This window comes from Eutrigla gurnardus, assembly GCF_963514095.1.
Source record: "Eutrigla gurnardus genome assembly, chromosome: 2".
Taxonomy (NCBI): Eukaryota; Metazoa; Chordata; class Actinopteri; order Perciformes; family Triglidae; genus Eutrigla; species Eutrigla gurnardus.
Window position 1 is genome coordinate 16,186,367 of NC_139916.1, and position 71,761 is coordinate 16,258,127.

General features: G+C 41.3%; 4 protein-coding genes and 1 pseudogene across 7 annotated transcripts in view; 2 read left to right on the forward strand and 3 right to left on the reverse strand.

Annotated features, from left to right (window-relative positions):
- The first annotated feature begins 4,944 nt into the window (after positions 1-4,944).
- LOC311027788 (histone deacetylase 7-like) lies at positions 4,945-44,612 on the forward strand. 2 transcript variants are annotated; one of them, XM_084031947.1, is made up of 25 exons: positions 4,945-5,141; positions 20,834-21,018; positions 21,685-21,772; positions 22,183-22,297; positions 22,495-22,574; positions 23,495-23,608; positions 23,873-23,970; positions 24,328-24,408; positions 24,864-25,014; positions 26,669-26,916; positions 27,533-27,739; positions 28,185-28,383; positions 28,520-28,653; positions 28,742-28,862; positions 28,990-29,039; positions 30,060-30,167; positions 30,332-30,387; positions 31,484-31,571; positions 32,187-32,306; positions 34,890-34,987; positions 37,920-38,038; positions 38,621-38,754; positions 38,849-38,933; positions 42,050-42,197; positions 42,306-44,612. In XM_084031947.1, exons 2-25 carry the CDS (start codon positions 20,887-20,889, stop codon positions 42,328-42,330), a joined length of 2,799 nt encoding a protein of 932 aa, XP_083888073.1. In that variant the 5' UTR covers positions 4,945-5,141; positions 20,834-20,886; the 3' UTR covers positions 42,331-44,612. The 2 variants fall into 2 exon arrangements, with proteins under 2 accessions (XP_083888073.1, XP_083888072.1); XM_084031946.1 differs by lacking the exon at positions 4,945-5,141 and adding an exon at positions 12,380-12,665.
- Positions 44,613-50,181: 5,569 nt separating this feature from the next.
- LOC311027972 (twist-related protein 2 pseudogene) lies at positions 50,182-51,369 on the reverse strand (annotated as a pseudogene). The gene has a single exon. The product of its transcript is annotated as a twist-related protein 2 pseudogene (transcript).
- A 9,520-nt stretch (positions 51,370-60,889) lies between these two features.
- On the reverse strand, positions 60,890-64,620 carry LOC311027987 (heme transporter hrg1-A-like). Its single transcript, XM_084032228.1, has 3 exons — positions 64,161-64,620; positions 62,915-63,082; positions 60,890-61,033 (listed from the first exon to the last, which is right to left on the reverse strand). Exons 1-3 carry the CDS (start codon positions 64,294-64,296, stop codon positions 60,897-60,899), a joined length of 441 nt encoding a protein of 146 aa, XP_083888354.1. The 5' UTR covers positions 64,297-64,620; the 3' UTR covers positions 60,890-60,896.
- Positions 64,621-64,754: 134 nt separating this feature from the next.
- LOC311027880 (uncharacterized protein) lies at positions 64,755-68,314 on the reverse strand. Of its 2 annotated transcripts, none has more exons than XM_084032075.1 (4): positions 68,063-68,314; positions 67,276-67,688; positions 66,518-66,564; positions 64,755-66,424 (listed from the first exon to the last, which is right to left on the reverse strand). In XM_084032075.1, exons 1-4 carry the CDS (start codon positions 68,238-68,240, stop codon positions 65,455-65,457), a joined length of 1,608 nt encoding a protein of 535 aa, XP_083888201.1. In that variant the 5' UTR covers positions 68,241-68,314; the 3' UTR covers positions 64,755-65,454. The 2 variants fall into 2 exon arrangements, with proteins under 2 accessions (XP_083888201.1, XP_083888200.1); XM_084032074.1 differs by having other exon boundaries at positions 66,518-66,570.
- A 1,166-nt stretch (positions 68,315-69,480) lies between these two features.
- phf13 (PHD finger protein 13) overlaps positions 69,481-71,761 on the forward strand; it is a 5,846-nt gene continuing 3,565 nt past the window's right edge. The window contains exons 1-2 of the mRNA XM_084032182.1: positions 69,481-69,852; positions 70,705-70,806. Coding sequence (XP_083888308.1) covers positions 69,808-69,852; positions 70,705-70,806 — 147 coding nt within the window. The 5' untranslated portion in view covers positions 69,481-69,807. The remainder of the gene's footprint in view (positions 69,853-70,704; positions 70,807-71,761) is intronic.

Consider the following 71,761-nt stretch of genomic DNA (forward strand, 5'->3'; position numbering starts at 1 on the left):
ATGTTTAAGTTGGCCAGGTCTCTCCACAGCTCATAAAAGTGCCGGGGTGTAAATTCACGTGGATGAGAAACGTGAAATAAACACAGAAATCAAGCCATTTTTTTTTATTTCATTTTTTCATGGCCCAACATTCACATATAAAGATGTAGCATTGAGCCAAATCTCACACGCACACACACACATGGGATCTGCAGTTTTTCGTCCTTGCATTGGTCTAATTCATTCAGCCTCAAGTTCCCAAGGCCTTTTCATTATAGAGAGCCCACTTAATCGGAGGCACATCTACCCAACGGTGGAGCGTTTCTGCAACAGCTGAGCGAAACATCTGCTGGCCTCTCTGTCCCAGGAAGGACGTTCTGGGCTTGATTTAGACCAATGTTTGACATGTACCGATAAATGTGTTGATTCAACTTCCAGAAAAGTCCACCCTCTCCGCATACTCTAACTATCAAGTCAGTTGGTTTCTCCCCCACACTTTTTTCATCATCCCTTCTGCGGCTGTACCTCACCCCTCTTCTATGAATTAACCCCCCACCGCCACCACCACCACCACCCCCTTCCCACTCTATACAGCTGTTCTCTTGCCTCATGTTGCACATTCTTTCATTCTTTGGGGCTCTGACTGTCAGGGACGCATTACTCTCCTTCCTGCTGTGTGTGTGTGTGTGTGCAATGTACCAATTTGAGACGGATCTAGAGGCTGAAAGACAGAGTACAGCTGCATGGACTAGACCCCCCTCACATACACAAATACACACTCACACACGCACACTCCCCCAGCTGTTTGCCTCTCGCCAATTACTGCGGTCCCTGCTTGTCCCGTCCCCTCCGTTCCCCCACTGTGGTCCCAAAAGCACCTTCCCACTCCAGCTATTTTTAGCTTGGGAAACGAGGGGAGGGGGGGGGCTCCTTCACGGCCTAATCAAGGCATCCACCATGCAACCACTGCCTTCATACTTCCAGCGCTCAACCTCCCCCTCCTTTGTTTCCACCTCTTCAGACTTCCCTCTCCATCCTCCACGTCTTTTGGCCACAGGCTCGGTTAATATACTTGGGAATGCTAAACAAAGGAAAAGTGCAACACAGAAACAAGCACTGACCCGACAAACAGCAAAGCAATTAGCCGGTGTTTGGTCTGCTGGAACAACCGTGACCCTTCAGGAAACTCCCCCTTCCTGTGAGAGACGGGTCGGCTCGCCACTCGGGCAATCAGCACAACAACAAGCCAGCATTCTTGGGAGTGTGTGTTTGACACAGTTTGTGTATTTCTTTAAGAGGTCATCGCGACCAACATAACAGCTGTCAACCTTTGTGGTCCAGGCAGCAACAGTAGCTTAATTGTTGTTTGTTGTTGTACTATTTTTAAACCAACCGAGTATTAAAAAGCAAAAAAGACGAAGGTTTTTAGGGTAATATGTGATTAAATTCTGTGTTATTTATATTGTCAACAAATCCCATGAAACTAAATACTAACAATGTTGTTTGTGTAGACAAGTCCTGTTATAGTATCCTTTTAGCCATTGACCAAAAAACACTGGGTTGCTTTATTACAATTAACATGGACAATGTAGTTTATTTTCTTTTTGTAGTTTCTGGATCTTACACACACTGTCCTGCTGCCATAAATACTCACAAGATGAGTAATAATCATATTTGTATCTGCTTTTACAAATGTTAAAGTAGCACTGAGAGCAGCGTAGTGATGCCTGAAAGACATCAGAGAAATCACATTGCTGATACTGGTCTTTTCAGGATTTGTTGACAGTAAAAATATACAATATCGTAGGCTTTATCCTTTTAAGTTCCAAATTTAAATAAAAAATGGCCAATCTTAGATATTTTTAGATATCGTTCTTGCAAACGTGCAAAAAAGACGGAAGTTTGTTCCGAAAACTATGTTTATGTTTCTTAAATAAGGCATCAAAAAATTATTCTTTTGGTGATCCCTGAAACTCAGGTATTGCATCTGCACTATTATTAAAACATTTTGCATTTCAAATGCAGAACTAACGTGGACATAAGGGCATTTTGGAGTCAAAAAAAATGGAATTTTGTCATTTCTGTTCACACACAGCGCAACATTTTCCTGCAAATGCCATAAGGGGCAATCAGAAAATAGATGAGTTGAAAGGCATAATGGGAAAAAAGATGGTCATTCGCATGCTGATAAGACATTTCCAGTATTTTCCACTTCTTGTGATCTGTGTCGAGTGCTCTGGCAGATAAAGCCCCGCTTCCTACTGCTCCTCCTCACGCTAATCTTTCGGGACTTTTAACAGCCTGCATGCACCTCACGTTTCCAGATGATGCAGATCCCATTGTATTCCTCAAGGACTCCTAACCTGCTTCTTATCAGCTTTGACGTCTTTTGCGTCCCCCTTTTCCTCTCCGTGCTCCAAGAGGAACAGGTTAGCTATTTGTATCAACTCAACCCCAGCCTTGTGAGTGTCCAACTCCCATTGATTACACCAGATTGTGAGGAATTTGTATCCACAAGGCTTGAAAAGTGTATTCGTCTGATGCACATTGTTCCTTTTATACATATTAAAAACCATGGTGGCTAAGTCTGGGAAGTGTGATATCTGGAAAATGTACTGAAAATGTAAAAGCACAGTCATATAAATTACATTTCTTTCAACGTATGTTGTAATAAGGGAGATATAAAATCAACCATCAATGTGATGCCGTACGCTTTTGATTGTGGATTTAAATACATTTGCACATCACAATCCTCCGCTCTTGAGAAAGTTAACTTTGTTTGAAACTTTGGTGAAACTTAGACCAAGGCCAGCTAACCTCAGAATCCCTCTTGCCACAAGGACAAAAGGTCATAACCTCAAACATGAGTTTCCTTTGGTCAGTATGTTTTCCCAAAGGATGAAGTTACGTTTGAAGCAGAAAGCTAATCCATAGCTGCTAGCGCAGTAGCGGAGGAGGCCAGACCACACAGCAGGTGGGGGCAATTATTTTGTCAGATCTCGATCCTATTTATGTATTTCTTTCTTTTTAACAAAAATGCATTTACTGGTTCCAGCTGAGGATTTGCTTTGTCATCAGTGGTGTAGTGGAGGGTATATCTTTATCTGGGGGTTTACAGTTTACCCACCTATCAGCCAGCCTATTGGATATAGGAGAGTTTACCCACTTCCTCCTCTGTAACCTACCCATCTACCTAGCTGTACACCCACCTCATCAACTACCACTACACCACTGTTTGTCATATATCATATATCATATATCATATATCATATATGACTAAATGTCTGACTCTTAGTTGGACAAATCAAAACATCTCAAATTGGACTCTAGGAAGGCAAAATTGACTTTTTCACTATTTTGTGACATTTTATTGGAAGAAAAATTAATAGATTGAAGCAATAAACAGTAGACAAATTAATTTATTGTAGAAGTGTATTGACTGATTCATTTGAAATCAGAGTAGGATATTAACAGAACAGTGTTTTTAGTTGCAGAATATTATAAACAATGTATTGTATTCATAGGGGTTTCGTTTTGAGATGGTTAAAGGTTGTAGTAGTTTAGAGAAAAGTTTCCCCGAAATAAAAGCTGTTGGACGACAAAACTAATTTAGGTATGAATTTGATTTGCTCCATCCCATCCTATTGTTTTGTTGCATCCAATCATACGAAACACAGATTTGGTCTTTTTGAGCGCTCTAATGTCGTACATTTATATGAATGAATCTCTGGCTCGTCTCAGACCTCAGAGGCAACAAACCTGTGAGAAAACCACACGCTCTCACTCTTCTACTCCACCCGTATTTCCGGGGAAATATATACATTTACCAGAATCACTTTACCTCCGAATGTGTGCCTTTGTATCATGAAGTTATGATCTGTGTTTGTTCCTCACATTAATCTCAATGTTGTTGATCAACCAAGAATGATCAAGCCAGGTTATCATATGTTATATGTCCGCAGAGAAAAGATCACAATGAAATAAACCACTGTAATCACTTCAAGGTTCATAACACTGTTACCAGGGTGAAATACTGTCAGTAATCACTGACTGCTAGATTTGTGTCGAGTTTGAGAATTTCTAATGTGTAGAATTTGGGGCTTGACTAGGTCTTAAAGTTGTGTTTGTTCAAAAATGATCAGTTGTTGTCACATATACAGTTTACCTAATGTTGAAACAACTTACAAATACAATGTTTTGCAACTAATTTTACAAAAAGAAGGTAATTCATTATATTTAAAGAACAAAAAAATATGATATAACATTTTTTTATGATTTGGCTTTTTAAAAACTACTTTCATCCTCATTACATACACATTTCACACATATGCTGGTGCCAAATCCAAGATGGGCAGCACGTTCTCATTCCCTGCTTGGCACCGATCGAACGTCGGTATTTGACGAGTTGGGAGCGAGAACGCTTTGTGTGTGTGTGTGTGTGTGTGTGTGTGTGTGTGTGTTGTGTCAAACTACTGTAGGCTGTCATGTGTAATGCTTGATGCAGCTTTCTTATTTCAGTCCTGTGTACTTTGTACCCTAAAGCTACACTTCCTGCTATTGTCTTTGTCGGATGAGTGACTACACAATCTGTTGCTCTCCCTTTCTCTTTCTTTCCAACTCACACACACACACACACACACACACACACACACACACACACACACACACACACACAAACACACACACTCACACACACACACACACACACACACACACACACACACACACACACACACACAGACACACAAAACCCCTCTACCCTCCATCCCTGGAGCTTCTGAGTCAGGGGCAACACTGACAAGTTACAAAAGTTGCAGGGGGCTGGTAGGGCAACGCAACAGTGTCTTATAAAATTAGGGGGAAGTGATTGAGAGAGAGAAGAGAGAGAGAGAGAGAGAGAGAGAGAGAGAGAGAGAGAGAGAGAGAGAGAGAGAGAGAGGAAGTGCTAGACACAGAAAAGTCAGAGGGTTGTGTCAAGCAGTTGACTGTGACTCCCTCTGTCAGTGCACAGCCGGGCTCCAGCGCTGCAGCACCGCTCCCCTGTCAAAGCAGGATCTATCTTCTCTCCGAGCCTCCCAGCCCGTCCGACCGCTGCCTCTGTGATTGACTCGGCTGCTGTGGGAGCACGGAGGGGCCTCACTGGATGTAAGCACCCAAGACCGGTACGTGATGTTGCCCATTTGCTCATAATCTGTAAAAGAGTGTAACAGCTGTGTAAAAGAAAATGTGTCCTTCAATGATTGTATATCGGCAGGAAAGTACGTCGATCTTTAATGTATTATTCCCTGGAGAAAGGATTTTAGCTGCCACGAAAAGTTTTATTCTTGTTGTTGCTTTGGTTCATCCTCACAGTTACTACCGGCAGACGGTCGTCTTTAGTTGGCTTCAGCTGTGAGAAGCTTGAGTTTGTTCTGGATTCAGTGTAGTGGCCACCATTTACACTGATATGACTGCAAATGCTTCAAACTCACAAAGACACATTAAAATGTGCAAGAAGAAGATTGTGGTGGGGAAAAAAAACAAGAAAAGAAACTCATTTTTCTGGTTTTATTTGTTTTTGGTTTGGGAAGTGTCGTTTTTTCAGGACGGGGAAGGGGAGAAAATTGGAAACAGACCCATCCACCCTGGAGAGGTAGTCTGTCCAGGAAAAGTCTGAAAGTGCATTAAGGAGACACACAACAACAGTCCAACAGTCCCTGAATGCAACACTGAGACGAGTACAGAAGGGCAGAGATGAGAGCGAGAGTTTGTTGAGGAAAAGCCTGGTTTTGTTGACACAGTGAGAGTTAATCAAATTGCTGTCACTGTCAGTGGCTTTCCTCTGTACTGAATTACTGTACTTTCAAGGACAGCAAAAAAGGGAGAAAAAAATGACATGCGTTGTCAAATATTGCTTGTGCATGCATACTTTTTTGCCAACAGACACATCTTTTTATAGAAATCTGGACCAGCACTGAACATCACCTCACCACTGCCACATGCTGAAAACATTCTTATGTTTTCAGCATGTGGCAGAAAGCGAGTAGAAAGCACATTGAGCTCCGTTCTTCCCTGTGTTCGTGAGTTATACATACGTCTTGCTGCATGATATGAAATGCTGGCCTCAGCTTTTCTCGCCCGAAACACTAAACTTTCGCTCTATTTTTACTCTACCGTGCTGCTCCATTTTTAGTGACTTATACGTGGTTTGTTGGGCAATAAATCAGACTGTACCTCCTCCATGTTCTCTGGAAATAATGGGGCCATAATGATGACATAATTGGTTTTCTTGACCTTTTCTCTACTGTTTTAGGGAGTTTAATACTGATTCACCTTAGACAGATTCCCCCTGTTCCCAACCGTATGTGTACACTTTTATCAATTCTAGGAATTCAATGAATTAGCATGATCATTCAGCTGTTACTGAGAATATTTGATAATCCAATTAATATTCTTAGTCTCTGAATCCACTGGCAGGTGAAAAAAAAAAAAAAAAACATACTCTGGTTAACTAAGGCTTTTAGAAAAAGGTTTTCACCAAAGAGCACCACTCTGGTTCACGGATTGAATGAGAGCTGAAATTAATGTCCATTGACTGATTAGCTGATTGACAGAAAATTTGATGGGAAAACATTTCGATCATTTATTCATTGTAATCCATCTTTAAGCGACAATGAGACCATTTAAGCAAACATACAGTATATACTTGTCCCTAGCTTCTCAACTATCATCTGTCATTTAGATCTTTGGATTCTTGGTCAGATGACACAATATATTTAAAGACCATTTTGAGGATTTTCAATATCACCAATAATCAAGAAAATTGTGTATTGAAAAACTGAAAACTAAACAAGTTTATTAGGGGAGAACAAAGTAATCAGTCTAAGCAGCCAAACTGTACTTATAACTTGATAAACGCTATATTTCTGATGAATTCAGAAACGCTAGGTTTCTGAAGGTGGAGGGGCAGCAGGCTAAGAGGCCACAATCAGCTGGTCTTGGATGTAACTATCCCTCTAAAGTGTCTGAATCCAGCTGAGAAACGTAACAACGTTGTATGTTTCGGTCACAAAGACGTGACATTCGTCTTGTGTGTACATTAAAAGTCTCAGTCAATATCTAATCTTTGGTTTCACTACCAAAAGGTCTTGGATTTGTAATTATTTCATCACATTTTCCAAATTGCTGAAGGACAGTACAGTGACTTGCTGTATAGTAAAATATGGCTTTCCGAATCCCCTCTAATTTAGTCAGCCGTGGTCTTAGGAGAGTTCTCCGTCACAGCAGAGACCGCCAACTGAGATTAGGCCAGAACTGTAAAGGGTTGACGAGGAGTTTGAGATTAGCGGTTGAGGCGAATTAACGAGATGATAGTCCTTTCACTTCCAGGTTTTGAACGTTGTTTGTGTTTAGATAACAAACAGTAGATGCAGTCATTTGTGTATCACCCCCTTGTGGAAAAGTATTTACACTGCAATCATCTGCTCTAATTGAGATGAAACTACCATGTGGATGTTTAATTGTACAGAAAGATTTTGTCATGGAGGAAGCGGTTTGAAAGTTGGTTGGAAAACCCTTTTCAGCAGGAAGTATTAAATACATGTTAATGATAAGTTGTTGCCTTTTCCACATTCCTTTATATTATTATCTGGGCCATGAGCTAAAGGGCACAAGGATTTATGAAAACAAACTTTCTGTCTAATTATATATGTTTCACTCGATTAAAATTCTTAATGAAAAACAGGCAACATAAGAGTTTTTTTCAAAACTAACGTTAACTCAAGTGAAATTGTCTCCTCACACGTTTGTTCAGTTTGATATATTACGTCACACACCTTTTCAAAGCGGTACACGTTGTTCTGAACTCTTTGTTTTTTTACCTTTTTCCACACGGGTGCACGCAGGAGTGTGAAGGCGTCGTAAAGCAACACTTTCCAGCCTTACAGTCAGTTTCCAGAGAAACCAGGCGAATGCTGAGTGCTATTCATCCCCTCTGTGGGTTGATATTTCTTTGCTGTTGAGGATGGAAAGGCTTTAGAGGCTATACGCCACAGCTAGCAGCCTCCGTCGTCTTCTCGGTTCAAAGTTACCGCACAGCTGCCGGCTGCAGCCTAGTGCGGGCTACCTGAACACGTATGATGGTATTATGCACAGTTCAGGTGCAACAACCGCTGTTTTACATGCACAATGAAGCTTTTTTGCATATACACAACACATGCAAACATCTGCAGATTGTTAGATTAGTTGAATTGCTTTTATCGTCTCTGCATTTGACATTAAATGGTGATTTAAATTCATTTGGGGCAGTGCAACAACCTAACAACAATATTGACATAGCACCTTAAAAAGTTGCTGTGACACACACAGGGATTTGGCTCTTTAGCAGCTTAATGCTCCACTTATGTTCACTAGCTAATTGCTTAATTTGTCTGTTTGATACTGAGCAGGTGGATTTTTGCTGAATAAAAACAGTGAGCTAGAACAGCTACCTCAGAGACAGAGAGAAACTGTATGTTCTGCTGTGTTTGCGTGCATCTGTGTGCATGTGTGAGTGTGTTGCCTGCATGTGGGCGCAGGCCTCTGCATGCATGGGAGTGTGTGTCCGTACGGTAGGATGACCCCCTGGATGGTGAATCTCAAATTCCTGTTTGTGGACCCCCAGCCTCCACCCGATACCAGGAAATCTGCTCAACTGATAACTCCACACATTCCACCGGTCACAGTAATGTACTGTGGCATTTCCGTCAGTGACTCTTCCAATATCAAGCACATTATCCGCATCAAACTGTCAATACCGGAGCAAACAGTCACTCGTACGCACAACAACAAAAAGCAGCCACTGGGCGTTTTGTTTTTGGTATGTGAGCGTGGCTATGCGGTTTTGGAGGCACATCAACATCGCTGATTGTGATTGCGCGTCTTAATTATTCCTCGCCCGAGCCGTTTCCACTCTCTAATCACTTTCTCGTTCTCCCTATCATTTCTCTTGTTGGCAATCTGCCCTGCAACTGCTGCTCCCTCCATCACCATTGCCTGACTGCATTCCTCTCATTCCTACTGGCTTCCTGTGACTGGAAGAGGAGTGAGCCCTACTGGCCACAAAACTCCACCTTGGAGTCCTAGCCATGTATGCCATATGTGTCTTTTCCCTTCTTCACTGTTTTCTGGCTTTCCGTTTTCTAAATTCGCTCTGAGGAATTCTGTGAGAAAGAATTGCGTGTCTGTGGACGTCTGGTGACAAGATTTTGAGGATGACTCTCCCGAGCATCTCGCTCATTGCACTGTAAGGTGGGGTTGTTTTCCTGGGGTGTCTAATGAATGTCCTTCTCTCTATGATACAGTCACATGATCCAAAAACACACTCGCTATTCAACAGTGGCACTGGCCTTATGATGGCAGAGGCGATGTAGAAATAGTGTGAGGGGGGAAGATAAGATAACCGATGATGACGTGTTAACAGAAACACAGATGTTGCCAAATTCATCAGTCCTGTTTAACTGCTAAAAACACAGTTTCTGAAACTAGGGCCCTCTTTGTTGAAATCCTACACACAAATGCTGATACACAACAGATACACAACAAAATATCCTGCATCTCTTGCAAAAGCAAACACTTCATTTAAAACTACTAAACTCCTCTAAGATGTTTGGCATCACAACTTTACACACAAAATACCTAATAAATAGCCCTTTGCACATGCCAACTGCACACACTATTATTTGGAGTATTTGGCTTTTCATTTGTAGCATGCTATAAATATAGACAATGGACACATACGCAATAGGGAAACAATGAAATGTGTTCATTCTTAATACTCTTATACCCCTTACAGTATCAGACAAAATTGCTTTAACTGAAGATGAAATCCTTAATGTATTGTACTGTAAATAAAACACAGTTTATTGTGATTGCAGTCCCCTATTCTCTCTCTCTCTCCAAAATTGGCCTCCACCAAAGAGCAAACCTGAATCCTATTTCTATTCATTTCTAAGTGATCTAATTAGTTACACGTAGTTTCACATGTGCATTCTAGTTGCAAGTGAGTGATAATTGAGTGTGATATTTCAATGTGCACTGGTTTTTAGTTTTGAATGATGTGTCTAATGAAGATGAGGATGTAGTTATTTGCACAAAAAAAAAACTATGTTTGAAGATTTCAAACTTAGTGTAAACCAGATGCGCCCATAGTTTATCATGTCTGGTCACTGAATGAGCTTGTGGTTTCAGTAAGTGTGCCACAAGCCAAATTAATGTTGTCAATGTTAATATTTCTGAATATTTTTTTATTTATCATAATGTCATCAAGGGTGCATTCCAATTCAAATGGTGGTTCACATGGTGACAAATCAGTAGTACAGCATATGCTGTAGAGACATGGTTATTTTACTCCCCAAAATACACACACGCACGCACACACACACACACACACACACACACACACACACACGCACACACACACACACACACACACACACACACACACACACACACACACACACACACACACACACGCGCACACACGCACACACAAACACGCACACACTGTATATAAAGGCCACAAGTGAATACATTAATATTTACATATTTTGATTTTCAGACAGATACTATTTAAAATAAAAAATGTATGGGAACAACGGTCACCAGACACACTCTCCATCTGCAAATAGAAGAAACTCTGTCTCAAGCATGTGCTGTTCAAAATGGGCGATGAAATTCAATTTGCTTGTACGTATCTCAAATGATTCAGGACACAGTCAACCCCATGACTGGGGGATGGACTGTTAAGTCCTGCCAAGAGCACATGGGAAAAGACATGCCGTTGTTGATATCATACTGAGGTTGGTTGATAGCAATTTTTTCAGAACTCAGGCCATAATTTCCCCCTTCGGTACACAATTAAACCGAACAACAGCAAAGCTTTTGACTCTTTCTTTGGACTGGCCTGGGTCACATTTAATAAACGACTGGCTCAGCTTCACTGAGTTGGTTTGTCCAAGATTGGTTTATCTTTATGGATCAAATGATTTTGCCTTTTTTTTTTTTGGCAGAGAGCAGAGGGGATTTGGCCACAAGCAGGATGAGGAAACTGTCAGAGACAGTGAGAGTTCAGTTCAGGAGAGGACATGTGAGAATAAGCAGCACTGTCTAAATTAGGAGTACATTTGTTGGGTGTTTTTGTGTGTGTGTGCATCCCAGATAGAATAGAACACTATTGTCCACAGACGTGAACATTTGCCTTCGGCTTCACAAGGTGGTCAGATCCCAAAATAAAAATACAGGAAAATCTGGAAAAAGTCACATATAGAGCATAGTAAAATAAACATGATGGCTCAGAACGAGCTAGTTGGATCGGCTTGCTCAAATAACAGCATCTCAAGAATTCAATACATCGACTTACAGTGTAAAATACCTTTTACATGCTCTTATAGGTCTTTGGGCTTCTGCAGCACAAAAGACGATGACATTGGTTGTGACTTTAATATAAAGCATAACGTTCTATTTGAGGCTGGATGTGCATATGTATTTCAAATATGTTTGGTTTTGTGGTTTTACAGTACTTATGATGGCCATATTTATATTTATGGTCAGCTTGTTTCTGTTCTGGGCTCACCGCTTCCGTTAAAAAGTGTCCTAAAGATACACATTGCAAGATATATTTGCTGTAAATATCAGCCTACAGTTAAAGTCGCTGAAATTTAAAGTGCCAGTTTTTAACCCTTTTTGATCACATACCCGGCTACATTGTTTATATCAAAAAATCCATTTTTTTCTCCTTGGAAAACTAAATATGACACATGCTTACATCAGCTGGGATCATCCAATTTCAACCAATAATATCATGACACCCAACCATCAATAAATTTGCAACTTCAGCACTGCACAGAGCGAAGTGTCCATTTGAGGGAACTTTATATTCTACTCCAATATATTTTATCTGATGACTGTAGGCCTTTTCACTGAATACATTTTGCAATTTCACAGTATGACTCACAGGTGTGAATTCCATTAGCGGCAGAATAATCAATTTCAGAATTATGTATATTATATCATTAATGTGTACATTAGTTTACTTTTGTTATTATTATTATAATAATTATTATTATTATTATTATTATTATTATTATGTAAATTTAAGTACTCTCTTTCTCCATAATAATACATCATATATTATTTGTTGAATCAAGAAAGTTAATACATAAATAACGAGCTGTAAAAAAGTATACTCAAGTAAAGTACAAGTAGGCCTACCACAGATGTGTACTTCGGTGCGCGCGCGCACAGACACGCAGCAGCATCCGTACCCGGCTGGGTTCAGCAGATGGAGCCCTCACACCGGCAGCACACAGGCGGGTGACAGCGAGACCCGCAGCCAGCAGCGTTTATCAGCGCTTCCACCACCACGGACGCTCAGTGGGAAGGAGACAGACAAGTGGGGCGAAGCTTTTCGGTTTTCATAGAAAACATTTTTTTTTTTTAAGTGGCGTGTTCCGTCAGCGGGCGCGTGCTGAACCAATGCTTTTCAGTTTAAAACATCCTGATAGCTGAAAACACAACGAGCCGTTTAAACAAACCGGACCCAAGATGACAGCGGCGGGCAGTCGGACGAAGTTTTTTACCCGTCTTTCCTCTTTCTGACTCGCTATTGCTGCTTTAAAATAGCCTTTGGTTTCGCATGAAGTTGGACGTTTGAACTTCACCTCCAAACGGTAGGCGACTTAAATGTTACTAACTTGCACCGTGAAGAAAAGTTAAGTTAGCTAACGTGTTTCTTAAAGGCTCTAGCTGTTTAAAAATGTATCTTGACTACTACTTCACTGCATGGTTGTGTACGAGAAAGAGTGTCTGCTTACATACTTGAACTAACTAAATGCTGTGTGCCTTGAAAACCCGTGGAGCAGCTAAATATCAGACCGACGCTGTTAAATCCATGGCGTCTTCTTCTGGCTTACGTCCAAACTCAACAGGTGTAAAAGCTCACCTGGCCGAGATTTTCATTTGCATGCAATGTAACAATTAAAAAAAAATGCATTATGGTTTCCAAATCAGAATACGTGTACATAACCTGAGGTCATGGCCCAGAATCATCAGGTGCTGCAGTCTAGTAAATACCCCCTCACCTTCCTGGACTAATTGATTGTAATGTAAAGTGCCCTTGTAATTATCCTAATCTGTCAAATTGGCAACATGACTTTTTTAAGGTGATGAATAGGACCATTTTTGGAAAATTAATTATGGCATGAAGCTTCATTGTGAGTGTTGGTGTAAAATGTCCCATTGAATGTATTTCTGCCCATAACATCATTGAAAGGTTTGCCTCATTTGCTAGGCAACAAGTGTTTGGTTGTTGGTCGAACCGTGGGATGAGCAGCTGTGTTGTCTGAATGTGTGTGCTGTATCACATAGAAGTCGTAAACATTTTCAGATCCCACCCAAGCCCCTTAATTTCCTAGAAAATTAAAATGCATACACACACACACACACACACGGTGGCCATGCGTGGAATAATGTTCTCATGTGACCAGGTTCCCTCTCTGGATGGGATGAGGTCATAGCCATGGTGCTTTTGCAGGGATACAGTTACATTAGTTTCATGTGGGCTATGCCTCAGGAATTGACACCACCTACACTCTGCCCCCTTTCTGTTGCCTTTTAGATCTCGCCCTCACTTTTTTTTCCTCTCATCATCTCAGATAACCAGAAGTGACCATAACTGCTTTGAATGGGTCATTATCTGCTTGTGTGGATGCATGTGCAAATACTGTGTGTGTGTGTGTTTACAACATCTCTTACACATGATCGGTGTCATATAACCCAAACTGCTGATCATCACAGAAGCCCTTTTGCTCCACAAGTTGTGACTTTGTCAGTTTTCAACACTAAATAGGCCTCATGTGGCTAAAGTTTCACACTTAACAGTAGAGATGTGGAAATTCTGCGTGTCCTTCTGTCTGCAGGTTTTTTCAACATTATTGTAGACAAAGACATTTTGATGTCAACAAAAGTCACCTCTGTGCTTCTACAGCTGGCATCGGCTACGAGTCACACGCTGGCCTTTTGTAATGTAATGCTTGTGATTCATGTTATTCAGTGGCACTGGTGTGCACTGTGGTTGCTAGTAGTCAGTGTTGTTCTGACTTGCTGTTGAGGTAGGAAGCTGGGTTTTACTTTGCACATTCGGCAGAAAAAAACAATTATTTAAAAAAAACACGAGATGATCAGGTTTATTTAGAGCCTTTTCTGGCTCTAGATTGTCAGGAAATAGTGAAAAATTACAGACACAGTTACAAATGTCCCAAATTTCTTATTTTGGAAGAGCAAACATTTGCACACCTGTAGGTCGACGGTGAGGTGTGTAGGACGGTATCTATGGCCGACAATATAGATCAGAATGACTCCCGCACACTCACTTGCTTCAGAGATATTTATTGATAACATTTGGGTACATAGACTTTCATTCAGAAGTAACCTGACAATGTTCATCAACTGTCAATAAATGTTTGGTTCTATAGCTTAGAAAAATAACTTAACTGATAAATTAACCAGATAACAAAATAGTTGCCAATTAATTGTCTGTCCATTGGCTGATTGATTAAATTACGTATAGTTTCAGCTCTAGTGTCTTTAATGTCTTCAGCTTAATACATAGAGGTAATCACATTGCTTTATTTTTACATTGTTAACACTGATAGACCAGCTTGCTGTAGAAGCTCCTCAATTGACCCTAGATAATCCTTTATATTTATAATAAGAAGGACAAAGTCATATTTAGCAATCAAGCCATCTTCCACTAATACCCATCCATATCCATCATATCCATTTGGGGTATAGCGTTGTGCTGCAGGCAAGTTGTGAAAGTGAATACCAACCTTTCCCCAGGACAGATAACCTTTAAAAGTCCCCAGTGTTTTCCCAGTGTGAGCCACAGCAGTGCACTGACAATAGGGACAGTGTTCTGGACCAGCCAGAGCCCCAGATCACATTTCCTGTTCCTGATTTAAGATCAACTCAGCTGACTACTGATGCAAGATGCCCCTCAAAAACACAACCATCCCTCTGCTGTGTGTGTGTGTGTGTGTGTGTGTGTGTGTGTGTGTGTGTGTGTGTGTGTGTGTGTGTGTGTGTGTGTGTGTGTGTGTGTGTGTGTGTGTGTGTGTGTGTGTGTGTGTGTGTGTGTGTGTGTGTGTGTGTGTGTGAGAGATGGGGAGGGGGGGGTCATGTCTTCATTTGCATAACATGGTGATAAGTTGTCTGAATGAGGGTGTGTATTGTACTGTGGACTGTCACCACTTTCTCTTATGAACGATGAGCAGGTCATGAATGTATTGTGGTGTTTTATGTGTGTTCTTGACCAAGGCAGAGTTTTAGTCTCATGCCAAATGTACGACAAGTCCCCGAGCAGAATTCAGCAGTGTTTCGCTCCCCCACCCCTCCGAAAAAAAATGACCCTTTGGAACCCACAGGAGATAAAATGAAACTATTTCAACAATTGTCACTCTGTTTTGGCTGAGATAAATCAAGCTGAAGAATCACACTAAAGAGCATGCTAGCTTGTGACAGTCTCATATACATACAACTGTGATTATTGTCCTGTTTCCCACGCCGCCTGAGGGACACGACATCAAGAGAGGTCTTACAGCGGTTTTGACTTCTGACCTTTTGGTCAAGAAAAAAAGAATCGATGATGATGAAGGAACATCATATTTTCTTGTGCGATTATTACCTTGTTGACAGTCAAGTGTAGGAATGTGTAGCTTGTGCCATGGCACAATGTTGTAATTTCATAAGTCTCTGGGGTTAAAAAGGAAATGAGATGCGGCATTCTTTTTGCAGTCGTAAAAACAAATGCCAAACATCCCCTCATGTTATATTGGCTAAGTTCACATTTTTGGCAAAACAAACAAGGATTCCGCCCTTGAATAAATTCATTATTGAATCAAATTGTTTCTTAAATGTCAGGACTTCCTGCTTTTGTTCGTTTTGGGTCATGGTAAATTGAATACCTTTTGTTTTTTTGGGCTGTCAAATCATCACCTTGTGCTCTGGGAAATAGTGGTTGATATGTTCTGACATTTTATAATACAGTTTTTTCAAATAATTTACATTGAAAAAAAACCTGAGTTGCAGCCATAAAAAGTGAAGGATTTGCAGGATACGATATTTTGCAGTTATCAATTAAATGTCATTATCATGAGAGTAACAAAAGTAGATGTTATAGTGAGTAAACAGCACTGAAATATATGCCAATACTGGGATAAGCTTATATCATCAGCTCGGACTACACACATAGTAGTCATCTGTAGTAAACTCATTCTCTTTCCACACCCATTTGCAGTACAGCTGATATATATGAGGCTGAAATAATTGACAGCCACTTGCACACACGCCGTACACATACAGAAGCATGTGTGGGCAATTGGGAATGCTATTAATACACTTATAAGCACACACACGCATGCCCCACACTCATAAAAACAAGTGGTGTGATGCTATTAATATGTGGAGAAACAGCAACGCAACTCAGTGTCCCAAAACACATGTGCAGTTATATGATTACACACAATAACACAAGTGTTTACTGACAGGTGACACTAAAAATACACCATCATGGTTACATGTACTGAAACGAGCACAAAGAGCCACAGTACTCCTTCAAAAGAAACAAATGGGCCTTATTAATACATTGGCACCAACACATGCCAGCACTAGTGCACCGATACACGTGTACACTCACCCTCAACTGTCACACAAGCAGATCCCACTTATGCAAACACAAAGGCCTGCTGTGTACACTCAAAAGAAACAACTGCAAGCTATTAATATCTTGGCGCGTATAGGATGGACTCACACACACACAAGCGCACACACACACACACACATTTGGATGCACACATACGGAGATTGATACTCCAGCTGCTCAGAAGCAGAGGGACAGAATGTCCCCAACAGCTGTGGATTCCTCTAAATGTAAGGACGGGGGAGGGATGGAGGAAAGGACGGAGAGATAGGTGGCTGGCTGGGGAAATGGGTGAAGGTGGTCAGCGTGGTGGTGTAGCTGTCATAAAATTGCTAATGTGTGTGTGTGTTAATATAGAGCTCGGTGTCAGTCTGGTGGACATAATGAATTAACACTCAAGTGGACATGCTTGATATCTTAGCAGAAACAATATCAACAGCGTTGTCTCTGAACTGCTCTTTTCTGCCTTGTTGCTCTTCTAACCAGGCATCAACCTCAAGCCTTCTGCCCGTGTTTATGTATACAAATAGAAGCTTGTGCTTAACCTGATGTGTGACTTCCGGACATAACTCCATCCAACACTACTGTGGCGTTCACTCCAACAATAAACAAGGCACATTTTAGGGCCACAGTGAGGATATAAACAATGCTGAAGGACATCTGTAACTCTCAAGCATCAGAAGTCAGCCAGTGAAGCCATTCAACCAAAATAGCAGCTTCTGCTTGCCTAAATGAACCAAGAGGATGTTATGGTGTAGACTAACTTTAGAAACAGGAAGTCAGTGTTTCTGTGTGAGTGTGTGCGTATGTGTGTGTGTGTGTGTGTGTGTGTGTGTGTGTGTGTGTGTGTGTGTGTGTGTGTGCAGGTGTGTGCATGCATGTGTGTGTGCGTGTGTCTATGTGTTGTTGCAGAAAGCACACAGAAAGAGGATGATGGTTGTGAAACGAATATGCTATTACGGAAACCAGAAGTTTGTCTCCTGCTTATTTTTAGCACTACAACGCCCAAATGAGAGAGACAGAAGCACACGCACAGATCTTATCTGGATGCAGTTCTCCTTGTATTTAAAATGAGCGCACAATTGATGAGTAGCAGGCCATGGCTAAGAATACTTGCACCCTTTTTGTAATGTGATGTTGAGACAAGTGCGAGCTGTGAATGGCCTCTTTCAGTGAAGTCGTGGTAAATGCGTGGTTGAATGCATCATGCGATGACTGATGATGATGGTTTTGTGTTCAATTAGTGGAAGTATTTAAGTTCTAAGTATAATGTCACAGCTTCAGAATCAGTACAAATACTCAAAATGAGTATTGGTATGGAAGAGTGGCCTTTCCAGCAAAACTGCAGAAAGGTACCAAACATTTACTGAACACATGAAAGTCAGTGTAGACTGCGTGTCTCTGGGCGGACATTTAGCATCACATTCTTTCTTGTTATACACATGGTTGTTGCAGCCTGGTCCTCGCTTGTAAAAAGAAAAAAAAATATCGCAGGTGTTTTTTTTTTTTGTTGTTTAGATGAGAAGTAAGACTTGTTTCCTTTCCCTCAGGGGAGCTGACTTGTTTGGTGTGTGTGTGTGTGTGTGTGTGTGTGTGTGTGTGTGTGTGTGTGTGTGTGTGTGTGTGTGTGTGTGTGTGTGTGTGTGTGTGTGTGTGTGTGTGTGTGTGTGTGTGTGTGTGTGTGTGTGTGTGTGTGTGTGGAGATAATTTGAGTCCCTACTACCACGAACACCACAGTCCCGCAGTTCCAGTGATTGATTTTCTTTGAAAACACACAGACATTCTTCTGGAAATACATACTGTTCTGCTGCAACAGGTATTTCCTGTTGCACATTTGACTTTTTTTTAATTACAGTACAACAAAAAAAAGCATCTGGTGCTTTAAAAAAAAAAACAAGCCCTCAACTTCAACACTGACACATTGTTACACAGACATGAATCAGCTTAATGTGGGACGGGTTCAAATATTTCAGAGATTAAGTTTTGTCTGACATGTCATGGGTTCCTTGAGTCACCTGGTAAGGTAGGATTCCAGTACCGCAAGTAGTGTGTAAATTGCATTTTCGTTTTTACAGGAGGCTTATCTTTCTGTGTGTCCTGCCTCTTTTAAGAGCTGTACAAATAATCATGAATCAAAGTTTTAGTTTTCTTGTAAATTATATGTTTTCTCTGTGACTCACATACAGAAAACATTGCTGACCCCATAAACAAATAGTTTTGTTATTATGAACTCTATATTGGGTTATCAAGCACAACAGCAGAACTGAAACCACTTGGTTTAAACTATACTATATATTATCTCGTACTGTAAATAGTCCTGGTCTTATTAACTCCCTGGCTATTTTTTCATGTTCTACTGTGTGCAAGTCTCACTTGACCTGCAGTAATAAGAGCGTGGGAGTGTTTTCTTCTTTAGAGAAATTCTTTCAACCCGTAACGCCTTCACAGACATGATTACTTCTCTCTATGAGTCAGTCTTGCTTTTGGGAATGAGGGCCAAATAACGCTGCCTGGGTCTGTATGACTTACTGTGTGGCTCCTGCAGGAGGGAAGTTCAGTGGCACTTGTGTGCAACCTGAATTATGGGGGTTTGTTTTGAGCTGTTTTGGAGTTGCATGGCTGAATGTTACATCTGAGTATACTGTTTCTGTAGATTACTATTAGAAGGGTCATGGACTTCATTTAAGCCATTGTATTTTTGTTAGCTACTGTTAATTCTAACATTGAGGACCAAGCCTTCAAAAACCTGCATGCTTAACTCTAGAAACACATACTTGACTTATCTTTCTTTGTTATTTTTGGCACTTGAATGTACATTTTCGTGTGTCACTGTAGTTGGTTTGGTTTCTGTTTTTGGAATCCTGGATAACAAAAATAATTGCAATGCAAGTTTGTTTTGTTTTTTTTAGATATTGTGATGTGAGAGGTGTGTCACAGTGCTATAATCCAGCAGGGTATGCCAGTAAAGAAACACTCACTTGCAGGAATTATGTGAGTAATGTTGAGTAACATTTTTGGGGTTGCAGTCATTTGGACATGCAAGTTCAGTAAATTTCCATGTCCTTGCCTCCCTCCCATCTCTCGACCCCAGAGGGAGCAAGGTGTCTCCTTCCATACTGCATCTGTCTAAGCTTTTGTATCGGTACCGAAACATTTGTCACCACATTTTGGTTTCAGGTGTCGTCGCATTTACACGTGAAAACCCGTCTCGAATCATCTGTGAGCCTGCATATGTTTTTGTCTTGTTGTTATGGTGCATCAGAAAACTTAATGTTTCCTCACTATCAGTTATCATTAGTCTTACTGTCTGTTTTATAGGTCATACCAGCAGGCCATGCAAGGCTACAGTGAGATCAGTTGAGTTGAAAAGTAAGGTTGCTCTAACATATTTACAGTGGCCTTTGGATTGCATAAATGGATTAAAACCTTTTTGCACTCCCTTGCACCTATAAAAAGACATCTGTCTTTCATTAGGACTCTGAAGCTTGGTTCAATTGTCTCACGCGTGCTAAACTTAGCTTTTTATTTCTTTCATTTTAGTAAAACATGGAAGGGAGATGACAGATTGATGTACCTGACCCAAATGCCTTGACCACACAATGTTCAAATCCAACTCCCCTCCCTGTTTCCCCTTGATTTCTTTCCTTTCTTTTGTGCCCCTCCAACCCCAACACACACAAACACCCCACTCTTTTGCTTTCCTGAATGCATTGTTGGACAATCGCCAGTTCACTTGAGGCAGGAAGACTTGAATGAAATGAAATATGACTGGTGAATGTGCAGAGTTCAAGTACAAGTACACATCTGGGCATACACTTATGCCAAATAAACTGAGTGCACTCTTGATCATGTTTATGTAAAGCAAAGCAGTAAATGGCACTCAGATTGTTGGAATTTTTCTGTGAATAGCTGTTAAAACCTTTTAGTTATCTCACATCTAAGATCTTTTTTCTACACTTGATAGAATGATGATGGACTATATATCAGACCAGTATGCAAGACATTGATAAATAGTTGCATATAAAAACATATATACTCCAGAGAAACAAATTATCGTCACCACGTTGACATCCATAGGCATAGACAGTGATAGTCTTCGACAAATTGATGTGTTATGTTGACCCCTCTCTCCTTCTGTAGTGGATGTGAGCATCAGCAAGCAGCTTCCATTATCCACACATGGGAAGCAGCCCATGGACCTCAGTGTGACCCAGAGGTTGTTGCATGCAGGCCTAGATTCGGCCATGCTGGCCCCCCAGCCTCCCTTCTTCCTTGGACCCCTCACCTCTCAGCATTGCTCCCAGTTTTCCCAGCAGCACTTGCAGGTAAGGACCAACTTCTGAGTCTGGAGGACAACACTCTTGAACCAGTTGGACGGTGACAAAGGAGAGCTTCAGTAGAACCAAACATAACGAGCAGCGGTGTTAATACATTGGCTCAATCTACTACTTTTTTCTCTATTTCTGGTCATTTGAAAGAATCAAAATAATCACCATAATAGTCAAGTATCGTCACCATTCAGTACACAAATAGTGACTCAATATGACTAATGAGACTATGAATATGAGTTTGCTCATGACATTTTGACCTACTCTACCTAGTCCTGCCACATCTGGCAACATTCATCACCACATCATCATTTTATGTAGATGAGGGTGAGTTGGACAGAGTGAAAGGCGGATAGAGCTGCTGCCACATCAACCACAAGAACAAGCCATCTGCTTTTCCTGACAGGCTGATGAATGCTCATCAGAAATGAGTAAGAAGCAGATCAGGTTACTGTAAGCTTTAGATTCTGATTGATGTTTATCATGGATCAGCTGGTTGGTGCTGCACCTCTAGTTCTTTATTTCTTTAGTGTAACACAATGTCTTGTTTAATATGTACATTTAGAGGCAAAACTAAATTATGTAGACATATTTGTGGCATAAATGTAAATACTTTTGTGAAAATCTCACAAGTCAATGGTAATGTTTATTTTTTCTTATCAGTACAACATTGAACAAAGGCAAAGAGAGATGGAGCAGGAGAAAAGAGAAGAGCTACAACAGCTGATACGAAAGAGCAAAAATGAGCAGAGTGAGTATCACATAATGTAGTTCTCTGTAATGTAATGTGCTTTTGTGGGTTGAAACGCTGTTGACGTGCTCTTCTGTGTTTCAATGAAAAAGAAGGGGATTTCCAACAGTGCTGTGATGTAGTCTCAGACTCCAAGGAAACATGTACTCATCAAACCAGAAGCGAACAAACACTAGTTTCAGGAAACGTGCTGTTTTTAGTTATTATCATCTAGATGAAATGAAAAGAGCTCAGAGGAAAGTAACACATATCCTGGAACTTACTTCAGGCGTCGCCTCACTCCTGACGTTGATACCATAGTAATATACAGTACATTGCTATTATTTTTCATCATTTTATGTTGTTGATGTAGTGCTGTCTTATATGGCCATGCATGATCCCATTCAGTGACTTTTTTTTTCGACTGATAGGTGCTGTAGCCAGTCCTCTGGTAAGACAGAAACTTCGGGAACACATAATTATGAAGAGCCAGCCCGCCCATGACAGGCTGACTCCCAACCACAGCTGTTCTACACCAGGATACAGGTGAGAAGGATAAACATACACAATTTTTCAAAGTAGAACTGTGTGAGCTGCAAACACATTCACAAGAAGTAATTTTATTGTTGTAAGGAAGTCCTCTTCTGGTTTTAATAAAAGTAATAAATATGAAGAATATTTGAAGAACTTATAAAGAAAAAAAAAAGGAACAAATCTCCTCATACACATTCATGGTAACCTAGGCTCCCGGCTCCTGACATGTCTCCAAAGTCTCACCCTACATCCTGTGACCAGCGTAAAGACCTTGCCCTGCGAAGGACAGGTGAGATACCTCCTGTTGTTTGTGTCTGTGATGGGGTTGAGGTTGAACCGTGAAGGTGACTGGTGATTTTCCATCTCAGGTCTGTTCTGTTGCAGCGTGTTCTGTGTAATCTGAGTTTGACTGCATAGCCCAGTGCGATGCTTTTCAGTGTTTCAGGAAACTGTCGTTATGGTACATATTTTGCTTGAGAGAATGAGAAAGTGAGGGAGGGAATAAATGTATACAGGAGTTTCCTTTCCAGTGAGACGAAGGAAACTCATTAGCGCTAGGCCTGCAGGGCCAGAGAGAGACTCAACAGTCATAAAAACAACAGCGAGACACAAAGACCAAAGCAGTTACATAACTTTATAGAAGGTATTTGTAAAATGAACCGCGTGAGAGTCCAGAGCAGGTCTCCCTCAGCATGTGAATGAGAGTGGGAGTGGTTTCATCTTCCTGTACATCTCTGCGAGTACACAAACATTATGTATTTGCGTTGCCCCAGGACCCTTAGGTGCCAGCTTGCACACACACACACCCTCCAGTGCTTTTATTTGAACAACACAAAGCTGCCTTTTATCTGCTCGGAGCCAGCCACTGATTGATTGTTTTGTTTGAGCTTATTGGAGCCTGACCAATGTAAACATGGGACTTTGTATGCTATTGACCAGAGTTGAGGTATTCGCTTGGCCCAGCTGTGTTGCAGATTGCTTCAAACTTGGTTTTGTTATGGAAATTGAGTGCATCCCTATGGTATGCCATACTGTATGCTGTATATAATGCTTTACTGGGTGGAAGCATTCTCGCTGATGTAAATATCAGTCAGTTTATCATGATGTTTGAAAGCTAGATAGGTATCTGTAATGAGTCACTGTGTGTGTGTGTGTGTGTGTACGTGTGTGTACGTGTGTGTGTGTGTGTGTGTGTGTGTGTACGTGCAGTCTCTGAGCCCACTCTGAAGTGGAAGTTAAAGAAGCTCATCACTACAAGGCCAAACCCGCTGCAGCGTAAGATCAGCGCCCCTCCCGCTGTCAAGCACAGGCCAGAAACTCTGGGTACAGTATTTACATTAAGCTGGAACACCCTCATGACCTTCTGTTTCATTTGCACCACTCCTTTAGCTATTTCAAGTTAACGCTGCTTTGATATGTTATTTCTATATCTGTTAAGTTTTTCCATGTGATTTCGACACGTACTGACACAGTTTGATTCATTTTCCAATTTGATACGTGCATCTTTTTGGTGTTGTTTGAACACGTCTGTTCTGACAGTGTTGTGCTATCATGAGTTGATGGCCGTGTCTCAATTCTATCACCCAGACTCCTCCCCAAGCAGCAGCAGCACCCCAGCATCAGGGTGCAGCTCGCCCAACGACAGCCTCCATTCAGATAACGGGCACCTCTCAGTGGCTCATGAGGTGAGGTGTCATATTACTGCAATTTATCAGACTCTCTTATCCACATTTGCAAATTATGAGTGATTAGGGATTCATACATAAATATAAACGGTCTGGTGATTTTACCACCTACAGATGAATATAACTTCGGTGTTAAATGAAGTACAATAATTTAAATTTGACTTCTTCTTTTTCTACTATACTTACTATAATTGACTGGGTTTCGACAGAGTGGGTTCATCAGCTTTTAAACACACACGTCTTATATGAAAGCTTAACAGAATCAGGATTTTGTGTGAAAGTTGATATATGGCACTGGAGAGGAGTCATTTATTGTGCAAATATGCAGTTACATGTTTTAATTTCTGTGTGATTCAGGCACAGAGGTTGCTGGCCCATTTCACCTCGCCTCCCAACCACACTGCCATGCCCAACATCACTGCTGGACTTCCTGCACAGGTGAGCAACGATGCCTTCCAGGTTTCCCTTCAGAATCAGTCTTTAGGCTTTTGACATTTTATTTCACAATAAAAAGCAACCGTACAGATCACACAGATACACATTCCTGCTATGAATTTATGTCCATCTAAGACTGAATGTCTAAAATAGTGCTTGCACATTTGAACACTTATAGAAACATGTGGTGTATTCAGGCTTTCACTTCCCTCTTGATCTTTGTGGTGCTTTCATATCTTGTGAATCAGTCATGTGGTACTGACTATATGACAATGTTGATATGTTTATAGATCAGGCTATCTCTACACTGCAACCAGGCCATGAAGCCCTCGCCTTATGTACTAACCCTCCACTTTGCACATTTGTGTAGCTACAACAATGATGAGGGCTTCACTAATTCCTTGTGATCTCTCTGGCATTTCTAACCATCATGTCTCCACTCCTCCCCTTCTCCCCAGGCTGAATTGCGAGGAGCCAGGCAGTTGGCACTATCTGCTCATCAGCTCTACCTGCCTCTGGAAGGAAGCAGTCCAGCCCTGGCTCAGCGCCTGCAGCCTGTGTTCATACTGGAACCACACACCGGACTGGTGCACTCCCAGCTTGTCTCGCGTGAGTTGTGTTGTACAGCAGAAAGAGAAATGTCTCAATGTGCACATATACAGGAGACTTGCATTAGACTTGCAAGCGACAACACAAAATGAGTTGTATCATTTGAAGATCTGACCATTCTGTAATCGATGGATAGAGGGATTTGTTTGAGATGACACAGGTAGATGGATGGCTTCCCTACCTTTTGATCAGCAAAGAAAATGTCAGTGTGACTGCTGATATTTGGCAAATGTTTTATTGATTCTGCGTGGTAAAGAGTTAACAACGATATGGTGGACTACATTTACATGTATTCACTTGGCAGACACTTTTGTCCAAAGCGATGTACAAATAAGTGTCAATCCAAGCCAAACTGGCACAGTACAATAAGTGCTTTCCATGCAAGTGGTTTGTGAATAAATGGTTCAAAGAGAGCCATCGCCAGCCTTATCTATGATATAATTTATAGTTTATGTGTGGTATGAAGGAAACAACGTGGCAAAGTAAAACAGTGGAAGGGAGTACACGCGTTACCAGACACATTCTGGCCAAGATAGCCCAGAGAATATTTGAGTACTCTTCAAAGATTTAAGGTTGAAGGTTTAATAAGAAAAAGGTGACATCCCACCAACATGTCAATTGTAGTATTGGGTACAGAGGAAGTGATGGGGAAGAGACAGTGCTGGAACTTTAACATAAAAGATAAAGGGACTATTGCAAAGTATAAGCTTCTATTTTTTTGGTCTGTAATCATGATGTTATGTAATTCATCCAAGCTTTGAGCCTTGTTTTTATGTTGCACTTCGTTTGAGTTTTGGCGTCTATAGCCATCCATCCTTTTTTACTTATTTACCTTTGCATATGACAGTGAGTAGATTTAGTTTATTAATATGTTGATTAATATATGTATTATAGATGTATGTGTTCAAAGAAAATATATTATTAGTTTATTTTTATTATTTTTTATTTGCATTTGTGGAGGGTGTTTTATTGCTTACCTGTACCTTTTATTATTTTATGTAATACAATTGTAAACCGATTGTTTTTTATGTTGCTGTTTCACCTTCCTTCAATTAAGTTCTGCTGTCAAAACAACAAGCTTGTATATTAACCAGTAACAACAATCATTATTTTCTACTTGTTTTAGCAGAAAGGTGCAGGTGTAACTAGTAAAATCAACGACTGCATACCTTTTAGGGGTGCAAATTCGGGATCCTAGTATTAAGTGACACCTTCTAAAATAACTCAAAATGTCTGCTGTGAAAAAGGTCCATTGATTTGAAATCAGAGACTGCAGGAACACTGAACATTGTCTTCTGCCTTGTGCTACATTTCGGCTAGTATTACGATATGAATAGCTCAAGGACACCCTCTACTGTCACTTGAGGGTGATGCAGTTTTACAAACAATATAAGAATATACTGTTCAAACATGATCATCAAGGTGTATTTTCTTTGTAATTATTATTTTGAACATGAAATACAGCTATGGCATATCTCACTCTGTATTTCACTTTCTCTTTTTGAGTCAGATGAATAATTAATCTAGATTATTATAATGCAATTGTATCAACTGTCCTCCTTTTGCTTCCTCCTATTCCTCTTTTCTTCCCGTTATTGCCATCATATCATTCACAATCTTTAAAACCTGTTTCTCTCTCTCATCCTTCCCACAGTTCATGGTTTGAGCTCCATTCCTCTGCAGCAGCAGCCTCACCTGTCCTCCTCCACCAGAAGGGAAGGCGTAGTTACATTGACCTCCCACAGACCCCTGGAGCGAACACGCTCAGAGCCTCCACCCTACAGCCACTCACCCCTTACTCTGCATGCCAGCCATCACTCACACATCATACAGCATCAGCTGGCCCAGCAATACTACAAGAGCGGGCTGGAGAGGTTCAAGCAGAATGCACACCTGAGCAAGGTGAGGAGGGGGGAGGCATGGACACAAGCATGTTGCATACAAATACACAAACTAATACTGACAGTGGTAGATCTTAATGAGGTTTATTCTTTGGGCTCTTTATTCATGGATTTCCCTTTTTTTATTTGACTAACTTACTTATCAGTTGTATAGAGATCCATGTTTAACGGAACATAGGCAATATGAAGTAGGATTTCAACAACAATGTAAATACTCATTATAAAGTAATCCCTCTCAGTCATCACTTATGACACATGAGACGTGTTTGGCGGCGTCTTTATCTGCCTGTATTTTTGCTTTTCTTATTTATTTTGCCATGGGTGGGGCTTTCTGGCCATCAACCTCTAAAAAAAATAGTGACCAGGAGCTTAATTGCAAGAAAAGGCTTCCAAAAAGGCAGTCGCAGCTCCAAGGTGAAACCGCAAGCAGACAAATCTTGTTCTTAAACTAATCTGTGAATCTGGAGTTGGCTTTCACCCACTGTCCGGCACTGTACCGCTCGTTGTGCCGGCGTTGTGGGGCCAATTTTGAATGTCGTGTCTACAAACTGCAACCAACAATTCCTACTGATTGTGCCTTTAAAACGTGTTAACACTGAAATGAATAAATGGCACAGATTCCATCAGAGGACATGGACTTGGAGGTGATTGGATCAGAATCAGGTTCAGGGCCTGGGTCCGTGTGCGATTCAGAACCAGGCTCTATGTGTGAAGACGGCTACCACAGGAGACAGAGCACTGCCAGCACGGACTCAGTTTATGGCACAGAGTCCACTTCCTCCTCACGAGACAGCTTGAACGAGTCCTCGCCTTCTCTCAGTCAGGTACTGATATAGACTCATATGGGGGGGGTAACAGTTTTCCTTAAATGAAAAGTTTAAACTATTGTTTTTTTCCTCTGACTAATGACATAGGAAACAATAAATAGTATCAAACGTATTAAGCTTGTGCACATGAATGTACTTGTTTGAAGCATGTTTTTGACATTAGAGGGCGTTGTAGCTTTATTTATACAAGATGAAAAGAGGGGGATTTACAGTATTGCATTGGAAGCATGCTTGGCAAAGCTGCATTTTCTCTATCAGTTGCTTGTTCTTGACAAGCAGTATTAAATTGACCAAATAATGAGTAATTACAGTGTACTGAAGAGAGTCATACTACTTATGAGTATGTGGAACTTTACTGAACTTAGTCTTTGCCATATGTTGCCGTCGTAAATGCTCCTTCATTCCCTGTTATTCTCTTCACCCTCTGCCCTGGGAACCACAGAGGCAGGTGAACCTTAGATCAGGTCTCCAGCTGGACCCCCTTGGAGGTCCTGCCCTAATTTGGCCTCACCAGCCTTTGGTTCGGACCCAGTCGTCCCCAGCCTCTACTTCCCTGTCTCCTCCTACACATCCAGCCACAACCATACATTCCCTGTCACTGTCCAGCCCCGTTTCAGACGTCCAGCTACGCTTCACCACAGGTGAGAGCCACTTTTTTTTATCAGGAAAATGAGAAAAGAAGACATGAATTATAAAAATATAATTCATGTACAATTTCAGGAAGGAAAATATGGTTTAGATGTGTGTTTTCATTTGTGTGTGTGTGTGTGTATCTAGGTCTGGTTTATGATGGTCAGATGCAAAAGCACCAGTGTACCTGTGGAGACAACAGCCGCCACCCTGAGCATGCTGGTAGGGTCCAGAGCATCTGGTCTAGACTGCATGAAAGAGGTCTCAGGAGCCAGTGTGAGGTATGACACACACGTGCACTACACATACTGGCAGATCCATACCTACAGAATCAGTATTATATGCAGTTGTGTCTGCGTGTGTATGCAGCGTATCCGCAGCAGGAAGGCCACTCTAGAAGAGCTGCAGTCAGTCCATTCAGAGAAACATGTGCTTCTGTTCGGCACCAACCCACTCAACCGCCTCAAGCTGGACAGCCGCAAACTGGCTGGTAATACCAATGACAATGAAATCAGAAATATTAGAATACAATCAGAACAATACCGTAATATCTTAATAATGATTATAATAATGTAAACATTCGTGACCAGTTGAATGACAGAAATAATCTGCTGCAGGAATCTTATCTCAACGGATCTTTGTGATGTTACCATGTGGAGGAGTTGGGGTGAGTGCCACACACCCACACACCTACACACACACACACACACACACACACACACCCACACACACCTACACACACACACACACACGTATGCATGCACATGCATAGTAGACCCCTTCAAAACACAAGTCATGTGAGACTCTTTCCACTTATCTAATTGTGTACAGCAAACATTGCATGGTTGATTATGCCTCATTACACAATTAAACTAATAACACTACAAATTGCTAATGCTATTGTTTTTGGCTAAGATAACTTTGAAGCCCAATCAGAATTCAAAGGCTTCACAAGGCTGAGAGAGGGGAAGAAGAAAAGACAGAGGGTACACATAGCTTGGAAGGGTGGGTGCCAGTAAAACTGTATTTTGTTTAGAGGGAGCGGGTGTCGGGGAAACATGGAATGAGAATACAGGAGAAGAATGGTCGGAAAACATAACGGAGGACTCTAAGAGAAGGAACATTGGTGACAATATAAAAGGACCTAAAGATCTTTTTTCCTCTGATGTGGATAAAGACAGATGAGAAACTGCTGTGTAGCACAATGAGAAGAGAGGAGGCAGATAAGAGAGTAGCAGAGGAGAGGAGGTAGGAAAAGAAGAAGGGGGCTGGGTGTTAGTTGATAAGACGACTGATCTGCCTGGATTTCCGGACCTTGGCTGCTCTGGTGAAGAGGGGTGATTGGAACAAGATGGCAAAGTCTGTGATAAAAGAAATTCCTCTGATTTCATTGTTCCACCGCTGCACACCACCAATGTGAGTTTTGAAACATGGAGTAATGTTTAAACACAAGCCCGGGTTTATAGAAAGGATAGATGCAATGAATAGAAAGTAGAAGTAGAAAAAAACTGTTAGATTGTGAATATCAATAGAAGTTAAAGGTCCACTAAGAATAATTATTAATGTCGTTCATTTACAGCGAGACTGTCTGGATTTCAGTAATTCTGAATTCTTGTTGAGAATGACAGAATACGTTTTTAATTGCATCTCCAATTAACATCTGTGGCTGACACTTTTGTACCGACAGGTAGACATCGATACAGTCTGGAATGAGCTTCACACATCAGTAGCTTCACGTATTGCAGCAGGATGTGTCACAGACCTGGCACTGAAGGTGGCACAAGGAGAGCTGAAGGTGCGTCTTTGCTACCTAATTCCTTATCAGCAAGTCCCATGTGTTTCGTGTCAATTAGAGAGCCGAGATAGGTGTTGTCTGCAATGAACAGAGCTTAAAGATGTGAACTCTGATGGCTGCCCCCTGAAAGCAGAAAGGTGTTAGTTTTTGGTTTCTTCCCACAGAATGGCTTTGCAGTGGTAAGGCCTCCTGGACACCATGCATACCACTCCTCCCCTCTGTAAGTACAGCATATACACACACACACACACACACATACCACGAGCCAGGAGGTCTCTACAAAGTATTTCAAAGGATTTATTACAGATCACATACACCTCTGAGCGAGAGAGAGAGAGAGAGAGCGCCTATCTCTCTTTTTTTCTCAATGTGTGTGTGTCTGGGGTTGTGTGATGTGTGCAATCTGACTGATGCCCAAGGCAATCCACCTCCTCCACTCAGTTTTCTTTTAAACTTTCAAGACACAGAGCAAAGCACCTAAAAAGAAACCATGCATGTGTGTGTGTGTGTGTGTGCTCTGTGTGCATGAATTTGTGTCGGTCTTTGATAGGAGGCATTAGCCAAGTAACCACATTCAGCTGGGACTGTGTGTGCTCAGCAGTGCTTGTCACTGGTTATTTATGGGATGATAATGACTTTTCTTGATGAGCAGATTTAGACAGCATATAGTATAATATACTGTCCACAGACACACACACACACACAAAGGCACTCAAAGTTTACGACCCATGCTGACACTGCCACTTCCAACGTTTCTCCATTGTTTTTCATACATCGACACTTTTGTTGCATACCTTCGCTATAGACAGCGGCTGTTATGAAAACCACTGCACAAAGTTGTGAGTTAATTTCTCTGAAATCATCTCGTACATCTTGCCAGCAGTTCACACTGTTATCATTTGCAATGTGAAGTGAATTTGATGATAAGCTTGGTTTTCTGTTTGTCACAAAATGTGTGGGTTCTGCATTTCTCAGGGGTAAGATTTTAGACTCAGCATAATGTTCTAATAGGACATCTTTGTTTGTCAGCAGTGGAAGGTGAAATGAAACTTGGAACGAAACATCCTCATTTCTCCAATATTTGAAGTAAATGTTTGCCTGGCAGTAGTTTTATTTTAGTTTTATGACTTGCACTTTAAAGCCAGTGCTGCGTTTGTCACAACCTGCGCTGAAAAGCCACCACATGACGCCAAGTAACTGGATAACATCTTAGACGAGGCTCCTAAGGTCCATATGGTGATTCTGTGGTATTAATTTGCTGAAGATGTTCTGATCAAAACACGTGGCTGCCTCTCTTCCTGTCTGTCCGTCTACAGGGGCTTCTGTTTCTTCAACTCTGTGGCCATCGCTGCCAAACAGCTCCAACACAAACTCAACGTCAGCAAGATCCTCATTGTGGACTGGGTGAGGCATGATCTGCATCACTGGTCCCCACATGGATACGAGACAAAGTCACACATGCACTGGCACACAAATGTATTGTGGGCGCGTACAAGAGCAGCGTCCGACAGTAGCAGTTCCATTTATCATTTATTTAATTAAATTAATTAATTTAGTCATGTTTTCCATGTGAGATCTGATGAGTCACATAGTCATATGAACACACATCCACGAACACACACACACACGTGCAGATATTGATCCGCAGCCAGGTGGTCGTCTCTGTTCAGCATGTGTGTGTGTATATGAGCCTGTGCCGTGTCTTTGCACACACCGTGCTCTCCAACATATTACTGCATCAAACATTAATTACTACCTGCTTCATCAAAAAAGCTTTTAAGATTGGAACACATTTGCTGTTGACAGGGAAAAGGCTTGGAGGTTCTGCAGACCCTGCTCTGCTTTTTGGGTCACATGTTTTGTCTATACTTCATAACAAGGGATTATACAGTGAAGTTCTCTCTAGTGACTGTTTAGATAGTTCTGAATAAATATGTGAATACATCAAGATGTTAATGAAGTGAAATACCTGCTTTGGTCCAAGGCAACTTACTTACCTGTCATCCAATCATTGTCCAGGATGTTCACCATGGCAACGGCACCCAGGAAGCCTTCTATAATGACCCGAGCGTGCTGTACATCTCTTTACATCGCTATGACGACGGCAACTTCTTTCCGGGCAGTGGACACCCCAGCGAGGTCTGTGGTCTTCCACTGTGATGTTGTGTTTTTCTGCTTTGTTTGTGTTGTCATGGTGATAACTGGGTGTTTGTGTGTACCTAGATTCTTGTGAACAAAAGAACAACATATGAGAAACATTTATGCTTTACAAAACAAGTTCACTTTGGTGATGAGTAAACGATCTGAGACAATTCTTGTACTTTTACGCCTAAGAACACATAATTCAATACCATAGATAGATATGTTGGCATAGAAATATTTGGTAGTTATGTGATTCCAGCGGGACATTAGGGGGCTCAAGAGCCTTGTGTTTAGTGTCAAAACAAGAAGAACGATTGCATCCCTGAATAATGTACATGATTTAAAGCTTGAATTATAACCTCACTTTGGTCATGATGATTGATTGAGTATGCACTGTACAGGGAAAAAGGAAAGGTAGCATGGATATTAGGATTAAAAGATCTTTCCTACGATGGGGGCTCAGGCCAGTCCGAGCTGTAACGATTAGATCAAACATATTTTAGTCATACCACTGCAATCTAAGTAAGGCAAGGCAAGGCAACTTTATTTGTAAAGCACCTTTCATACACAAGTATACAAGTAATGTGATCCTGTAACATTAGCTGCTCACAGTATAAATTTGAACACCAAGTACTTTGTGATCTGAAAATGGTTAAAGTATATATATATAAATATTCCATCATAGTTGTAGTGTTTTCCCAACTTTACACAAAACCTTTGTGTAAAGTTTGTGTTTTCTTTTGTCCACTGTCGTTCTTGCAACTTTTTCACTTGCTCAACATGAGATTTCCAAATACTGCAAATTTGTTTATCCGACTCGCTGTGAGCCCATCATCCTGTACTTTGAGTTTGTGCTGTAGGTTTCTCTCCCTAGTTCTAGTTTATTTTAGAAACTTCAGGGCTTTGGATACAAGAACTTCACAACAGGATGTGTACAGTCAAACTGCATGCCTATGTTTGCATACAGGAAATTGAGATGCCTATGAATTCTGCCTGCGGTCTTACCAGAAACCAAGTGTGATGACTATTCCCAGTCAGAATTGAATTGACCCCAACCCACGGTGGCATTCACAACCCATTCAATCCCCCACATCCCCTCCTCTTATTCTCCCATCCTCCCCCACAATAATGAGGATAAAACAGTCAATGTTTTCCCATAAAATCCCCCGATGAGGGACGGTACATAAAACGCTCTGCCGGCTTGGATGTGGCTTTGCCTTAAGTGGCCCCTCAACCTCTGTTGAGCTGTGTGGTAAACCTCTGGAGTCTCACTGTCCCCCGTGTAGGTATATAACGCACCATGGGGTAGGGGTGTGATGTCATAGCCATAACAGAGAGTGCCGAGTACCACACAGAAACCAGCAATGGCCTAATCCAGTCCAGCAACTATTGAAACATGAAAGAGAGAAAGAGGACAGAGAGGAGTGCAAGAGACTTGAAGCAATAGCAGGAATTATGTGTGTTTGTGCACGCTTGCAGCTGTGTGTGTGTGTGTGTGTGTGTGTGTGTGTGTGTGTGTGTGTGTGTGTGTGTGTCTATGTGCAAATGCGCATGCTTGCGGGTACATTACCAGTTGGCAAAGGACAGGAGGCCTCATGTGTTTTTAGTTTTCCCTGTGAACATCCCGTCCACTGAGAGAAGAATGGAGACAGACGCTCTGCGATGCTCATCAGCATTCTTTCAAACATCCTCTCACACCCGTACGCATATACATTTATACAAACACACACAAAGGAAATTACCAAGCCTTGTTGCCAAGAGTACGTCAATCAACCTTTTCATTCTGCCCTCAAAGTGACACATTGGCTGATGGTGAAGGGCTTTAAGAACAGCTAAATGGCTGCTACCAGGACTACAAAGAGAAAGGCAGGAATCTATAAACCTTCTTTCCAAGACCCGGGCCTCAGTTCACTCTCTGCCCCAAATATGTGAGGTCAAACGGAGAGAACCTCCATCATCTCTGCCTGGCATTTTGAGAACACACGTCAATCTCAATATACCAAATAAAACCCACAAAAATAATTTACATCACGTCATAAAATGTAAATGACTTGTGTAGTGCAGTTTACCACGTTTTATTTGATACGTCCTACCATATGTATATACACCCGTCACATAGTGTACAGTCATCCCAGTTCTATACAAGTAATATACTTTCAATATATAAATAGCACATTTTACGAGATCAGGCAGCAATTTCCAAATGTGAGCTATTTCCCAGTATTGCTATAATCGAAAGCTTGGGAATCATAAACGGGTGTAGCTCTGTTGTGGCTCAGAGTGATTTATAAGGCCATTTGACAAATTGTATCAAAATCAAAATGGAGGGACAGGGGTGTTGAATTAATAGCCACCCGTCCTTCATTTGGGAAGCATAATCGCTCCCCGGTGTCGCCTCAAACAGAGTCAGTCACTTTTCCTCGATTGGTGCAATGCAGGGTTTTGGAACAGGCGCGCTTACTTTATGAACATTTGACACAAATCTGTCATCGTCATGCAGTTTTTCAACTTTCACTGGGACTCATTAACTTACTTGACATTCACAGAGACTCTCTCTCTCCCCTTTCTCCATCTATCCAGGTGGGTGCAGGTGCAGGCGAGGGCTTCAACGTGAATGTAGGATGGACAGGAGGTTTGAACCCTCCCATGGGCGATGCCGAGTACCTGGCTGCATTCAGGTAAAAAAGTACCTCAACCTGTCTCTATTAGAAGCATCATATTTATTTTCATACTGTCGTAACAAATGACAGGACTGTGTTTTCTGCATCTTCAAGCCTATTGGCTACAAATTAGAAATAATTGCATACATTACAGATAATTTACAAAAGCATAAAATCGTTTTCACATCGGTGAGTGTGTTTCCCAAACTTCTAGGACGTCATACATTTCAGTTTGAGACACTGCTGTCAATCAAATGAGCTAATTTCACGAATTAAAACTCCGGATACACAATGATAGAAAGCTTCCAGGTCAAGAAAAGGCAGAATGAATATTATATTCATGAGCAACAGCAAAGTAGTTTTTCCACACCAATTACAATGATCTGTGCCAGGAGGACAAAGACATTTTTTCTCCTTCTGGTCGAAGCCCACTGGACTGCAACACCTTTCATATACACTTCTGAGTCGATTAAAACTGAAATTATACTGCAGTGTTTGATCACTGCGAGGGAAAACCTGTCGTATCTCAAAGCAGGTCCGAGATCTGTTTCTTCATTCTGTTTTTGCAGTGGTATAAACTTCCCGTTGATTGTTGAGCTGAAAACAAAACCATACACGGATGTGTTAGTGAAACTACCATTTGCTCTCACCACAATTTTCACTTCATTCAAGCAATTTTTTTTCCCTGAATGAATATACTTTGGTTCTGCTGGATACTAGAACAAACTCTGTCAGCAATGCTGGCTCGCCACCAGATGATTAAACATTATGTGAGCGCTACACGGTTCTGCATGCAGCAGGCACAGTGGGTGGGCCCCTCGTCAAAGGAAAGATGCTAATGAGCTAAGCCATACTGGTAAAAATCCATAGAGCCAATAGGCAGGCTAGGAAACACTAAGTCCAGTGTTTACTGGAGCTCTGGATGCTCATTAAGAAACAACTGGTCTTTTCCTGAGCAGGCGTCTGGTTTTGGTATTTTTCATCCAGTTTGGGAAATGGCAAGTGTTTTCATGTGTAAAACTTCCTCAGTTAACCACACTGTAGTACTGTGGAGTATTGTGTGTTACCCCAAGAATCTGTGCCCTGTTTGAAAGCGCTGAGGAGAAGTGTCCTGGTGGTCCAGCGGTTTGAGGCACATACCATGTAGCTGTAATGTCCAGGGTGCATATCCGGCCAAAGATATCTGTCATGTGTCATCACAGGGAACAACCCTATGTTTACTGCCAGCGTCAGCTTTCTGATTAAGGTGATTCCAGAATAATAGTTAAAAAAAAAAAAAATCTCATTTGGACTTGCAAAACTGCAGCGAGGCTGTCAAGATCATAATCTTTTAACAGTAGATTTTCAACGGACTTTGTGGATTAACTGATGCGAATAAAAGCATAACACGCTATGCAGACAAAATGTAATGCATCGTGAGTTTGTGTTTATTCAATTAAGTATCCAGTCTGGTGCCCATTCTGTAATCCGATTTGAATACATGATTTAGACAACAGGATGTTCCAGACTGTGCGTTTCTCTTCAGGACGGAACAGAAAATTAGCTGTTGTTGATGATGTGTGTCTCTGTTTTTTGGGTGTGTGTGTTAGTGACAGGGGGGATATTGTGGTGCTGGGACTCTGGTACAATCAGGAGAAAGCTCAGCGGCGTTAAGATTAAGTGGCATGGCCTAGTGTGTGTATGTGGAGCATTACGAAGGTGGTCAGAATTTAAGGTCACTGTAATCACCACTAGCACACACACACACAGAACATCCAGTTTCAAAGGAAGAGCATAAGTATGTATATATATATATTTGGGCTTGCACATAGCATGTACTGTATGTGTGCTTGCACATATTTTCATGTGCATTTCTAGGTGGCTACTGGCGAATGACAAACTTTGAAAGAGAGGAGAGCAGAAGAGAAGAAGTGGGGGGTGCATTGTTAGGGAATCCAAAGGCGGCGTAATTAGGCCCAATGGATCCCAGATGGCTGGCTGTCAGTGACGTGAGAAGAGGGACGAGCTCCTAATAGGAACCAGACGCACACAAACGCCTTTGAACTGCCGCTGAGAGAGGGAGAGAGGGAGAGAGAGAGAGAGGGAGGGAGTGAGTGAGAGAGAATCAAACGCGGCATGGGCCGTGCGCTCTTGCTAAATAACTGGCAGCGGGAGACGAGAGGAAGTGAGGAGGAGAGCATAGAGGCGAGGAAAGTGGTCTCCCCTGAGTAGATCATACAGTATGTGGGCGTCTCAGTCCAGATTTGTCGAGGGTCTCATTTTTATTTGCTTGTGTGACAGAAACTGTTTTCCACCTGCCTAAATTTGCTTTCCTTTGACCATTTAAAAATTAAAAAAATCTATCTTTATATATCTAGGAAAGTTTGCGGAGCGCTCATGCTTCTGTTTTTCAGCAGTGGCAGTGCTCTGCTTCACATTTACACAGTTGCACACATTCACACCTGGAAGCTACCCCACCTTCTAGTGTTGGCAACTCACCAGTACTGGATCAAGAACTGAGATCAAGCGCTTGGAATAAGGCCTTTGATAATTTATCTTTCATCATTTTCGTATGGATGGAGTTTACAATGAAGAAAACAATCCAAGAAAAAAAAAAACGGCCTTTTTTTGTAACGTATTGCAGTCGCTAATCAATCACCTCAACAATACAGCTTTTCTCAGTTTTTATGTGTTTTTTTTATTATTTAACAGGCAACTTAAAAATCTGTTTATTTCCATAACTAATCTCTCAGTCTATTCTGATGTTGAATCAATCCCTCAATGACTTCCTCCTTCACAGGATTATGTGCTATTCACCCTTCCAAGTTCTCCTCAGTCATTAACTATGAACACCTGTTGACAACGTGATTTATTAAATTTACTGTCTAATTTCAGCTCGGCCGCTTGAATGAATGCAATGTAAGATGCAGCATTTGGTTCACAGCGTGTCGTTTCCTCTCTTCCTCCTCAGAGCCGTGGTGATGCCCATTGCCCACGTGTTTTCCCCTGATGTGGTACTGGTGTCAGCCGGCTTTGATGCTGTCGAAGGACATTTGTCATCGCTGGGAGGCTACGAGGTCACAGCCAAGTGTAAGCCTCAATTGGCCCCTCATTCACATACAGCACACATTCTCATTAGCATACTCTTTCACACGGTCGTGGCCATGGATAAGATTCAGCGTTAACATCGCACAACGTGCGGTCTATAATCTATCATACTTAGTTATACATATCTTTCATGACTTATCTGGTGTTAAAGTAAGTCTTCGTTTCCTGATTGACCTCTACCTCACATGAACCTGCAAACACCAAGTCAGATTGTGTTACTTACTAGATAGCTCCAACTAAGTGGGACAACTTGTAGAATCAATGTTTGTTCAATGCTCGTTACTGTCAGATATTAGAAGCATTGTGTAATGCAAGAGCTTTTATATCAAACCTTCCTGAGTGCAACTTCACCAGGAAATGAAAGATTGCTTGAGCATCGATTTGCAAAAATCCTTTTAAATTTGTAGATAAAATATATATTCTATAGATTATAAAATGTAGATTCATAAAGGATGTGCATGTAAGCGTGTAAACATTCACAGCAATTTTGTGAGTTTGAGGCCGGTGCAGTAAATCACACATACGTTCTGACTCAACATGTGTGTTTGTGATGTTCTCTACCAGGCTTTGGCTTCCTGACCCGTCAGCTGATGTCACTGGCCGGGGGTCGGGTGGTCCTGGCTCTGGAAGGTGGACATGACCTCAAAGCCATCTGTGATGCCTCTGAAGCCTGTGTCAGCGCCTTGCTGGGCATGGAGGTGAGATCCGTGCACGTGTTCAGTACATGTGTTTGTTTCTGTCGAGAGGTTCAGCATGTTCTATCCTCCAACCACTCACTCTGTTGTGTCCCAGGTGGAGCCTCTTTCCCAGTCCGTGTTGGACCAGAAGCCTTGTAAAAATGCTGTCCAGTCGCTGCAGAGCGTCATCCAGGTCCAGGGTGAGAACTCGCACCACACAACCTGTAGCACCGCGATCCCTCAGCAGCAGGACATTCAGAGGGTTTGCAGCAATGTGAAAAATATATGCACATGCATTTTCTATGTGTTTTCTATTGTGATCAGTATTGGTTGCATGCCATTGTTAAAACACACAATTATTTATCCTATATGCCTATAGGCCAATGGAGTGAAACAATAATATTTTTAGAAGTTGACCACAATTTGATGCCGCTCACCTGCAAAGTTCAGCACTGGAATCAACCCACTACCTGCAAACCGGCCAGATTTCACACGTTAATACTGCTTTAGGCTTGCAACCTGACAAGTGGCTAATAAAATATGCTCTGAGCTGACAAGTGCATAACAAGTAACTAAATAATTGTTAAAACAATCAATGGAGAAATAAAACCATTGTATTATGCAGATTGTGCAGGCAGAAACACTTCGGTAAATTATTTTCCCCGAGCAGATCAACTCGATGGCACTGACACACACGACACCTCTCCAAAACCATGCATAATGTTACACACAGCTGGCAAAACATCCCCGTCCTTACTAATCTTCTGACAGGATACTGGAAATTAGCTTTCAATGTACCTTGTGTGCAGCGAGCTGCTGAAAGATTCACAGTTTTTATGTATCGATGTCATTTGTAGAATAGCAGCAGACGAATTTCCAAAACCCATGTGTTATTATTTTGTTTTTAAATTGAAGTTTAAAGGGACAATGTTTAGGATTGGGTGACTCCTCTGCTCACTCCTCCCTTTCCAAGACAACAGTAACATGAGCCTATGAGTGCAAACCCAGTAACACACTCGTAGTTCCATTTCTGCCAATAGATCACGGCTACACAGTGATCCTTTAAGGACATAGGTTGTGTTTTTCAGAGAGATGACGAGCTGAACAGTTCAGAACGTAGGATTTTGTTGTTTTAAGTGTAAAGTTCAGATAGGTATGGGTTCGTCCCGTAGCACCTGTACAGGCAACACCAGCTGTGTGTCGCATTTTCTGTGTTGCTCCTCACCTTCAAAAATTCAATATAAATATAGATATAATAAATATAAACTCATAAAATTGTGACCTCCCATATTTCACACATTGGTGCTTATCCTTTATTCTAGTAGAAGTTTTATGGTTGTTTGCAACATCTTTCTTTATCTAACCTGCACACTTTCTCCTTCAACCTCACTACTACTACTGAACTAATCTTCACTACAGGACCATCATAGGTAAAAAAATGTATATATATATATATGTAAAAAATATTATTTTACAGAGCTCGAGGAGGTGGTAACATTCAGAGAAAAAACGAAACATTTCTGAATTAAACTCACAAAGTTCTAAGGAAAAAAAACTCTTTACGAGATGAATGCATGATGAAGAACATAAAGTCATAACTTTACAAGAAAAGAAACCCTGATATTCTCAGAGATTAAAATGGCAAATTTACAAGAACAAACTTTGTTCAGGAATCTCCCTTAAAAGTGTCAGTGTGTAACTATGGTAACCGAGGTACTGTCTACGCAAAGGTTGGTTTTAGTGTTAGCTCTGCTGAAATAAAAGACACACTCCTTCATTTAGTCAAAGATAGAAGTTGTTTGTCTCTACTTAATGCAACTTCTATAATATTAGTATTTCTTTGTGTTTATAAAAGAACATAGGACACGAAAGTATGCGTGTATGTGTGTATTTCCTAGACCTTCACCTCGATCAGACCATCCTTACAATAATAACACTGATTAGTGGCAACACATTTCACATGGCTGGTGTTACCACGGTTTTGCACTCCACTACTCCAGTTTTGGGGAATTTTTTTCTCATGAATTCATGACTGCAATTCACAAATTGTGAGTGTTTTCTTGTAAATTTGCCACTAAAATCTCAAGGAATATCCAAGTTTTTTTATCATAAATGTACCACTTCAAAATATTACCCCCAATCCCAGCTCATAATTATCCGTCTCAGTTGCCTTTACTTTCTCATTGAAGCTCAAACACATGTCTCATACGTTTTTAAGATGTCACAATAAATGTGAGATTTAAATAGACATGTTGTAAATAAGCAGACTTCCAATACACATCAACAAAAACACCATTTGTATTGTCCAAGTTGTTAATGTTTATTAATATAGCCCTGAATGACATAGAGCTCAAGTAGAGCAACAGAGCAGTAATGCTGCATATAACACAGGGAGGCTGATTTTAACATGTCAGGGTGTCCAAACAAGCTTTTACATTTTGTATTGGAAATTAAAAATCTTGCTTTGCAACATTGATTCTGCTGATAGTTTTATTATATTATATATATTATATATATTTACAATATAGTTTTATTTCTTTTTTTTTGTATTCAATATTTGTCAAATTCTGGTAACATTGATCAATTCTTGGTCCTTCCCATGGTCTCTACGTTTGGTGTCTTTATTTCTACACTTAACCCTCTCCTTCTTCTCATCCCTCCTGCTCTTTGGCCACCTCTCCTCCTTTTCATCCTTGTCTCCCATCCCTCCCTCCAGCCGTCCCACACACAGACACACACACACACACACAGACACACACACACACACACACGGCCGCCCTGGCTCCAATTATCTTCAAACACTTGTCTGGCACACGACCTTCGCAACATCCCCTTCTGATTGCACACAAATGTTATCCCAACCAAATTAGATTAATTAAAAATATTTGCAAAGCCACAAGAATGTTAAGCCCATAATTCAGGCCCAGGGTGAAATATATGCGAGTTGCATGCACGGCCACACATGCTCTTAGATGAACACATTTGCAAACTCTTGATGGATTTTTCTTCCACCGTGTGTCACATGACTCAAGCTTGGAGAATCTGTGAGAACAGATTGAATTTACATTTCTGAAATTATCAAAATGGATATTTAAAACCACGGGCTGTTTATATGACAGCCAATGCTTATATTTAATGCAAACAGCTACCACTGATGGATCAAATACCAAGTACTTCTTTTAAATAATACAGTGCAGGCACTTTCCCTCCAGGAACCATGAATGAACACCAGAATGCCGAGAACTGAAGCCATTAATCTTTCTCTCTATCTCCTCCCTTCCTCCTCTCCCCCCTTTCATCTTCTTGTATCCTGCAGGTGAGTATTGGCAGTGCGTGAAGGCTTCGGCTGCCACGGTGGATCTGTCCTATCTACAGGCGCAAAGATGCCGGCTGAGACGAGACTCGGACAGCGAGGCCGTCAGCGCCATCGCCTCGCTGTCGATGGGAGCTATCGCCTCTGACAAGTAGGGACGATGTTGTGTTTAATATCTTCTGCTTTAGCAACATTAAAATACGGAACTTTATGTATTTTAAAATAAGTTTCTAAATATGTATTGCTTTCTTTCATTAAGGAAACTGCCAGAAATACTGACATAGAAAGGTGAAAGTCTCCTGACAGCTGCCTTCGAGCAAGTCTCTATGGAAACGCACACACACACACACACACACACACACACACACACACAACTATGCATTTGGACCACCACTGGAAGCAGATGTCCTCCTCAGTTCAACCACTGTATTCATCGCCTCGTGAAAACTCCTCCGCCTGCTTAACTACTGGCTGCAGTCTGACCACTCTGACTGAAACACACACTGAGCAGCAACACACACGTGGGCAACATTCACTCTCATGACACCTCGACCAGCTATTCTTGAAGGCGACATCGGTCACAGATCTGAGAAAGAAGGCGGATTCATGGAGGCTGACAACATGATGTAGCAGGAGCACACACACTCGATAGAGCAAAGCTCTGTGACTTTAAACATTCACCTTGTAAACGACTCCCATGCTCCAGAGAGACTGTTGTAACCTTGAAGGCAGGGTCAAAGGTCGGCTGGGCTTACTGGAGCCAATCATTCAGAGCGGAAGGGGTCGTCCCTGCAGGACGTGCTGCTGAGAGAGAGCAGACGCATCCTCCGTGTCCCATTATGATGATGTCATTTGTCTGAATGTGACAAAAATCCAACGGAGGAAACGATTAGGAGCTTCTGATTATTTTTGCACTGCAGCGGTCTGTAATGTGAACTGGACATATGGAGGAGACCACATCGGCCATGTTGACAATCAATCATCTTGTTTGTTCATGTTTTTAGATCATTTGAATATTCATTCGAATATTCACACATTTTTGCAAATATCAGCAGTTTTTTGTTTTGTTTCAGAATCCAGTGAGAGTGAAGCTACAGTGAAGTCTGAGATACACATGTTTCATATTGTTTTGTATGTCCACATATTTTCTTAAATAGTTTCTTCTTTCTTTCTTAGCTTGCGAGGCGAGCACATGCAGTCTAGATGGCTGCAGTTATTGTTGAGGCTCCCCAGCAGATAAAAGACGACACAGCAGTGTTTGATGAAGTGCATCTTAAAAGTGTAAGATACTGTACTTTGTGTCGGCGGCATTAGTCGCCATGAATGACCTCATGTCATCGGAGTACCAATATCAGGGGAGAACCCAGAGATCCCCCGTCATGCCTCAGTGCCTCAGACCACTCAGAAATGATTGTATGTGCGACAATGCAGATCAGGTTTTGGATGAGACCCATCCAAAGACTTTATGACAACCCCACACGTCAAGTGCACTTACATTGCCCTCAGGATGGGAGGATCAGAATGACTTGGGTCTTAAAACTGAACTTTGATCGTGTTTGTCAAGTGGACCAGTGTTTATACCTGTGGATGTACATTCCTGCTGTACTTTGTACATTTCTTCTGAACTTGTATTTCTTTCATAACAAGGGCAAACTGTCGGCGGCGGGGATGTTCCGCTCCCCGAAACCGAACGACATTTTAAGCAGTCAGGACGGAGCAGTAATACTGAGATAGTTGAATATCCACATAGTGCAATTGGACACAGGTTAAGCGCAACCAAAGTTTATGAGAACAATGTGCCGTCTCTGGACTGGCATGGCTTAAAGAACTTCAAAGACTTTCATGAGTTTGTGAATGTTTCTTTCTTCTTTTTTTTTTATCCAAACAGTTAAACAGCGCCAATAGTACAGGACGGATATATATATATATATATAAACAAATTCATTTCTCCAAAAAAAAAACTATTTATACATTCAGATTCTGTGTCTTTGAAGTGCTCTTTGTACGTCTAAACACAATGTTGACGGTGCTATGGATTATTCTTTGTAAATGTAGTACGTTTTCTTTTTTTTGTTTCTTTCTTTCTTTACGTTGCATCGTGTATGCAATACAAAATCTGTAGAATATTTGTTAATCTTATTGGAAATGTGAAAACAAATGTCCATATTATGTAGGATTGGAGTGTAGCTCTGCGTAGTCCTGCGATTGTCATTCATGACAGTGACCTGACATATCAAATGCCTTATCTTATGTCTTAATTCCTACAAGCCTATTTTTGTATTTGATCTCAAAAATGAACCCTGTGCATACTTAGATACTTAGAGACCAAATTGTCAGCCTGTGTGTCTTGAAGTATGATGCTGACCAGCCTGCGTGAAGGTAGCCTTAACCAACTGGATTTATTTAAACTGCAGGCAAAGTCCAGTTTTCTCTTAACTGACACTCTGACTTGTTTCTGTACAGTGTACATAATTTCTTTGTTTTGGGTTTTTATTTTTGTCTGCTTTTGTCTTTTTTACTATTGTTGTTTTCCAAAAAAATCCTTAATAAATGTCAATTGTATACATTTCTTTTAAATGGCATTTGTTAACCTGGCATCACTTTAGTTGAGCAAATTCACCACAGCCTCCTCTCGTATCTGAATTCCGACACGCGATGCATTATTCCTTTGACTATCAACATTTTACACTCAATATGCAGCATCAAGAAAAGTTTTATTGTCCACAGGAGCCGACACTATAAAGATTATCAAAAGAAAATGCAAAACAATACATGATCAAACAGTATTTAGACTACTTATGATTTCAAATGAATCCTCTATATTTATGATTGGAATTACTTCACCATCACATCATCACCGGCGCATTTTTACAAGAAACGTTCTGCTTTGATTTCCTGCATTATTCAGTGATGCAAGTTTGCGAAGGTCTCTTAAAGCGGCAGGGGAAGAAAATGACAATGCAACCTTCTGCAATGCTCACTAATAGCAGAAATGGTGAAAATAAACAGAAGTGGAATAGTGGCTGAACTGCGTTCGATGGTTGAAGACATTTCTCCCATGGTTGTTTTTCATTTAAAGCCAAGTGTAATGCATGAGCTGAGTTAAAGTAATACAGTGTGCACACACCAAATTCACAAACAGATACACTTCTCCACATACACAGAAAGCTATCCAGTTACTACAGCACAACAAAATAGAAGATCTGCATCAGATTCCTCATGCTCCTCTTTTTCCCACAAGACGGGGTTTCTGAGAGCCAGAGCGATTAGCTTATTAGCATTTTAGCTGTAAACATTCATTGGCTGTGACCGCCCTCTAACCATCACTGTGCCATTATCCTTAGTCATCTTAAAGTCTGTCTGGCAGCGAGTCATCCGATGCAAGGAGTCGGATGGTCGATGGTTATCACCGTGTTACCCAAGGCACTCGAACCAGCAGCCATTTTGTTTCATTGTCAACGCAGGCCAGCTGTTTGTTTTTTTCCACTTGTTTTTTTTTTTTAAATCATTTAAAATGTTCAGTGCTTGACTGTCCGTGTCTCCTCGCTGGTGTTTCAGAAACAGAACTGTTCAAGTCGAGCTGCGAGAATACAGCTCAGTGTCATGAGTCGAGCACGTGTCCGGAGGAAGCGAAGGAATAAAAAAAAAGAAAAAAGAAATTGGGGGGTATTATCTGGTGAGGCAGGAACACATTTCTTCTTTGAGTGTAGAGAATTTTCCATTTGTCGCTTTTTTTTTCTGCAGAGATGAGAAACAGCGAGGAGTTAACATGAGAAGCAAGATAAGAAGTCATTTCATACGTGTGTGCGTCATTCTGGTTGGTGTAGAAAAGAAGTGAGCGTCTTTGAGATGTCGTGTCGAATGTGTGTACAAACAAACAAACACTTCTGTTTAGCGGGAAGTGGAAAAATCCCGACAGCTCTTTGACTTCTCCTCTCTTGTTTTAACAAGCAAACATTTCATCTGGAGTGCTCTCAGTTCACCCTAATTACAGTGTGCCTTTCCGGGCTTCAAGAAAGACACACAGGGGAAGAAGAAGAAGGAGTCAGTAAGAAAGAGTTAGGCGTATGTTTGTGGGTGTGAGCCCGTCTCAGGGTTTTCTTAATGCCGCGAATGTGTGAATGTGCAAATTGACAGACAAAAGCTTTTCTTTGTCGTATAATGCAGTGCAAAGCGACCTCTAATCTGCTGTACGTCTTAGCTTTTTAATTCTTTACAGAAACGCTACTTTTGAAGCTTCCAATCATTCATCTGTTTATATAATATTTAAAGTTACAATCCTTCAGATTTTCATGAAATCAAAGCCCAAGTTTAATGCAACTTAAAGTCTGCATTGTTTCTGCATTTAGTTGTTGCCTTTCTATAGCCTATTGTAGTTTTTATTGAGTGGCAGAGTCTGCCAGATCGCCCACCTAGATTCACAGAAAAGAATCATTTTTCATTTTGCACTTTTATTTTATTTTAAATTGCGCATAACCTTTTCTGTTTCAGCAAATTGTGCGAGTAAATGTTTGACAGATTCCGATGCATTTTGGACCCAAAATATGTGGCTTTTTGTTGTCTACGTGTCAAACTAGATGTCATTCCTCCATGTCTTTCTAACCCTGCAGCTGTGATACAAAATGCACAGGCACATATGCATACAGCAGTGAAATGCACACTCAATAACACACACTATCCCACCTGCGCTTGGCTCACACTCTCTAAAAATAAAGATGACTATCAGAAGCTGCAACCTCTGGATGAGACTTTTTTTTTTTTTTTTTTAAACGCAGATGAGCCGCAGAAGACTATACATCTGGTCCCAGATCAGTCCGAAGTGAAAGCCAGAGATTTAATATGCACAGCAGAGCATCCAGCAGCTGGTCAGTCTAAAATCTAAAACACACACACACACACACACGAATGCAGCAGAGCCAGGGGTTCCGGCAGAGGAAAGAGCAGTGACAGGCATTTTGATTATAGTATAAACAGAAGAGAGGGTATTGTTTTCTCCAACTCAAACAGAACAATACTTTCTTTCTGAAAGTTTCATCCTGTGCCAGACACCCACACGTCCTAAAATCACGCTCATCAAAATGTACAAAACGTTGCATGTTTGCGTGTGCGTGCATGCTTTAAAGTGTCAAGGAAAATAACAGTTTCTTCCTTCAGTGAAAATACAGACTAGTAGGGATACTTGTACTTTTCGTGAAGTATCCAGATGGCGAAAACCCAGGTTGGACCAAGGATCTACTTATTTTAGTAAATTAGTAAAAATCTGTATTGAGAGGAAACTTCTTAACTGCAATCAAATACAATGATATGAGTAACTGCCTTAAATCACTTCACATGGAACATTGTACACTTGATATATTGTTATTATATTGTCCATCTCCTATGTACTATCTAACATAGAGGATATGTGGATTAATTATTTTTAATATTTGGATGATATTATGGACATTCTGTGCGTATTCAGATATAAGTGTGACACTGACAGACATTATCGCATTCATACACACACTGTTATAAATTACACTACACACACACACACACACACACACTCATGCATGCAGACTCTGCCTTTGATACCGTTCAGACTCTTTCTAACCTCATCGTCTTTCCCAAACATAGACATTCAGGTCAGTTTCAGGCCTTGAATTTCTGGCACTTTTTGTGGCGGCCCCTGCAGAGCTGATGATAACAGGCAGAGCAGGCAAAGTGGTAGGTCATAACTACCGCGCTGCGTTCAAGGACACTCCGCTACCACGTGCAGGAGCCTTGGCATTCAATCCACAGCACTGAGTGGAGCCCTCGACGTCTGCTGCTGAGGCCACTGGAGGTTTAATAATAACACGGGGTGGAACACCTGCAGTGTGCACATGGCCGGCGGCTGCATGAGTGTGTGTGTGTGTGTGTGTGTGTGTCTGGACAGTGTAACGTATGCTATGTGTAGTAGAACCTGCAGTATTATTTGTGCTTCACTACAATAACTGTGAGAATGCTGTGCGAGCTTGTATTCATTTACATGTCTGTTTACTCTGACCTGCCATCTACCTGATGAAAAGGTGTGTATTTCTTAAAGAACAGTAACACAGACTGACTTCTACACCTTAACAAATTTGCCCTTTTTAATTTAAATGCTTATCTCGCATGTTGTTATTTTATTTTGAAGGTCTTTCTGGTTGCCTTTTCTTTCCAAAAACATGGAACTGTAAGTCTTAAAAGACTAAAACCAGAGGAAGGCATTGATAAAATCGCCAGAGCAACATCTGCAAGTATATTCCTGTTTACGAATCTGCAGATGTGTTCACATAAACACACAGAGACACAGGTAATTAAAGCTCACTACAAAAACACACACACACACACGCACACACACAGACCCTTGCACATGTACATGCGCTGACACACACAGGGCCGTGTGCCTGACCCTAACCCTGGTACACACACCTTCCTAATACCTCACAACTGTTTCCAATCTAAAGGTTCCTGCTTGTCTGGGCCCCGGCAGGGCCTGATTGCACGATACAAGATCCCTAGGAGAGAGGGCAAGGCTGCAGGGGAGAGAGAGAGAGAGGGAGAGAGAGAGAGAGAGAGAGAGAGAGAGAGAGAGAGAGAGAGAGAGAGAGAGAGAGAGAGAGAGAGAGATGTGCCTCCACTTATTTATCCTCACTCTCCCTTTTTTCCCTCCTTTCATGCTCTACCTGTGCAGCAATCTGGTGTCTGTTAAAACAGTTGAAAAAAAGCAGACCTTGTGTGAAGTCGATCCTACAGATTCTGGAGGAAAACATTTGTCTTAAATACATCAGAGGTCTGTCAAACACTGGAGAGTTTAGATTACGATGATGATAAGGTGCTGTTAGTTCAGTTTAGTCAATGAAGTGAAACAACCAAAGTGTTTAAAAATGCTTTTTTTGAAACTATACTCTACCTTTGATTTTGTTTTACGTCAATTGTTACTTTACTAATTACTAATAGTGTTATTTTGATGTTATTTATTATGGCCATGACATGAGGATTTCTTCCATTTTTATTTACTAATTTTTTGATACTTGATACTTTGATTTTAAAATATGTTTGTCATTTTGTATTCCAATCCTACATTAAAAACCTCTGTATTACATGTGTTAAGAGATCAGATCAGGTTTTGTTATCATTTCTGTTAATTTTTGAATGACTTTTGTAAAATAAATAACAGGTAATATCTATTGACACTGACATTTTGAGTTTGAGTTGCACCCAAACTGGAGGAATAATTTGCACAAACTGACAGAACAAACATTTGATTTGATGACTTACTTCATTATCTGAGCAAATATACATAACATTTTTTTTTATTTACAATTTTACAATTTACAATCAGTAAAATAGAGAAAAGAGAAAGAAGAAAATAGCTTCAGCAGTTTTAGAGATAATAAATCTCTATTTATATAACAACTGAAGAGAATTGATTCAGTCATTTTTAACTACATATAATATGTTACGTTTGAACTAAACATATATCCATTAAATCATCAGAATTAGATAAATAATTATTATTATAGTAAAACTGGCATGACTTTTTTCTAAATGTTATTATATACCTTATTTGTATATTTGCATACAAGAAACAGTTATTTCTTTCATTTACAAACATGAATGCAAAACTAATATGTAGGACCATAAGTCATTTTAATAGTTTACAATTCTACATATAAATAATGTTAGTTTATGTGTAGTTATAAATGTACGTTATAACTTCTTTAAATTCTTTAGTCTGAATACATCTGTGACCTGTATTTCCATAATATGTTGCACAATGATTTATAAATATAAATAATATAAAAGCTTAGAACCTTTGTTTTTTTTTCTTTGCTTATATTTGAACAGAATACTTAAAGCACAGATTTGTTTTTCTTAATTCCTGCCTCTGTGTTTTGTTTGTGAAGAGCGGCATTTCTTCTTCATTGTTATAAATAACGTACTGAAGCAATCATGAGACTATTTTGGATCATGGAAAGAAATATCAAGACACGTGCTGATGACATGATGCGTGTACACGTGTGCATGTTTGTATGATTTCTGTACGTGTTCATGCGGTTTGTGTAAGTGTGTGTGTGTGTGTGTGTGTGTGTGTGTGTGTGTGTGTGTGTGTTATATTTGGTCCATACCTGAGGGGCTGCGGTGGAGCATCTTGTTGCACTGCACTAAACTGTAGGACAGACAAGGGAGAGCAGTAGACGTGGAAACAAAGGAGGGAAACAGGGCGAACTGTGACAGGTTGGAGTCGCAAAGATCGCACTCCAGATGTTACACTGGTTTAGCAATGGAGTTGAACCATTATGGAGCAAAGAGATGGAGCAGGGATGTATGCAAAGGTCTGAGATGAATAAGTTAAGATCGGAGCAAAAGGGGAAGAATTTCAGAGGTTCAGGAAACGGGTGCAAACACAGACACAGGTGGTGGGGTGGAGGTGTGGACACAAAAGGTTTTGGAGAGAAGTTCGATGGGATCCTAGTGGCTGGCGGACATGGCCCAGGCCCCCTCCATCCTCCACACGGAGAAGGCGTAGCTCAGTCTTTCGTGGGCCAGGTAGTTGCAGCTGGCAAGCTTGGCGTCCATCTCATCGCTCTGCAGCACCTGGTAGAGGAAGTCGATGTAGCGTGAGGCCAGCTTCAGGATCTGGATCTTGCTCAGCTTATCTGAAGGTAGCGTGGGGATAATTTTGCGTAGGGAGGAGAAGGCGTCATTCAGGGACTGAGTGCGTTGGCGCTCCCGCACGTTGGCGATGACGCGCTGAGAGTGGAGGTCCTCGAAGGGCTGGTCCAGCCTGGGGCCCAGCGACGTGGGGGCCAACGACACCACCGTCGTGGGGCTTTTCTTCACCTTCTTGGGACCAGCCGGCAGCAGGCTGCTTGGGCTGCCGGTGCTGCTCTCCTCCGCCTGACTGAGGCTGTCCTTCTTGGGGTAAGGGGAGCGCTTTCGATTTCCCCCTTGCTGCTTCTTCGATCCTCTTTCCAGTTCCTCTTCGCTGGCCCCCAGACCTCCTTCGGGGGAGTTGGTGCAGGAGACCTCTTCTCTCATTGTACTGTCCACCAACAACCGTTCAGCCTCCACTGCAAAGACGCTGTGATGCTCTCCTCCCGTCGACAGCGGACCTCAACTTGACGATTTTGTGCAGCAACAAGTATTCTGTGTTGTCAAAGAAAGTTACGGCTTCAGAAGCTCCATCGGATTGGATGTCGAAGTGGCTGTACTGTTTCCTGGTTACCTTGCTAAATTTCTCACTTTCACATTCCCCTCTCAACCTGGCAGACAGAACAACAACAAACCATCTGACAGGCAGGTCCACCTCCGCCTCTTTTATACCCGAACGCTAACACAAGGCCTGCGGGCAGTTCTCTTTGGCTAAGCGAACTTCCAGAGGGCGTGGTCCGGCCTGAGCCAGGCAGAGAAGCAGGAAGCGGCGTTAGCTGGGCGGGTGATAGAGGAAGGGGGTAAGTGGACCTCTCAGCCAATAAGAAGTGTTGTGTCTAAGGTTGCAGGGATGTCTGAGGCTTTATGGATTCCAGATTTGGGGCCGGAGCGTCAGTCGGCATGCACCCCTTGTTTCTGCATTCTAGTTCATCAAATCATTATTAGGACAGAAATAAATCCAAACCTTTTATTTCTGACAGGCATCAGTGTAAAAGTTAAATTTTAAACTCATTAATTAGTTTTAAGTAAGTATTTTCTACGAACGTACATTCTGAACAGCTTTTATTGTACAACATCAATCATGTGCGTCGATGTAGTGCTAAAAGTTTTGTAGTTTTTTCCTTTAATTTGAGAACAAGTTTAATAACTAACGTTGGTCTGTTGGTGGTAGGACAACCTGACAATACAGAAAAAAAAAAGATCTGTTAAATACTGCAGAATAAAAACATTGAATTTATAGGTGAAACAATGCTTTGTGGTGTATGGTGTGTAGAATTTATTTTTATGAAGGCTGTTAACTCCTGCAAACCAAAAAAAAAAGTTTTTTTAAATAAATATTTTTGTAGCTCTTGGGGGGGGGGGGGGGGTGAGAGGATGTGCAAGTATGCATCTTGGAAATAATTGAATTTTTTGGGGACATACCACTGTTTCTGTACATTAAAAACCTCCAAAGGCATCTGTTATCAAACACCGAACCAGTGTTTGCTTTAGAACGGTGACGTCAGCTGCTGCTAGTCCTCTATGTTGGGAGTTGGAAGGGAGCACAGACAGGACCCTAAATAACCCCTGACCTCAGTGGCCCAGTGACCTCAGTCTGCAGAGGTGAGAGAGCACCTAATTGTGCTATCCATGGCCTCGGGGCCGGGCCGACACATGTTCCACCTCCACACCGCGAACCCATCTGGGTCTGCAGCCACTTAGAGGCGTTTTCTACACGTCGGCCGTCATGACACAGCACACGGGTCTTCTTGAGAAAAATGACGAGACGTTGGCTCAGGCTCATCGTAATGACTAAATGCGTAAATCTACCCCCGGATCCAGACCTGTTTCCCAACATTGTGTCCGTTTGGACTTTTCATGCGTCACAAACATGAGTGACTCACGAGCGGCTCGCTGCAGAGAAATTCTTGTGCAAAGTCTTCCACCGGTCCGAGCTGCAGAAACGTTGTACTTTTTGATGACAGCATACTTAATGGTAGCCTTTACGTTTCAACACCTCCAAACACTTAAAAAAAAGAGTTATTGCCTCTTTGATGTCTCCAAAACAAATGTATGCCACGGTCCAGTGATGTTAGGTGATGACGCATGAGACATGACATTCAGACACTTGTATTATTTACTAACAAAGGTTTCCTGGGTTGTAACTAAACCAAACACTCGTTTGCGTTCCCGACACGCTAATTGACGGCTTCTAGCCGACAATTTCGGTGTGATTGCCGTGGTATTTGAAGGGCCGTGTGTGCGGAGAGCAGCTCAGAAGATTTTTGATGAGCCTCGTGATTGCACTGGTTTACATTTCATTCGTTGGGACGTTGAGCGGAAAGTAGCTCGATCCCAGTTGGGTTCAATCAACTTGGAAGAAGAAGAAGAAGAAGAAGAAGAAGAAGAAGAAGAAGAAGAAGAAAAAAAAAAGCCCTCATCTGGCCATCAAAGCAAAGGCTATGGACAGAGACAGTGAATTATATGAGGTTGTATTTACATAACAGGCCAAGTCAACTCCAGAGATTAACTGGTATTAGAGTTCGGGGCTTATTGGGAGCTCTGGTGGAGACAGCAGAGGGACAGGAAAGTCATTGTTACCGGGGCTAATCTCGGGAGCTGCCGCTTACCTTTAGCGAAAACGTGGCTCCGTGCCACCATCATGGAAAAAATGAGCTAACGAAACCAGTAGGCCAACAGGAATGTCGTGGCACATAGAAGAACAGAAAGGGAGAGAGAGAGGAGAGAGAGAGAATGGGAGAAGAATAAGAAAAGGGGAGAAGAAAAGGAGAAGAAAGGAGACGGAGAAGGGGGAAAAAAGTGAGGCTGTCCAAACAGAACCAGATGCAGGAGTGTGGAGGCTTGTTTGATCTCTGTCCTCATAGGCTGATTGATGTTGCACATTTCATTTCCTTGTCAGAGTCTTGACATAATGTTTCACTAAACACTCAGGCCGTGCTCTCGTCTTCGTTTTATTTCCACAGGGGTCGTAATTAACCCTTTCTGGAGCTGAAAATAGATTATACACATATCAATATATATATATCGGGGTACATTGGCTTACACAAGCACGCACATACACACATGCACGCACACACAGGGGGGCTTGGATATCAAAGAAGGCCGATGTATTGTCTGTTTCTGTCTCTACAACATATGGTTTGGTAAGGATTGAAATACTGCACTGAGGAGCGGCCATGTTGAAACTTTTGAAGTTCTCGGGGGGGAAAGAAGAAAAAAACGGTTTCTTTAAGTTTGCAGTCCAGTCAATTCAATTACCGTCACACGGCAAAGGGTTGAAGCGCCGCAGTGACGTGCTCAGCTGGTAGGAGCACGGTGGTGTGACCAATCATAAATGATGTGTTTGGAAATACACGCTGGCTTGACAAAAGGAACTAATCATTAAATTCCTCCTCACCTTCACCCCGGGAGTTTCTTCACCCTCCTGGCTGCCGTTATTGATGTTTGCACACAGCGCACTACACCCTCCTCCACCCCATACCCACCCGTCCATGGCTCCATCCCTCCCGAGGAGCCTATAGTGGCACAAAGGCAGACATCTGGGACCCATTTCCCCCCTGGAGAAGCCCTTCCTGTGGGGTATCCACTTAGAGGGGTTCGGGAGGAGCGAGGTGGGGGGATGAAGGGGTGAAGGTGCATAGTATGTGGGGGGATGGTGGTGATGGGACTGGGTTTAGTGGAGGGGGTGGCAAGAAGTGTGGATGATAATGCAAACTGCGTAGGGCTCAAAGTTTGACAAACACCCGACACGGAATTTTCACCTCAAGAGTTCGATGAGAAGATTGAAATCACCCTCAAACGAGAGCGTGTCATCGATCTTCTCATCAGACTCTCAGCAAGAAAGCCACAAGTGCATTTGCCAGAATGTCAGACCTACTCCATTATTTCACATGACAAATCCAGTTCATAAATAGATTATATAGCCTACAAAGTGGAGTGGAGCACATGTTAATAGAGATTATAACTAATTGATACTGAACTACAAAATGAAGAATTCCTGAAAAGCAATTTTCTCAGTCAGCTTCCTCTGAGTGGCGTGACATGTTTTTGACAAAGTTGGAGGTTTTTCCACATGAGAGATTTCTGTCTGCGGTGTGATCTGGAATTATATGGAGAAAGGTGTTTTACATCTGTGTACTATTCACAGTATTTGAATCAAAATATGACAGTTGAAGGGCAGTTTGCTCACGTTGCCAGGCCTGTCAATCAAACCTGATCAAACCACACCCACACAAACCTTATAAATAATCTATTATGCATGTTAAACTCTGAATAAATAATATGGATTGTTTTTTTGACTGTTGCTTATTCAGTCATTAATATTTAATGTTGAGAAATATGTTTGAATTGTATAAAAAGTCATTTTTTTAATGGAATCTGCATTTCCATCACAACATCCATCCCCTGATGAAGATTTGACTGAAAGCCCCAGCACAGCAACTAACTGGACCTTGAGTTGAGAAACCTTTAACATAAGTGATTTTCCCAAATATAAAAGTTGCAATCCTACATTAAAAACACTTCCTTCCCGTTCTGCGTGCAAGCCTGTATTATTCTTGTTTAGCTGTGGCTTATCTTCTCGTATTAGATCGTAATTTATCGTAATATTTAGCGCTCAAGCTTCCTTCAAATGTCCCTGCTTTCATGTGTAATTTAGCCAATATCCTGCTCTGGCTCTGATTACAGTGTTTAAGTGCTGGGGTTCGTCCATGGCACATTGCAAACAGTCTCAGCGGAGCTCATAGCTGGATACAGCATGCTGGGCTGGTGAACGCTGAGCAGCAGGTTATGCTGGATAAAGCCTTGTGTGGCTTATTCTGGGACATCCATGGAAGAAGCAGTAATAGCAATGTGCAGACACACATGTCAGTACCACTCTTATAAGGCTTAATAAAGGGCTTTGAAAGCTTCATAAATCACATTTATATTCCATCCAGTAATCCATTAAAAAGAAAACAAATTTTGGTCATCATGCTGTAAATTAAGGGAATCATTAATGAAAACCTTTTCCCAAAAAGTCAGATGTTCAATTAGTCACAATCTGGCAACCCATAACATTTCTACAAAGTATTAGTAAGTTATTAATTAAGTGTAAATAAAGCCATTAGTTGAAGCCTAAAGGATGCCTGATTGAAAATGTGATAATCACGTTTCTTTATGGTGTTTGTCCGTGTTTGATGTGCTAGATGTGTGTGCATGCATGTGTAAATTTGCTTGAATGTTGCGTCACACGTTTCCATATGTGCACACAGCGGGTCATATGATCTCTGTGTGCATGCAATAATCTGACACATGGTCTACCCCAAAAAAGAAAAACAGCTGGACAGTAACTTCTATGTGTATAAAAGGAAAATCAAAAAAAAATTGCTGTATGACGAACTGAAGAAGAAGAAGAAGAAGAAGAAGAAGAAGAAGAAGAAGAAGAAGAAGAAGAAGAAGAAGAAGAAGAAGAAGAAGAAGAAGAAGAAGAAGAAGAAACCCACACTGCTTATTTCAGTAAATAACGCTGACTGATGAGTTGAGCGGAAACGGGGTGACATGATTGAGTACTTTAAATAGAAAATCAGCACATGAAAGTAATTTTCCCTGCTGAGTCAGCTATTCAGATTCAATGTTTTAGGTTTGTTTTCTTTGTAAACACCAATAAGACTGTTGGCGTTGGTGAGTCAGCAGATCGGACCTGACCATGTGGCCGCTGTTTCAGTGTGAACCCATGAGCTTATCAAGCCACATGACTGCTGCTTGCAGGAGCACCTGAAACACTGACAGCACACTAAAGGACACAGTATTCACACCAGTGGAATAAGAGATGATGGGAAAGGAAAACCACGCAGGTAAATGGTAAATCTGCTGCTTTAAATCTGAGCATCTTCATGTATTGAGGGCAATGAAACACCTTTTAGGCTCCTTCTTCGAAAAAACCAGAGCAAACCTAGCCCACAAGTGAATTTCAACATATGTCTTCAGATGAGGAGATCGCAGGGAGTCAAATATCGCCGTCTCCCATCTCACACTTCAAATACCGGTTACTGGAAGCAGTGTCAACCTGGGATCTGCTGGATTAGGCACTATCACGCATCCACTCCTGTCAAACTCACAGTGAAGCACTGTGTGCAAGGTAGAGAGGAATGCATGCGTTTCTACAACAGAGCTATTGCATTAGGAACATCAACAGGGCCGGCTTCAAAGGGGCGCGCCTTCACATTGAATCAATCCCCACTTCCATTAGATTAGATGAATTCACCAAAAAAAGTTACATTGCGCGAACGTTTCTTTATGGTTTCCCAAATCCCTCGCTCTGGTTCTGGTTCCCCCTGTGAAGCCACTTCAAACGGCCTCTGCCATGGCAGATCCCTTTGTGCTCTAAAACAGCAAATATGTGTCTCTCTAAAATGTTTCAGATGCGAGCTCACAGTGGTCCCAGAGGCACGGACAGCATTGTGCACAGAAAAACCAGGGACAGAGGGGATAAAAAACCCCACTGCTGGGTGTTAAGGTAGGGCATGTGCTGTTAACGGGCAGGTCTGCAGGGGGATTTTGGACGAGTGATGAGAGAGGATGACGCAGATAACACCGAGACAGAGAAAGGAGAGTCAGCAGCAGAGATGGTGGGAGAAATCCTGACGCAGTAAATCAGCGTGATAATAAGGAGAGATGGGGGGGGGGGGGGGCTGCAAAAGGTCGGGAGGCATATGTTTCAGTTTGTAAATAAAACAGTAAATTGCGATGGATATTGCGTAAATATCTGTGGGCTTTGTACCTCGCCTTTGCGGAAGTTCCTCGGAAATCATTCTGGGACTGCCTTCTTAAAATGCCAAAGCGGCTTCTTAATGTCAGAGAGGCCATCTGGTTCTCGACCAATTCAAGATGTTTGCTTTTCATTTAGACTTTTTCTTCCTGACGTGTCTTTTTTTAGATCAAATGCTTCATTGTGTCATTAATACAAATGTTCATAATTTCCCAACGCAACTGTTAGCCAGCGTGCATCACGGACATCAGTAGAAGCCGTGAATCCCTGTTCAGCCTGTACTGCTGGTGGAAAGTAACTGGGTACTTTTACTCGAGTACAATTTTGAAGCACTTGTGCTTGTATTTCCATTACTTTTGACCCTCTACCCCACAACATCTCTTATAGGGACATGTTTCTTGAGAAAATACAGTTACTGGTTACTTTGAAGATCATTTTACATACAAAACATCAGATAAACCTAGAAAATATGATGCGTTTAAACGACTCAGAAAAGTAGATCAAATTAGCTCCATGACGGCAACATGAACATGCTGCTTCTGTATAATCTAATAAGATAATATATTCTGCCTCTTAATAACTACTTTAAATACAGTATTTGCTATTTGTTTACTTTTCATGAAGAGAACAGTGCGATATTGTCACGGAACACTTATTCATCATTGAAAAATGATGGCCCGTGTCAGTTCTGTAATTGTCATGATTATTTATGCAACAATATGTAAGGAGTACTTTAATGTTGCAGTTATTCAGGATATTATAGGCTTATTTTAACTGCATCATAAACTGATATTTATCTATAACAATGCATCATGTCTAAAAATCCCAAAGTAAGTTTTGTATATAAAATATGAATCTGAAACGTGTAACAACATCTGTCAAACAAATGTAGTGGAGCAAAAAGTTCAACTTTTCCTCTGAGATGTTGTAGAAGTATAAAGTACGGTAAAATAGAAATACTTAGATAAACACAAATCTGTCCTTGAGTACAGTTATAAGTATAGATACAACTACTTGATGTGTGAGCGAGTGCACGGAAACAGGTGACGGCGGATGCTCATAAAGATGCAGTGCATTACTGTCCTTTTCTGATGATCATCTGCAGTAAAGGTGCGCATGTGCTTAAAAACAACGGAATCATTTCCCCTATAGGTTGTTTGCTATAGATGTTGATTCAGCTGCTGTTCCTCCGAAGCATCTAATTATACAGGATGTTTAGGATATAGTTGTGTTATTTAAATGTATAAACTTTTGTTTCCAGTCTCACCGCACTTCTGCCAGACTGCCAGTCAACACTTGAGACAACTTCCTTCCTTGATTTGGGTAGAAAGGAGTCCCATAATTGAATAAAACAAGACCCCTCCCTCTCTTTACATACCACACAAACACACACACACACACACACACACACACACACACACACACGTTTTACAGGCTGGTGTATAAACTTAATAGGACGCATTTGGTTCCAAAGCCCCCAGCTTGCTCAGTGGAAAGTGAGCCGGATTGTTTTTCAGTTTCTTAATGTTGAAGTTTATAATGGCCAGATAAAAAAAATGTTGCCATGGTGATTTAACCACAACATCGCAATTACCTTGATGCAATGAGACTCTGGGGGCTTACAAACAAACCAGTGTAATGCAATTAAGATATAAGTACCACCAAAAATGTCCTTTAAAACACAGAGGAAGGATGCAGGAAAGCAACAAAGAGGGTGAAATAATGATAGTGGCTGCTTAAGGATCAAAGTTACTGATACTGCTTGTAAATAATGAAACACTGTGCCAGGGTCACTTTCCTTTACACTTCGAAAGGAGTTTTTATTTAACAGCTGCAGGGTTCAAGAGACACATTTTCTCCACCAGCTATTATCCAGTAAATTAATAACTTAACGAGTTCTAATGCACCAAACACTGATATAGCGCTGTAATATTTAAGTCACATATTTTTCACATCAACTTCAAAGTCCTCCTATATCAGGTGGCCGCCTTAACAAAATCATACACTAAAAATGCTCTGCACCCCACCCCCCAAAACTTCCCTTTGAGGGGCAAAATAAAAATGTGGATGGATGGAATAATTGCCTGACTTCAAAGTGCAGCTTATTGACCTGCATTCACTGTTGCGATTGCAATGCTGTAGGGTGTTTTTTTTTTTTCATCATAAATGTGGCTCTGGTGGGTGGGTGGGGGGAAATGGTTCATTCCTCTCAGGGCGCAAATCCCACTCTAATGCCCAACACTGACCCTTGTGACCCGGTCTTAGGAGGAAGAAGGATATGTAGCGCGTTCTAATCAGAAAGTGTAAAAAGAAAAAGAAAAAAGAGGAACAGTTGTTATCCACACCGATGCACAGGGGATGTCAAAAACATTTTATTAACATAAGTCTCAGATACACGCGGATACAAACACACACTCGCACGTTCAGTCAAGTGATTCATGTGGATACTTGATACCATTCTTCATTTCTAACAAGTACAGAGATAAACTGAATACAGCCAAAATAATCTCATTAAGCAACAATAAAAAGGTCAAAAATGGTTCCGATGAAGACAACAACATTCATGCCCGTTGGCGGTGTCACTACTGTCCAGGTGTAGAGCCACAAATGAGGGCCCTGTTTGTACCACTGATAAAAAATAATACAAAAATCATTCTTTACATTAAAAATGCCCCTGCGTGGTTCACAAATACATCAAACCAGGACATGTGGTGCTTATTACAATGACGCATTCATGTCGATGCTGCAGGATTTTGGGTGACCTGCCCTCTGCAAACCCCAGACACACTGGGTTAACGCGGCGCTTGGAAGTATGTTCAACATGGGACCGCTGCGTTGTGACGTGCAGATTTCATTCATTTGACTGCTGCGTGTGCAACGTGTGCAAGTCTTCATAATTCATTCAACGCTAACGCTGTAAGTTGGGATGACAAGCGCACATACTGTACATGGTGTTCAACTGTTGGAAAGATGGCACCCTCTAGTGACTACAGCATGAAACTGCAACTGATTATTACCACTGAAGAGTCGTTGTAGACGGACCCGGTAATTCCCTTCACTGAGTCATACAAAACATGACCATATTTTGGATAATTTTGTTATGAGGAAATTGTGCAGATGCATGACTAAGCAGGGTGCAGAGGAAGTGAAAATCTATCAAGGGTCATATAAAATATAGGGCTGGTTTTATCGCTGAAGCAGCCAAGTCAGCAAAAAGTCACATAATAAAAAAGGAGGAGGAGGAGGAGGAGGAGGTTTGGGCTGAGAAGGCAAGGGTGTAACCAGGATCAGGGTGCTCATACATACAAAGTATTTCACCTTTTCCTCTGACTCCTCTTAAAATGTCCTCCATCACCTTTGGGCTCTTGGGCTCGGAAGCCAGCAATGCGCTTGTAGGCTACTCCAAAGTCTGTGTAGTCACTGCAGGATGTTCAAGTGCCCTTAAAAGTCACTGAGGATGCTGATGTCCGCAAACTCTTTGCGGTAGCGGTGAGCGGACAAGGCGAGCAGGAAGGACCACTTGAGGCTCATGAAGCTCCACACACAGGACAGGTAGAGACTCTGGGGGTTGGTCAGGGCTGTGGGAGGGAGAGACAGACCATGGTCACTAATCTGCAGCTTGAACAGCCGCCACGATTCTGCAAAGGCCCACCACAAGAAAACATGGCTGCAGGGATCTGCTCCTATTCAGCCACAAGAGCATCAGAGAGGTCGGCCTCCGATGTTGGGTGATAAGACCTGGGCCCACTTGAATAGACTTTTACAAATAACACTTAAGAAAGCTTTAAAGATCCAACTTAGCAAAATAAAAGTTCCTCCTCGAAAGTGACAAATAAGAGGCATTTATAACACGACTTAATCTAATTGTAAAGTGAGACAGTGACAGCCTCTACATTAATTTAAACCATTTATTAAATAGAGGGCTAACACTATTTCTGAACTACACACATTATTATTCACTGCAACTAAGGATATGTTGGACTTGTCTCAGAAGGTGGGGGTCAAATCTGTTACCATAGGATCGTACTCTTTACAAACTTAGGACACCTCTAGAGCACTCCTGTGTCCATATTAGCAGTTTGAGTTGAGCAACCCGTTTTTGACTTAACATTGTGTCGACTGTGTTTTAACTGTGACATCAAACGTATTAGAAGTGACGGACACTGATATGAAGTATTGATAACTTTGTGTATCGTTTAGCAGCCACGACCGGCTAAATTATAGGACATAAAGTCACTACAATTAGGGGGAAAAAACTGCTTAATTGAGGCTCATGGGCCAGATCGTTGTTGGACGACCTCTACGGAGCCACCGGGGTGTTACTGTGCTGTTACCGGGACGTCGGACCAGCTGTGGCGGCCAACGTTGTGTGTTCAGTGCACACAAACGTCATCGTTCATTTGTGTGCAACTTTTCGTTTCAATTTAAAAAGGAAAAGAGACTAAATTTACCAAATAGTTTCAGCGAAGAAAAAACATTGTTGGTTTGAGTGATGAAGAATGTAAATTAGGTGAATTTTTTCACCAGTTTTCACTTGTCTGTGAAGCAAAACAAGTGCATATGGCTCTTCTGGTGTTATTACGCAAAGGTAAGGCAGAAAGCATGCAGTGTTCCTGAGCCCTGCTGCTGGTGACAGAGACGTGGAACCTCAATACAGCATGTCACATGTTAAATCAAACACAAGTCACAAATCTCCAAGAGCAATACATCTTCTTCAGCTGCACGCATTAAAGCAGAGACATGGCTCCTGCTGCTGCATTAACGAAGGCTCATGCGTTGGAAGAAGCAGATCTCTTAAGGAGGGAAAAGGAGACAGAGATAGCAGCTTCCACTGTGGCCTATGACAGTAACCGTTTTTCAGATGGACAGAATGATCAACCCTCATGGCAGGAGGTCTCTTCACTCATTGAAAAGCATATCATATTATTAATCCGTATGATATAAATCTCAACAAGACATACGTCCATAAGGTGACAAAGTCAGAAGTCCTTCAAACCTTGTCGTGGCAATAATCAAACATCGGGAGATCGCTTAGGTTTGCTGCAATCTCATCTCTCCTTGTTCAAATGCAAACCTCACAGGGTAGATTCATAAAGAAAAAAAATTGCAAGAAAACTCACAGTAAAAGGGGGCGTTTGTATTATCTTGAGCAGTTTACAAGGGGTCAGCCATGGGATTTCATACGCAGCTTCCTAATATTGTTCTAGAGAGAGGTTGTGCTACTGCCAAACAACTGCTGCAGGAGCAGTTTAGAGAACAGCAAACAACATTCAATCTTTTGTATTTGATCTTTTCTCTGTTGAAAATCACCCGTATTTGTTGTGGAAGTTAGTCATGTGTGATGACAAACAGCAGCTGGTCTGATTAAACCATACCAGAGGACACAAAACACATATTTGTTGACGGACAGTGCACACACCGAATTATGTAATACAGGAAAGCAGTGTAGAACAACTTACACTCCTTGTTGCCGATGGCAATCGACAGGAAAATGATGAAGGCCAGGACTGCCAACAGGGAGAAGAAGACCCCGATGAATAAGAAGAACTTGAGGCCCTTCAGCCAGGTCCTCCAGTAGTCCTTCAGGTACATGACATGAGTGATCAGGGTCCAAAGTGCCAGCACACCTGAGGGACAAAGACAGACTTGCTTTCAGAAGGCTAAACCACTTTTTAGACAGAACACTGTTTTAAGAACAAATTGATACCACGAGACCCATGAGGGGTGACTGTGCAACTTCAGGAAAACCATGACACAGCATGTTCCCAATTGCGGAGCTAATGAATCACACTTCTTTCTTCTTGTTCTCATTTTTATTTTTGTTATTTTTTACACAGCGCTACCAGAGAGCCAAGCAGTAACAACCCTCACGGAGTCTGACCGTGTGGACAGAAGGAACTGAACTGATCTGACACAGTTCATCCTGTGAACTGACGAGAGGTTATAAATGTGGACTTGGAAACCTCCACATTGGCTCAAAGGTCAGATCCAACACACTTCAACACTTCACATATACCATTGCATAACTGCATAAAGCTTGCAAACATCAGTTTTACACAATTGTGTGCCTTACAATCTGAGCAAACAGTGGTTTCTGTCGACTTAAGCCCGATACAAAAGTAAACTTGGAAAACCTGAGATTAATGATGAACAAAAAGCTGCGTGAAAGGTGGTAAAAATGAACACCGTTCAAAAATGAAAAACACTAGAACATGCTTTGAAAAATTGTAAATTATGACTAAGTACAGCCAATTTATGTGGGACATGCAAAACACTGATTCTGTCCTTTAAATATTTCTATTGTAACATTATATAACCCATAAAAAACTAATATCCCACTCATTTGTAACATGTGACCCATCTTTTGAGATTTCTACAGTTTTATAAAAGTTCTAATGTTTTAATTGCCATCAATAACAGGTCTGTTGGTGTATGGGGATCAGTGGCCCCTTGTTAACATGACAAGCTGAAACCTGTCCAGAATCTGCAGCAGGATATAATGCCCTCATATTAAAAACAATAATAATTTGACTTGTTCGACATCTCTGCCCTTCAAAAACAAGTTTCCCCCTGTGATCTCTACCTGGAGGGTCGCTTTGCAATCATTAGGTTTACTAACCGCACAATAAACGCATGTAAAGGACACCTGTGGATTACTAGAACACCCGCTAGGAAGAACTTGTTGCAGACAAACGCAGTGTTTACCTGACAGTCCTCCCATGGCTGCAGTCCACGGCTGCTTGAACGCGATGTTCCACACCAGGAAAGCAGAAAAACCCATGAGCATACCGACAGATGCATAACCAATACTGATGTATGTTTTATTAAAAGCCATTTTCATTTAAAAAAAATAGAGAGAAAAATACATAAAACAAGGTGTTAGGAAAGCAGGGACCCAAGGTCGACTTGACGAGAACAGAGTGTGCGGCTCTCTGAGAGATGCGAGCTGGTAATTTCAAAACGACTGCATCCGGTTAATCTGCAAACGGGCCGAAGTGGACATGTGACAAATTGTGACTACTGCTGACTAATGATTGTCTATCGCACACGCGCGCGCTGGGTGGATGTGAAACATGACAAAGCGTTTCCAATGACAATTGTATTAAAAAAAAAAAAAAAAAAAAAAAAGTTCTTCGGTCTACATAGTGAGTGAGTGAACATCGCGCCCCCTACAGGAGCGGAGGACCAGCCCTTATGTTTTGACATTGGGTTTACATTGTTTGGGTGCTGTATGTTACAATTAACAATATAAATGATTGACAAATAAACCAAAAGTAATATTAAACCTTATTAAACCTTTTTTATTATTAAAAAAAACAATCATAAGAAAAGTATTGTAGCGGTCTCACTTGAAAAGGTGGACTTACACATCTGTCATGGAATACAGAAATTACCAGAATATACTGGGGAACAACTGCAACCATTTTGATAATCAACCATGTACATCATTTTAGGAAAATACCAAATGCATTCCCACATCCCAGCTTCTCAAATGTGTGTTTTTGCTGGTTTTCTTAAGTCTTGTCTGATACGCAACTGAATAACGTCAGACATAATCAATGTCAGCTCTGGGAAATTGAGGTAGACACATTGAAACATTTTCTTAGTTTGAAAAAAGAATCAAGTAAATTATCCACAGATTAATCACACAACAAGAATCTTTAGCGTAGATGCAGCCCAATGACAGGACCCCTTTGGAGAGTAGTAAGAGGGGTAAACATAGCAACTAAACTTCAGTTCTGAATTGTATACAGGACCTGCCTCAACAGTCCTTTCAAAGTAAAAGAAAATACAAAAATCTAAATATATGCTTGGCTAATAAACATACTTCAATTAAAAAAAATAAAGTGACGGAACATTACCAAAAACAAACCTCCTGAAACAAATGGAGAACATGAGTGAATGGGTAAAAACATTCAAGCAGTAGCATTGTTGAAACTCAACCTACAGAAAGTTGTGTATAGCAGCAGTGTGACAATGCTCAAGCTGTGACATCTGGTCAAAACAGACATGGCAGGTAGTAAAAGAAAAAGAAATCATCCAACTTCTCCTTCATGGCCTTGATCAAAGGCTTGTCCCGGTAGATGCGCTGAACCAGTATGTCTTCCTGGGACAACACCAACAGATCACACCAGTCGGTGCCCGTCACCATCATCTCTGCTTGGATGTCCCAGTGATGCGAGTGCGTGCGCTTCAGTGCCAAGACTCCATCCTTCCAGGACAGAAACTTGCACTCTGTGAAGCTACGCAACCTGATGCACACGACGTGCACCAGCCCGAAACTGGGCGTTTCCTTGGGGTCGTACACCAACCCGTCGGGCATCACCCCCAGCCAAGGAGATATCGGACTGACAACCAAGCCACAGGGGTACCAGTTGACACACAAATGCTTACAGTATTCACGAAGTGTTTCGGCCTTCGTTTCCACTTCCATCTCTGCCATCTTGGACAATCCTTTCTGCATCTTGAATATCAGGTGCTCCGCATTGCTCCTTCCTGGTACAAACTTGCAGATCTCCTTGAAATGACTGGTCAAGCGCAGTTTACGCAGCTCATTTGCAGACTCCCGTACGGACTCCTCGTGACCACGTGTGGACTGCTCCAGATAGCGTGCTGCCGACCAGGTGATCTTCATGACGTCAATATGTTCCTGCTCCTCGGCACTGAGGGTAGGGAGAATCGACCTTCGCCTCAATACGTGGCAAGACAGGGGAAGCTGCGGCTGAGAGGGTGCATTGGCACAAGTCTTGTAATCCTGACCTGATGGCACGGGGCGGTTATATGACTGTGGGCAACCTTTGGGGACTTTACCAAATGCACAGTCCACCAATTCCACATTTTCTGTGAGTCCCATTTTAATTATCAGAGGCTTCTTGTCCTCTGGGAAATCCTTGTAGGCTTCAGTGAGCCTCGACAAAAAGGACTGGCCGTCAGATGGGGTGGGAATGCCAGTTTGGTTGGGCACCATCCTGCATTAAAACAGGTGAATATAATTTACTATATGATAAATACAAATATAATCATTATAAAAGTATAGTCATTCAGAGTCTGGCCATTCTTACCTTGGTAATTCTAGCATGGTTTTCTGCAGGGATGTATTTGGCGTCTTCTGTTTCTACCAATTAAAAGAGAAACTGATTATTTCAGGCATCAACTGTTAAAAATAAACCTAGCTTGCAATGTGAACAAAACATTCTACCACAGTCCTGAAGGGCATCAAGGTGTTATTCCCAGTTATTATTTTCAGGGATATTTCCAAACTAGAATATATCAATTTTGTTTTGGCAGTCTCATTTGATCAAGTAAGAGTTTGGTTAGTTTATGCTGAAAAATGAAACCAGGGAAGAGTTTGAGAAGAAAACCTCAAGTTACACTGAATAAGTAAATCAGGTTTAAGTGAGCCAGAACAGGGAAATCTGGATTGCTTAGTTTGAGAACTGCTTATGTGCAAATTTCAGACTTATTGACAAGATTTAATTGTGTGGTTTAAGATTTGTCTGCTGAGGCTATTATCAATTAAACCTTGAAATGAGAGCATATGTGACTTTCTTGTAACATGTAATTTCAGCTGCCAGTTGATCCATGAACACTGTTGATCCTGGAACAACTATGATGGTTCACATAGTAACCTGATCAGAAAGTTGCACATTAGAAACCCATCTAGGACTACTTGGTTTTCTTTTGTAATTTTCCTGGACTTGGCTGGAAAATACTGATTTGGGAAACGGTTGAACAGTTAAAATTTCTCAAGCCTGTCAGTCAGATTTATTCATCAAATGCCTTTAATCTGTGAGGTTCTAAGGCATCAAAAGAAACTTACCATTGAGCTTTTCCTTGATTTTTTGCCACACGTTTCAGGTATCAGACTTTGACTTGTGCTTTCCTCGCTCCTGGATACCTGTGGACAATCTGTGAATGCTTCGTCGTATGATGCGGAAACGTCCTCGCCTTCATCAGCTGTGAAGGTGCCTGAGAAGTTGCCTTTGACCTCAACCACTTGAATGTGGAATGAATCAGTAATGCTGGTTTCTTCATTGTCTGGATCATTTTTCACACAGTCTGTGGTAATACAGCAGTCCTCTTCCTTCAGGCCGTGTTGTTCTGATCCTGTACTTATGCCACATTCAGTTTGCTCTTCTTTGGGTTTTTTAGGCAAAGGCTCAGATATTTCTTGGTCCACCATAATGTTCAGCTCTCTGACATCTGTGGTCGCTCCATTGTATTGGTTATCATCTATAGTGGGGAGAAAAGGAAACACACCAATACTAAGTATATACACACCTTTTAGTTCACTTTGGGTGTAAAAACTATATAACTTGGAAGTTGGAATTCTTTATGCACCAAAAACGTGAGATTAACCGGTTAGAAAGGTATTTAAGCAGACTAGAATTGGGCGGACTGGTGTGGATGCATTGCTCAAGCTACTCTCACGCTACAAAACACAACGTGTAAATATTAGTCACATTGTTTAACGTTACGTATCGATAGTTAAGGTATCAAGACGGCTAATTTCCAGGCTGCTGCAGACATTTCACATAGCTGCTAGCTTAAACAATTCAAGTTGAGCTGTAAGCTTGTAGACGAAGTATGTATTAAAAGTGACGAACCTATCCTCGGTAACTTTATCTCGGGGTTTAGCACCATGTGTAGCGCATTCCTCAGGTGTTTGTTTTCCTCGTAATACGACTCAACAATAGTTTCAATTTCTCCAAATATATCCATCGCCACTGTCGTAAACCGTTCAGTCAAAAAGCTCCGTAGATGATGCAGTTTGGCGTTCGACATCTTGAAAAATAATGTCAAATAAAAAATATTCAGAGTTTGACTTAATGCCGTTGACGACTGCGACTAACGCGCGCGGAACCTCAAACCCAGACACCAACCGGAACATGAAAACACGACTTCCGTTGGGAAATTTGTCAGCGCCCTCTTCAGGAAGTTCGACAATTAGCATCTAACATTCTTTTTTATTCACCATTTTCATGACTTCTGCAGCATGGCATATAAATGACATGCTTTTTTTTTATATTAAAATATCTATATAATATAGTATAATATACTCGACATTCAGCAATTGACATAACGATAGTAATTCACATAAATATATGGATAGTGAATGGAAATAAAAATAAATAGCATAATAAGTGGTTCAATTCAAAAAAATGAAATATGTTAAATAACATTAAAAAAATATATACATTTATATATATATATATATATATATATATATATATATATATATATATATATATATATATATATATATATATATATATATATAGTCCTACCAATACGTCAGTTGATTTGATTGCATTTTTATAATACCTTTTTTTTTTTTTTTTTTTCAAATATTGAGTAATTCCCTTTTAATAAGTACATTTTGCTGTTAATTCTTGGATATGTTTACGTAAGTAAGGTTTTACATGCAAGTTTTTTTCATGGTGTGGTATTATTACTTTAAGTTAATGTTTCTGAATATTTCTCCTATCACTAATGTGGGCCCTACTGACTCCTGTATCTTCTTCGGTTCAGTATTTTGAGGCCCCCTAAACATAAGAGGGCCTCAATATCAGATTATAATAAAGCATCAAGACCATATAATTTCAGGTGGTCTTGTAATTTTGATGTAGATATTATTTCATCAGATTGTACAGGATGCTAAAAGAAAAAGGGTATGTGAACCTGGGGCTTTGGGAAGTCCAAATAATTTGGGGGATACGTTTTAACAACTTCCAAGAGAAAATCATTGAGTGGAAGACCATCAACTCAAATCTCTTTGGCTTAATATTGCTTCACTTGGATGTTCGATTCTCACTGTACACACTGATTGTAGGCTATGTACAGAGGTTGAGGCTAACTTTACACGTCTTGAAACATGCCCGGAGGAATTACGCCACACGCCAAAGGGGGGCGGTATTGCACCCTTTTGTTCACTAGATGCCATAACCACGATGATGATGAAGAAGAAGAACAGGGGGCAGGCAGCTGCCTGGTGACAGCCGAAGCGAACCGCTCCCCCAACAGTCAGTATACCGAATTAACAGAAGACATTATCGTGCAGCTCGGTGTAAATACATTAGTAGCGTTTACTATTCATGGAGACACGGTTTACAACTTTGAGCCGATTAGTGCAGTTGACGTTATCGTTGGTTTTGATGGCAAACTGAGTCAACACTGTTGCTTCGAGTTTTAGCATAAGTAACGTTGACGACGTTAGCTGAAAGGTAACGTTATCTAGCAAGCACAAGCTAGGTAACCTCGGTGTTTACGGGTTCGTGTCGAGTAGTCCGCTGCTTTGGTTTGTCACGTTATCGAGGGGAAAAAACGCCAGGTGGCCAGGTACTGGGCGAAGATGGGTGACATAAACCCATCGACATCTCATGCATATCAGACCGAGGTGAGTGCTTTTATGTAACTGTTTCACAGTGAGTAGTTTGCAGACATGGCTAACTATGTTAGCAAACGTCAACTTGATCGAGGTTGTCACCACACGCTGTAGCAGCTGCTTGTTAGCGTTAGCTTACCGCGCTAATGCTGTCAAAATGTTAGCTGTTGGTGCAGAAATAAAATAAGTAACATGTTCTCAGAATTCGGGTAAGCTTAGTTTAAGCTGTCATCTTTCACTACTAGAGACCGCGTGAAAGAGTGAGTCAGTGGCTTTACTACTTTTTGTAAAGAGTGTTCACGCTAGAGCTAGCATAACGTTTCATCGAAAAGAAAACATTCCATCACCATTGCGAATCATGCTAACATTAATGTCGCCTTACTGGCCATCGTATTCACGCCATCTGCTTTTATCGTCAGTTAACAGTTGTCTGATTCTGACCGCCTTCGAGACACCGTGAGACTCTCTGACGTTCTTTAATTAGAATGTATTTGTTGCTTCATAATTTTATTCTGATCGTTAAAACTCCACCGACTCTAGCTAGCAGATACCTTCTTAGCATTAGTTACTTATTTGCTGTCTGTTGCTAGCTGACCTAGCTAATATTAGCTGCCGTGTTTAGATTGTTTGTGGGTGTGGGGGGTTGGTGGGTTTGGTGGCAAGGTTCACTGACGTGTCCATTCGATTAAGTTAATCAAACTTTAGCTTATGTTTGTCAACATGTTAATTGTGTGTGTCGTTGAGTTTTGTTGCGTCGCGGCCGCCGAGTGTCGCTTAGTGTTATGGTGATGTTCCGCTCGGTCGTCAACACCGTGTCGGCATGTTTGTTTGATCATACAGCTGATGTTTAAATGACTGTTTCAGGGTTTCAGTCCGCCATACAGGAGGAGGAGGACAGTGGAGGATTTTAACAAGTTTTGCACGTTTGTCTTGGCCTATGCCGGTTACATCCCATACCCACAAGAGGTGAGTGAATTAAGCAGTTGTTGCCTGATGTAACACTTATATACACATGCCATCTTTTTTAGTGTTGACTAAGGCTCTCTTATTTCAGCTCACGTTACATTTTGTTACCTCCGAGGATTGTTGTATTTCGTTACGGTGTGTTTCAACATGTAAACAGTCAAATAAACCGCTGAGAAAATAGCCTGAGGCTTGTACTACGAAGCAGGATTTGTATCTTCTTCAGGTCTAACCCTGAGGTTTTCAGTTCTGCGACGTCGGTTCCCTTCATAATGTGGTCGATTTTCATAATTGCCTTATGCCCCAGAGCAGCGAGATCAAGATACAAAAGCGCCCCCTTTTGACACACCAAAGCTCGACATGCGGGTTGTGTGTTATATATTACACAAAAACGAAGCAGTTAAACTCATAATCTGGAAAAAAAAAAAAAGCAGCACGCTTTAATCTGCCAAATGCAGAAAGGACAGCTGACAAAAATTGCTTATTGTCTGAATTTGTAATATCTCATTAAAATTACACGTGTGTATGTCAAATAGTCCTTGGCACACTGTCCATCAGATCATATCCATCTTCCTCAGTCCACCTCCTTTATAATTGTTGACTTAATTATTTTTATTAAAACCATGGTAATTAAAACATGCACCCCCACTTCCTTAAAACATTGAGTGAATCTCTGTCCTGTTATCAAGGGAAGCTTTTACGTGTTGGATTTAGTGTCTGTCGTTACACAAACCATTTCCCCCCCAAACTCCAACAGGTAAAAGCCTCTAGATGCCCTCTTCTGTTTCACATGACAAATTAATTTCCATCTGCTCCCTCTGTATGCACACATTTCGTTACATAACACAAGGCTGTCCGGTCATTTGTTGACAGTTAGTGAAGCTTTTATGCACCTGATCTCCTTTTATAATCCAAAAACGGATCATTTATTGTCACGTTAGAATGAGTAAATAATAAT

What these genes read in the sequence shown, in the direction of transcription:
- LOC311027788 (XM_084031947.1), top strand. Translation starts at nt 20,887, where the DNA reads ATGGACCTCAGTGTGACCCAGAGGTTGTTGCATGCAGGCCTAGATTCG. An exon ending in CCTTGCCCTGCGAAGGACAG is followed by an intron (nt 22,575 to 23,494) that starts GTGAGATACCTC and finishes GTGTACGTGCAG; the next exon opens with TCTCTGAGCCCACTCTGAAG. An exon ending in GGACAGCCGCAAACTGGCTG is followed by an intron (nt 28,863 to 28,989) that starts GTAATACCAATG and finishes AATCTGCTGCAG; the next exon opens with GAATCTTATCTCAACGGATC.
- LOC311027987 (XM_084032228.1), bottom strand. Translation starts at nt 64,296, where the DNA reads ATGAAAATGGCTTTTAATAAAACATACATCAGTATTGGTTATGCATCT. An exon ending in AGCCATGGGAGGACTGTCAG is followed by an intron (nt 63,083 to 64,160) that starts GTAAACACTGCG and finishes TTTGTCCCTCAG; the next exon opens with GTGTGCTGGCACTTTGGACC. An exon ending in TGCCATCGGCAACAAGGAGT is followed by an intron (nt 61,034 to 62,914) that starts GTAAGTTGTTCT and finishes TCCCTCCCACAG; the next exon opens with CCCTGACCAACCCCCAGAGT.
- LOC311027880 (XM_084032074.1), bottom strand. Translation starts at nt 68,240, where the DNA reads ATGTCGAACGCCAAACTGCATCATCTACGGAGCTTTTTGACTGAACGG. An exon ending in GATAAAGTTACCGAGGATAG is followed by an intron (nt 67,689 to 68,062) that starts GTTCGTCACTTT and finishes TCCCCACTATAG; the next exon opens with ATGATAACCAATACAATGGA. An exon ending in AATCAAGGAAAAGCTCAATG is followed by an intron (nt 66,571 to 67,275) that starts GTAAGTTTCTTT and finishes TTTAATTGGTAG; the next exon opens with AAACAGAAGACGCCAAATAC.